The sequence below is a fragment of the Delphinus delphis genome, chromosome X (assembly GCF_949987515.2).
Source record: "Delphinus delphis chromosome X, mDelDel1.2, whole genome shotgun sequence".
Taxonomy (NCBI): domain Eukaryota; kingdom Metazoa; phylum Chordata; class Mammalia; order Artiodactyla; family Delphinidae; genus Delphinus; species Delphinus delphis.
This window is the reverse complement of record NC_082704.1, coordinates 42,342,878-42,414,966: the sequence shown is the minus strand read 5'-3', so window position 1 is coordinate 42,414,966 and position 72,089 is coordinate 42,342,878.

The window sequence follows — 72,089 nt, the reverse complement described above, 5'->3', positions numbered from 1 at the left end:
CGATCCGTGCCTCCATTCTTTTTGTGAGATTGGATCATCTTTACTATCATTACTCTAAATTCTTTTTCAGGTAAATTGTTTATCTTCTCTTCATTTAGTTGCTCTTGTAGATTTTTATCTTGCTCCTTTGTCTGAAACATATTTCTCTGTCATCTCATTTTGTCTAGCTTACTGTGTTTGTGGTCTCCTTTCTGCAGGCTGCGGAATTGTAGTTCCTCTTGCTTCTTGTGTCTGCCTTCTGGTGGGTGAGTTTGGTCCAGAGGCTTGTGCCATTACCTCCTTGATAGTGGGTTTGACTGGGGTTGTGGTTACTAGAGCCTGCCCTGGATATTGAGCAGGGCTTCCCTTTTACTCTGTGGTTGTCACTGCCCTGTCAGGGGTGGGGTCTCCTCCCTAGTTGTTGGAGTAGAGGCCCCCAGATCTGTTTCTTAGTTGTGTTTTTGATCTGTGGTGCAAGGTAGGTGGAGTTGGAGCACTCCCACTGGGAGAGGAGGCACTGAGTATTCCTCCTCTGGAGTTGTTCACCTGTGAATGTGCTCTATTATTTCTATTTTTGCCTATTGTGTGGGCTCACAAAGTACACTGTTGTTGGCACTGCTCTCAGTCCTGCCTTAACAGTGGATATGCCAGCAATTGGCCCTGGTGACTCTCATGCGTTGTTTTCACCAGGCCACCAGTGTAAAGCCACTGAGGTCAGGTTCCAGGACTGCAGTAGTCATGCACCTACACCTGCTGTGGGAGCTATGGAGGCAGTTAAGAGTCTGGCAGGTGGGTTGCCCAGGCCAGGGGCGGTGGGGGAGGGAGTGGGTAGGTGGCAATGACAGGAGCGCACAAGCCAACTATGGTGGGAGCCCTCCTTAGTACCAGTGGAGGCAGGGGCTGACACATGAGGAGAGAGGCTGCAATGAAGCCCCACCCTTTGTGTGTCACTCAGCAATGGCACTTCAATTCTGTGGTGGTCTGGACTTCCTCTGCAAGCATTCCCAGTTATGTAGCTCCTCACTCACATCCCCTCAGGCTGTCTCCTCACAGCCAACAGCAGTCCCCTCCCTGGCTCTGCTCTCCAAACCCCATGTTCCAGCACCCAGTCCCCGTGTGCACCTGCAGACACCTGTCTCAGTCTGGGGTATGCAGGGATGTGGCACCGACCATCTGTGCAAGTCTCACTCTGTCCTGCCTGCCACAGACCAGTTGCTGGGCTCTCCTCTGAGCCCCTGAAGCTCCCCTTCTGTCCCAGCTGATCTCTCCACCAGTGAGAGGGCTTCCCCAGATACAGGAACCTCTCCTCTCCTTCATCTCCCCACAAGGGGTGCAGGTCTCATTCTGCTTCCTCTCCTCTTCCTTTTCCCTTCTTCTTTCTTTCATCCTACCTGGTAATATGGGGATCTTTCTCTTCTTTCCAATGTCCAAGGTCTTCTGATAGTATTCAGCAGATGCTCTGTGAGAAATGTTCCATTTGTACTTGTAGTCTTGATGTGTTTGTGAGGAGACATGAACTCCACGTCCTCCTGCTCCTCCACCATCTTAGAAAGTCCCACCAGCTGATATTTTTATTTTAACTTCTTTGGTTAAACTGTAACACAATGATGGAGACACCAAACACAGTCAGTGACATGTTATGACTCTCCAAGGAAAGATTAGAGTATTTTGCCATCATTTCTTCCTAGACAGGCAGACTTGTAAAAGGTAAAGCTGGGGGTGGCCGTCCTCCAAGCTCTGGCACACCACGCCATTCTCAGTTTTCTTCACTAAGGTTGAGGCTTACTTGTCAAATAGGAATTTATTCTAACAGAACATTAAGCAATCATCCCTCCATAGTACGATAATATTTAAAAGCTAATACAGAAACTTTCAAAAATATTATTTTCATTGAGGATTTTAAGTCGTCCAGTAGCAGATACTCCCTCTGTACCTAGACTTATCAGAAACTGCCAAAAAATAATTTCAAACATTTGTTGTTTGTTTTGTTTTGCATTAAATAGTCACCAGTTCCAAAAGAATAGAAAGAACACCCTCTGCCAGCTTGACTTATTCTCAGTTATTAAATTTATTGTGAATTAAAAAGAAAAAAAAAGGTCAGTGATCTTTTCCACACAATAAATAACCATGAAGAGAAAGAATTCTGGGTTAAATGACAATTTCTTTTATAGATGAAATTGTTTGACTTTGTTTATTAAAGTTCATTTCACAGAATTAAAGCAATTCAAAATTTTAAAGTGTTTGTGCTTATTTTTTTTTAACATCGTCATTGGAGTACAACTGCTCCACAATGGTGTGCTAGCCTCCGCCCCACAACAAAGTGAATCAGTTATACACATACATATGTTCCCATATCTCTTCCCTTTTGCATCTCCCTCCCTCCCACCCTCCCCATCCCACCCCTCCAGGTGGTCACAGACCACTGAGCTGACCTCCCTGTGCTATGTGGCCACCCCCACCATCTATCCATCTTACATTTGGCAGTGCATATATGTCCATGCAACTCTCCCACTCCGTCACAGCCTATCCCTCCCCCTCCCCATATCCTCAAGTCCATTCTCTAGTAGGTCTGTGTCTTTATTCCCGTATTACCCCTGGGTTCTTCATGACCTTTTTTTTTTTCTTAGATTCCATATATATGTGTTAGCACATGGTATTTGTCTTTCTCACCCTGACCTACCTCACTCTGCATGGCAGACTCTAGATCCATCCACCTCACCACAAATATCTCAACCTCATTTGCCTTTATGGCCGAGCAATATTCCATTGTATATATGTGCCACATCCTCTCTATCTACTCATCTGATGATGGACACCTAGGCTGCCCCCACGCCCCGACCACTGCAAACAGAGCTGCAATGAACATTTTGGTACATGACTCTTTTTGAATTATGGTTTTCCCAGGGTACATGCCCAGCAGTCAGACCGCTGGGCCGCATGGTAGTTCTATTTTTAGTTTTTAAAGGAAACTCCATACTGCTCCCCACAGTGGCTGCATCAATCTACATTCCCACCAACAGTGCAAGAGGGCTCCCCACTCTCCACACCCTCTCCAGTATTCACTGTTTCCAGATTTTTTGATGATGGCCACTCCGACCAGTGCGAGATGATATCCCACTGTAGACTTGATTTGCATCTCTCCAATGACTAATGAAGTTGAGCGTTCTTTCATGTGCCTGTTGGTAATCTGTATATCTTCTTTGGAGAAACGTCCACCTAGGCCCTCCACCCACTCTTGGACCGGGTTGCCTGTTCCTTTGTTATTGAGCTGCATGAGCTGCTCGTAAATCCTGGAGATCAATCCTTTGTCAGCTGCCTCATATGCAAATATTCTCTCCCATTCTGAGGGTCATCCTTCGGTCTTGTCTATGGTTTATTTCCTGCACAAAAGCTCCCAAGTTTCACTAGGTCCCACCTGTTCATTCTTGTCCCTACTTCCATTTCTCTAGGAGGTGGGTCAAGAAGGACCTCGCTGTGATCCATGCCACAGAGTGCCCTGCCTATGTTTTCCTCTAAGAGATTGATAGTGTCTGGCCTTACATTTAGGTCTTTAATCTATTTTGAGTTTATTTTTGTGTATGGTGTTAGGGAGTGTTCTAATTTCATACTTTTACATGTACCTGTTCAGTTTTCCCAGCACCACTTATTGAAGAGGCTGTCTTTTCTCCACTGTATATTCTTGCCTCCTTTATCAAAGATAAGGTGACCATACATGTTTCAGTTTATCTCTGGGATTTCTATCCTGTTCCATTGATCTATATTTCTGTTTTTGTGCCAGTACCATATTGTCTTGATTACTGTAGCTTTGTAGTATAGTCTGAAGCCAGGGAGCCTGATTCCTCCAGCTCCGTTTGTTGTTCTCCAGATTGCTTTTGCTATTCGGGGTCTTTTGTGCTTCCATACAAATTGTGAAATTTTTTGTTCTACTTCTATGAAAAATGCCAGTGGTAGTTTGATAGGGATTGCATTGAATCTGTAGATTGCTTTGGGTGGTAGAGTCATTTTCACAATGTTGATTCTTCCAATCCAAGAACATGGTATATCTCTCCATCTATTTGTATCATCTTTAATTTCTTTCATCAGTGTCTTATAATTTTCTGCATACAGGTCTTTTGTCTCCTTAGGTAGGTTTTTTCCTAGATATTTTATTCTTTTTGTTGCAATGGTAAATGGGAGTGTTTTCTTAATTGCACCTTCAGATTTTTCATCATTAGTGTATAGGAATGCGAGAGATTGCTGTGCATTAATTTTGTATCTGGCTACTTTACCAAATTCATTGACTAGCTCTAGTAGTTTTCTGGTAGCATCTTTAGGATTCTCTATGTATAGTATCATGTCATCTGCAAACAGTGACAGCTTTACTTCTTCTTTGTAGATTTGGATTCCTTTTATTTCTTTTTCTTCTCTGATGCCTCTGGCTAAAACTTCCAAAACTATGTTGAATAAGAGCAGTGAGAGTGGGCAACCTTGTCTTGTTCATGATCTTAGTGGAAATGGTTTCAGTTTTTTACCACTGAGGACGATGTTGACTGTGGCTTTGCCATATATGGCCTTTATTATGTTGAGGAAACTTCCCTCTATGCTTACTTTCTACAGAGTTTTTATCATAAATGGGTGTTGAATATTGTTGAAAGATTTCTCTGCATCTATTGAGATGATCATATGGTTTTTCACCTTCAATTTGTTAATATGGTGTATCACGTTGATTGATTTGCATAGATTGAAAAATCCTTGTGTTCCTGGAATAAACCCCACTTGATGATGGTGTATGATCCTTTTAATGTGCTGTTGGTTACTCTTTGCTAGTATTTTGTTGAAGATTTTTCCATCTATGTTCATCAGTGATATTGGCCTGCAGTTTTCTTTCTTTGTGACATCTTTGTCTGGTTTTGGTATCAGAATGATGGTGACCTCGTAGAATGAGCTTGGGAGTGTTCCTCTCTCTGCTATATTTTGGAAGAGTTTGAGAAGGGTAGGTGTTAGTTCTTCTCTAAATGTTTGATAGAATTCGCCTGTGAAGCCACCTGGTCCTGGGCTTTTGTTGTAAGATTTTTAATCACAGTTTTAATTTCAGTGCTTGTGATTGGTCTGTTCATATTTTCTGCTTCTTCCTGGTTCAGTCTCGGCGGGTTGTGCATTTCTAAGAATATGTCCAATTCTTCCAGGTTGTCCATTTTATTGGCATATAATTGCTTGTAGTAATCTCTCATGATCCTTTGTATTTCTGCAGTGTCAGTTGTTACTTCGCCTTTTTCATTTCTAATTCTATTGATTTGAGTCTTCTCCCTATTTTGCTTAATGAGTCTGGCTAATGGTTTATCAATTTTCTTTATCTTCTCAAAGAACCAGCTTTTAGTTTTATTGTTCTTTTCTATCATTTACTTCATTACTTTTTCATTTATTTCTGATCTGATCTTTATGATTTCTTTCTTTCTGTTAACTTTGAGGGTTTTTCTTCTTCTTTATCCAATTGCTTTAGGTGGAAGTTTAGGTTGTTTATCTGAGATGTTTCCTGTTTCTTAAAGTAGGATTGTATTGCTATAAACTTCCCTCTTAGAACTGCTTTTGTTGCATCCCATAGATTTTGGGTCGTCGTGTCTCCATTGTCATTTGTTTCTGGGTATTTTCTGATTTCCCCTTTGATTTGTTCAGTGATCACTTTGTTATTAAGTGGTGTATTGTTTAGCCTACATATGTTTGTATATTTTACAGATCTTTTCCTGTAATGGATATCTAGTCTCATAGCATTGTGGTGAGAAAAGATACTTGATATGATTTCAATTTTGTTAAATTTACAAAGGTTTGATTTGTGACCCAAGATATGATCTATCCTGTAGAATGTTCCATGAGCACTTGATAAAAATGTTTATTCTGTTGTTTTTGGATGGAATGTCCTATAAATATATATTAAGTCCATCTTGTTTAATGTATCATTTAAAGCTTGTGTTTCCTTATTTATTTTCATTTTGGATGATCTGTTCATTGGTGAAAGTGGGGTGTTAAAGTCCCCTACTATAATGTGTTACTGCCAATTTCCCCTTTTATGGCTGTTAGTGTTTGCCTTATATATTGAGGTGCTCCTATGTTGGGTTCATAAATATTTACAATTGTTATAACTTCTTGGATCGATCCCTTGATCATTATGTAGTGTCCTTCTTTGTCTCTTGTAAAAGTCTTTATTTTAAAGTCTATTTTGTCTGATATGAGAATTGCTACTCTATCTTTCTTTTGATTTGCATTTGCATGGAATATCTTTTTCCATCCCCTCACTTTCAGTCTGTATGTGTCTCTAGGTCTGAAGTGGATCTCTTGTAGACAGTATATGTATGGGTCTTGTTTTTGTATCCATTCAGCAAGTCTGTGTCTTTTAGTGGGAGCATTAAATCCATTTAAATTTAAGGTAATTATCGACATGTATGTTCTTATTCCCATTTTCTTAATTGTTTTGCATTTGTTATTGTAGGTCTTTTCCTTCTCTGTGTTTCTTGCCTAGAGAAGTTCCTTTAGCATTTGTTGTAAAGCTGGTTTGGTGGTGCTGAACTCTCTCAGCTTTTGCTTGTCACTAAAGGTTTTCATATCTCCATCAAATCTGAATGAGATCCTTGCTGGATAGAGTAATATCGGTTGTAGGTTTTTCTCCTTCATCACTTTAAATATGTCCTACTACTCCCTTCTGGTTGCAGAGTTCATGCTGAAAGGTCAGCTGTTAACCTTATGGTGATTTCCTTGTGTGTTATTTTTTGTTTTTCCCTTGCTGCTTTTAATATGTTTTCTTTGTATTTAATGTTTGAGAGTTTGATTAATATGTGACTTGGCATGTTTCTCCTTGGATTTATCCTGTATGGGAATCTCTGTGCTTCCTGGACTTGATTAACTATTTCCTTTCCCATATTAGGGAAGTTTTCAACTATAATCTCCTCAAATATTTTCAGTCCCTTTCTTTTTCTCTTCTTCTTCTGGGACCCCTATAATTCGAATGTTGGTGCATTTCATGTTGTCCCAGAGGTCTCTGAGACTGTCCTCAGTTCTTTTCATTTCTTTATTCTGCTCTGCAGTAGATATTTCCACTATTTTATCTTCCAGGTCACTTATCTGTTCTTCTGCCTCAGTTATTCTGCTATTGATCCCTTCTAGAGTATTTTTAATTTCATTTATTGTGTTGTTCATCATTGCTTGTTTCCTCTTTAGTTCTTCTAGGTCCTTGTTAAATGCTTCTTGCATTTTGTCCATTCTATTTATAAGATTTGTGATAATCTTTACTATCATTATTCTGAATTCTTTTTCAGGTAGACTGCCTATTTCCTCTTCATTTGTTAGGTCTGGTGGGGTTTTACTTTTCTCCTTCATCTGCTGTGTGTTTTTCTGTCTTCTCATTTTGCTTATCTTACTGTGTTTGGGGTCTCCTTTTTGCAGGCTGCAGGTTCGTAGTTCCCATTGTTTTTATGTCTGTCCCCAGTGGCTAAGGTTGGTTCAGTGGGTTGTGTAGGCTTCCTGGTGGAGGGGACTTGTGCCTGTGTTCTGGTGGATGAGGCTGGATCTTGTCTTTCTGGTGCACAGGTCCATGTCTGGTGGTGTGTTTTGGGGTGTCTGTGACCTTATTGTGATTTTAGGCAGACTCTCTGCCAGTGGGTGGGTTTGTGTTCCTGTCTTGCTAGTTGTTTGGCATAGGGTGTCCAGCACTGTAGCTTGCTTGTCATTGAGTGAAGATGGGTCTTGGTGTTGAGATGGAGATCTCTGGGAGATTTTTGCCGTTTGATATTTTGTGGAGCTAGGAGGTCTCTTGTGGACCAGTGTCCTGAAGATTGCTCTCCCATCTCAGAGGCACAGCACTGGCCCCTGGCTGGAGCACCAAGAGCCTTTCATCCACACAGAAGAGGAAAAAAGGAAAAAATAATATATCTTGCTACCGAAGTCCGCCTCCTGAATTTGGGATGATTCATTGTCTATTCAGGTATTCCACAGAAGCAGCGTACATCAAGTTGATTGTGGAGATTTAATCAGCTGCTTCTGAGGCTGCTGGGAGAAATTTCCCTTTCTCTTCTTTGTTCGCAGAGCTCCTGGGGTTCAGCTTTGGATTTGGCCCCGCCTCTGCATGTAGGTAACCTGAGGGCGTGTGTTCTCCGCTCAGACAGGACGGAGTTAAAGGAGCAGCTGATTCGGGGGCTCTGGCTCACAGGCAGGCCGTGCGTTCTCCCGGGTAAGTTGTCCCTGGATCCTGGGACCCTGGCAGTGGCAGGCTGCACAGGCTCCCGGGAAGGGAAGTGTGGAGGGTGACCTGTGCTTGCACACAGGCTTCTTCGTGGCGACAATAGCAGCCTTAGCGTCTCATGCCCGTCTCTGGGGTCCGAGCTTTTAGCTGCAGTTCGCGCCCGTCTCTGGAGCTCTTTAACTTGGCGCTGTTAATCCCCTCTCCTCGTGCACCAGGAATCAAAGGGGGAAGAAAAAGTCTCTTGCCTCTTCGGCAGCTCCAGACTTCTTCCCCGCCTCCCTCCCGGCTAGCTGTGGTGCACTAACCCCTTCAGGCTGTGCTCATGCTGCCAGTCCTCTCCCTGCGATCGGAAGCCCGAGCCTCAGCTCTCAGCCCCCGCCGGTCCCAGCGGGTGAGCAGACAAGCCTCTCGGGCTGGTGAGTGCTGGTCGGCACCAATCCTCTGTGCGGGAATCTCTCCGCTCCGCCCTCCGCACCCCTGTTGCTGCGCTCTCCTCCGCGGATCCGAAGCTTCCCCCCTCCGCCACCCACATTCTCCCCCCACGAAGGGGCTTCCTAGTGTGTGGAAACATTTCCTCCTTCACAGCTCCCTCCCACTGGTGCAGGTCCTCTCCCTATTCTTTTGTCTCTGTTTTTTCTTTTTTCTTTTGCCCTACCCAGGTACGTGGGGAGATTCTTGCCTTTTGGGAGGTCTGAGGTCTTCTGCCAGCATTCAGTGGGTATTCTATAGGAGCAGATCCATGTGTAGATGTATTTCTGATATATCTGTGGGGAGGAAGGTGATCTCCGCGTCTTACTCTTCTGCCATCTTCCTCAACTCTCTCTGCTTATTTTTTAGTACTGTTGATATTACACATTTGTTACTAAAGAAAAATATCCAGAACACTACAATTTCTTACTTTAGCTAAATAAAACAATGTAAATGCCTGTGGTATTTGGTGATGGTGCCTATCCTTCTAATAGACTACGAAAAACAAACAATTGTCCAAATGTGTATGATTAACTCACTGAAATGGAGATGTTTCCCTTCCAGATAGCTTCACAAGTAACTGTTTTAATTAATTTGCTAAACACAATAACTAGATAATCTTCAGTTTTCTTATGGAACTGCAAATTGAGACTGAGTAAATCACTGACCAAAAAAATGTATAACATAGGTCTTCTAATAATGAAGTGTTACTAAGTATACTTATTATATGTTTATAAAGTATGCACAATTCTTTCCAGTTCTGTCATCTTTCAGTCATGCCCAACTAAAACCTGAGAGCTTTTTTTTAATAGGGGACCTTAGGTTTGGTGATAATGACACACATTTGCAAATGCTGTCACTCCTCCCATTAAGAGATGGAGTTTAAGGTCCCTACACTTGAACATGGGTGGGCTTTTGTGACTGCCTCAACAAACATAATGCAACAGAGGTGACTTCTGAGGTTAGCTTTCTGTTGCTTCCTCTTGAGACATTCACTATGGGATCTTTTATCCACCATGTAATAAGTTCAGCTACTCTTAGACCACCATGTGGAGACACCAAATGGAGAGACTACACAGAGAAATAGAGATACCCAAAGCACACCAGCTGTTTCAGGCTTCCCACCATAGCACAGGACATAGAGTGCCGAAGTCTTTGAGATAACCCCAACTCCAACTACGACCTGACTGTAACCACAGCTCTGATACAACTAGAGACCTGACAATAAATGCCTAGCTGAGTCCTGTCAACCTTCATATTTATGAGCAAAATTAATTTTTATTATGGTTTTAAGCCACTGCTTTGGTAAATTGTTTGTTACACAGCCAGAACAATATCTTACACCACTTTGATGTCCCCAGTGGTGCCTAGTATAATCTGAGTACTTGTAGGCATTTAATAGGTTGATCATTAATCAAACATTAACAATTCTTTAGTAAATCAAGATTTTTACCTAAATATTTAAAAGAAATCCATCCAAATTCAAAATAATTAACTTTTTAACCACTATTTATCATTATCCACTAGATACATTCAAAATCCTCAGACCTCAGTGGATTCTCAGAAGATATACCAGTCTATATTAATACAGCTACCCAGCAAATCAAGACCAATACTGAGTTGAGTGTCTGGAGTCTCACCCAACTTGGGCCCTGCACTGAGTAGATGGGAATATTCATGTGTCATGGTAAGGAATGATACCTCAAGCTGATCTGCCATCCTGAAATTTTTTCTGTCTCAGCTTCCCAAATAAGTGAGAAAATAATATCCTCCGTTTTCACAAAAATCTCATAACTGCTTCTCTTTTTCCCTTCCTTCCCTCCCTAATACCATTCTAGTTCAAATTCCCATCATCTCTCTCTATTACACAACTCAAATTGTCTCTTAAATGACCTGTCTCTGTTTTCTCTTTCTCCCCCCCACACTACATTTTCTTTTTTTTTTTTTTTTTAACATCTTTATTGGGGTATAATTGCTTTACATTGGTGTGTTAGTTTCTGCTTTATAACAAAGTGAATCAGTCATACATAAACATATGTTCCCATATGTCTTCCCTGTTGTGTCTCTCTCCCTCCCACCCTCCCCATCCCACCCCTCCAGGCTGTCACAAAGCACCGAGCCAATATCCCTGTGCCATGCGGCTGCTTCCCACTAGCTATCTACCTTACTGCGTTTGTTACTGTGTATATGCCCATGACTCTCTCTCGCCCTGTCACAGCTCACCCTTCCCCCTCCCCATAACCTCAAGTCCGTTCTCTAAGAGGTCTGCGTCTTTATTCCTGCTTTACCCCTAGGTTCTTCATGACATTTTTTTCTTAAATTCCATATATATGTGTTAGCATACGGTATTTGTCTTTTTCTTTCTGACTTACTTCACTCTGTATGACAGACTCTAGGTCTATCCACCTCATTACAAATAGCTCAATTTCGTTTCTTTTTATGGCTGAGTAATATTCCATTGTATATATGTGCCACATCTTCTTTATCCATTCATCCGATGACGGGCACTTAGGTTGTTTCCATCTCCGGGCTATTGTAAATAGAGCTGCAATGAACATTTTGGTACATGACTCTTTTTGAATTTTGGTTTTCTCAGGGTATATGCCCAGTAGTGGGATTGCTGGGTCATATGGTAGTTCTATTTGTAGTTTTTTAAGGAACCTCCATACTGTTCTCCATAGTGGCTGAACCAATTCACATTCCCACCAGCAGTGCAAGAGTGTTCCCTTTTCTCCACACCCTCTCCAGCATTTATAGTTTCTAGATTTTTTGATGATGGCCATTCTGACTGGTGTGAGATGATATCTCATTGTAGTTTTGATTTGCATTTCTCTAATGATTAATGATGTTGAGCATTCTTTCATGTGTTTGTTGGCAGTCTGTATATCTTCTTTGGAGAAATGTCTATTTAGGTCTTCTGCCCATTTTTGGATTGGGTTGTTTGTTTTCTTGTTATTGAGCTGCATGAGCTGCTTGTAAATTTTGGAGATTAATCCTTTGTCGGTTGCTTCATTTGCAAATATTTTCTCCCATTCTGAGGGTTGTCTTTTGGTCTTGTTTATGGTTTCCTTTGCTGTGCAAAAGCTTTGAAGTTTCATTAGGTCCCATTTGTTTATTTTTGTTTTTATTTCCATTACTCTAGGAGGTGGGTCAGAAAGGATCTTGCTTTGATTTCACACTACATTTTCTATAGAACAGACTGTCATCCTTAAAATATAAATCATGTTGCCCCTTGTTTGAAGAATTCCAGCGTTTTCTCTGAATTTAGGATAAAATTCATGTTTATATTTACTAGGGCCTACACAGCCTTATGTGATCCAGTCCTTGCCTATTACTGTAGCCCTTTTACAAAACCTCACTGACATGACCCTCTCACAGTGGCCTTCTTTCAGGTCCTAGATAATAACAAGCTTTTCCCATCTCAGATACTTCACACATGTTGCATTCTTTTCCTGGAATACCCTAGGCCAGTTATCCTTCCTTTATAACAGACTCCTTTGTAGCAGATCTCAGCTGAAATATCACTTCCCCAGAACAGCCTTTCCCAGTCAACCTATCTAAAGTGGTACCACAACCCCCATCATTACTCTCTTTCAGAACATGCTCACTTGTCCTTCATTGCACTTTTCACAATTTGCAATTATGCACTTATTTGGGTTTTTTTTCGTTTTTTGGCCATGCCGTGCAGCACGTGGGATCTTAGTTCCTTGACCAGGGATCAAACCCGAGCCTCCTGCTGTGGAAGCATGGAGTCTTAACCACTGGACCACCAGGGAAGTCCCATGCAATTATGCATTTATTTGTGAATCAATTTTTTAAATATACATCTCCCTTTTTAGATTGTAAGCCCCACCAGAGCAAGGATGGTACATGTTCCATTTTTATACTCAGCTCCTAGAGCATTGTCTACTAGACATGGAAAAATAAATGAATATCCACTGATACATTTTGAAATTCTACAGTAGAAATTAGTATCTAGTTGACAATAAAAGAGGATTGTGGGGCTTCCCTGGTGGCGCACTTGTTGAGAGTCCGCCTGCCGATGCGGGGGACGCGGGTTCGTGCCCCAGTCCGGGGGGATCCCACATGCCACAGAGCAGCTGGGCTTGTGGGCCATGGTCGCTGGGCCTGCACGTCCGGAACCTGTGCTCCATGGTGGGATAGGCCACAGCAGTGAAAGGCCCACGTACTGCAAAAAAAGAAGAAAAAAAAAGAGGATCGTGAATTAGACATGATTTCTAACCCAGTACCTTTATTATATCTGGCAACTATAGTAAAAAAATAACTAGAAAAGGCAAGGACACAAAGAAGAATACCACCCAGGATACTCTGAGGTGCTGGGAGCAAGTGGATTGTCCATAGATTCACACTTGACTCTCTTACATAGTGTATTTATCCCTAAAAACCTAAGCACTTCCCTACAAATTGGTTTCCAGGGACACATTTACCTTCTGTGATGGTTAATTTTATGTGTCAACTTGACTGGGCTAAGGGATGCCCAAATAGCTGATAAAACATTATTTCTGGGTATGTCTATGAGGGTGTTTCTGGAAGAGATTAGTATTTATTCAGTAGAGTGAATAAAAAGTTCTACCCTCAACAATGGTGGGCATCATCCAATCCTTTGAAGGCCAAAATGGAACAAAAAGGCAGAGGAAAGGCAAATTTGCTTTTTTTTTTTGAGCTGGGACACCCATCTTCTCCTGGCCTCAGACATCAGCTCTCCTGGTTCTCACAATTTCTGCTTCAGACTGGGAGTTACACTGCTGCTCCCCCATCCTGGGTTCTCAGGCCTTGGGACTCAGACTGAAAAATACCACTGGCTTTCCTGGCTCTCCAGCTTGCAGATGGCAGGTTGTGGGACTTCTAGGTTTCCATAACTGCATAAGCCAAGTCCTACAATAAGTCTCCTCTTACATCTATCTATCTATCTATCTGCCTACCCTATTGGTTCTGTTTCTCTCGAGGACCCTGACTAATACACCTACTTCTTGTTTTCTTCACCTCTATCTTATGAAGTTGACAGAACTCTCATATACTTCACTGCCATCTTCCTTTTAGAATAGCTCTGTTGTGAAATACAATTTAGAAGTTAAAGAGCCCTTCCCCTTTGTCTCACTTGAAGTCCCAAAACAAACCAGAACACAACAGAGGCCAGTTTTAGTAAATAAAGGTTTTATTATGTAGGTCTGGAGACTTCACCTATTTTTAAGGAAACAAGTTTTTATTAAAACATCTGAGTACTCATGATGCTAGCTGAGTTGAGGGTAAGAATTTTTGGAAACATAAAAAATTAATTTGTCTCCAACTACAGAAAGCAAAAGAAGGAAGGATTTCTAAATGACCCTATGGTAAAGAAATACATTAATTAAGATATAAACATTGAAGTGAAATTAACAAAACTTTGTCTTCTCATTTGGACTGTAAGTTCCTTAAGGACAAGTCCTGTGCTTTACATCTCTACTTAATCAATCTATAAAAATGTTCTTAATACTTTTCCTCAAATATGCTAAGCACTTCATATTCATTAGCTTATTTCTACATACGTTCCCCTGGCAACCACTTTTTCCTGGTGTATAACTGGATTTCCAGGGTGTCAGAAGGGCTGACCCATCCATGAGTACTTGTCTGTGTAAACAAACAAGATGAAGCTTATTGTAAAATGCAGAAGTCTTCCATTCAGGAATCAAATCTACGTGAACAACTCATAATCAAGATGAAATTCAACACACATATTTAAGATGCAAAAGACCAGTACATTGCCCAATTCAGGATGCCTATTCTCATCATGTTCTTGGTTAATTTTCCTTCTAACGAAACACTCATTCAGCTAATATTTCCAGACATTTCCTATATGCAAGTCACAGTGCCTGGGTGGCAGGGAGGGGATTATGGGATGCAAAATATATAAAATGTGACTTCTGTTCTCAGAAAATTTACAGTCTAATTGAGAAGATAAAACATATACACAAATAACTATAATACAAAGTAAAAAGCAATCAGAACCAAAAAAAATCTTTTAGATAAAAGGCTAGCTAAGTTGAGAAACTGTAAAAATGTGTGAGATGAGGAAGACTTCCTAAAATAGAAGGTTTTATTTGAATTGTAATTGCAATAATTAGTACGTAAGTCTTGAATATATGGGGATAAGGAAAAAGAGCATTTCTAGCACATACCATGTTCACTGTGCTGGACCCATAATGAGTACTGCACTGGTTACCTATTGCTGCTGTAACAATGTACCACAAATTTAGTGGTTTAAAATAACACAAATTTATTATCTTGCAGTTCTGAGGGTCAGAAGTCTACAGTATGTCTCACTGAGCTAAAATCTAGGTATCAACAGGCCTGTGTTCCTCCTAGAGGATCTAGGAGAGAATCTGTTTCATTGTTTTTTCCAGCTTGGAGGCCACCCACCTTCCAACCTTCTCACATCAGCTAGTACTCATTCTCATCTCCTGCTTCCCTCTTATAATCACCCTTGTGATTACCTCAAGCCTAATCCAGGATAATCTCCTCATCTCAAGGTTCTTAAATTAAACAAAACTGCAATTTTCCTTTTGCCATATAAATTAATGTATTCACAGACCTCAGGGAATAGGTCAGAGACATTTTTAGGAGGCCATTATTCAGCCTACCACAAGTACTTAATTCAACATTTATTGATTTTCCTGCCTTTAAATACTTCACTTTACAGTCACAGATTTATGCATCTTGGAATTTTTTTGCTCTTATTGATGTATAAATTGACAAAGTTGTAAAATATTTAAATTATCAACATGATGATTTGATATACGTATACATTGAGAAAGAATTCTCACCATTGGGTTAATACATCCATTAACTCCTACATCTACCTTTCTTTGGTGAAAAAAGTTAAGTTTTATTCTCTTAGCAAATTTCAATACAATTATATAAACTTATACAGCACAGTGTTATCACCCACAATCACCATGTTATACATTAGCTCCTCAGCTCTTATTCATCCTATATCTAAAAGTCCTTTTACCAACCTCCTCCTATTTTCCCTACCTCTCAGACATCCTGGCAACAATCATTCTACTCTGTTTCTATGTGCTTGCCCTTATTTTTTTTAAGATTGCATATATAAAAGTTACCATGCAGTATTTGTCTCTCTCTGTCTGGCTTATTTCACTTAGCATAATGCCCACCAGGTTCATCCATGTTGTCACAAATGGAAGGATTTTCTTCTTTTTAAAGGCTGAATAATACCACATTTTCTTTATCCATTCATCTGTCAATGGACACTTAAGTTGTTTCTACACCTTGGATATTGTAAATAATGCTGCAATAAAAATGGGAGTACGGATATCTCTTTGAGATGGTCATTTTGTTTCCATTGGATATACACCCAGAAGTGGAATTGATGCTGGATTATATGGTAGTTCTATTTTTAATTTCTTGAGGAACCTCCATACTGTTTTTCATGATGGCTGTAGCAGTTTACAGTCCCACCAACAGTGTATAAGGATCCTTTTCCCTTCACATCCTCATCAGCATTTATCTCTTGTCTTTTTGATAATAGACATCCTAACAGGTGTGAGATGAAATCTCACTTATGTTTTTGTTTTGTTTTCTTTTCTTTTCTTTTTTGCGGTACACGGGCCTCTCACTGTTGTGACCTCTCCCGTTGTGGAGCACAGTCTCCGGACGCGCAGGCTCAGCAGCCATGGCTCACAGGCCCAGCCGCTCCGCGGCATGTGGGATCTTCCCGGACCGGGGCACAAACCCATGTCCCCCACATCGGCAGGCGGACTCTCAACCACTGCACCACCAGGGAAGCCCTCACTTATGGTTTTGATTCGCATTTCCCTGATGATTAGTGATATGATATGGAACACCTTTTCATGTACCTGTTGGCCATTTGTATGTCTTCTTTGGAGAAATGTCTATTCAGATTCTACTTATTTTCAGTTGGGTTATTTGTGTGTGTGTGTGTGTGTGTGTGTGTGTGTGTGTGTGTGTGTGTTTTACTATTGAGTTGTATGAGCTGCTTGTATATTTTGTATATTAATCACTTATTGGATATGTCATTTGCAAATATTTTCTCCCATTCTATTCTGCCCTGCAAGGTTTCTTTTCAAAAATCTGCTGATGGTCTTATGGGGGTTGCCTTGAACATAATAAGTTGCTTTTCCCTCACTGGTTTTCCGATACTCTTTGACTTTTGATGATTTTACTATATTGTGTCTCTGTATGGATCTCTTTAGATTCATCTTGTTTGGTACTCTTTGGGCTTCTTGGATTGGATGTTTGTTTCTTTCCCCAGGTTAGGGAAGTTTTCAGCCAGTATTTCTTTGAATAAGCTTTCTGCCCCTTTCTGTCTCTCTTCTCCTTCTTGGTCCCTTGTAATGTGTATATGGGTTCACTTTATGGTGTCCCATAAGTCCCTTAAACTATCCTCAACACTTTTTTCATTCTTTTTGCTTTTTGTTCCTCTGCTTAGATGAATTCCACTGCCCTGTCTCCCTGTCTTCGAGTTTGCTGATCCTTTCCTCTGTTTCATCTAGTCTGTTGTTGAACTCCTCCATTGGATTTTTCAGTTCTATTATTCTTCAGCTCTATGATTTCTGTTTGGTACTTTTAAAATTGTTTCCCTTTGTTGAACTTTTCACTTTGCTCATGCATTAATCTCCTTACCTCAGTGAGCCATTACCATTATGGTCATTATTTTGAACTCTCTATTGGATAAATCACTTATATCTGTTTCATTAGGATTGGTTTCTGGAGATTTACCTTTTCCTTTGTTTGGAACATATTTCCTTGTTTCTTCATCCTTCTTGACCCTCTGAATTTTGTTTCTTCACATTAGATAAAATAGCCACCTCTGCCAGTCCTGACAGTCTGGTCTCATGTAGGAGACAAATCTCATTAATCAGCCTGACCTGAACTCCTGGTTGCCTCTCAAACCACTGTGATTTGCCATCCCAGTAGTTGAGGGTGTGCCAAGACCTGTTGGTGTCCCAAAGGGTACACCACAGTCAGCACCTGGATGCAGGCTAATTAGAAGCCAGATTCTCAGGCAGCATCTATAAAAATTGCACTCAAGCTCCTCCCAGCAGGAACTGGAAGATAAGAGTTTTTTCCTACTCTCTCTATGCTGAGCCTGGGTGTATAGCCTTGGGGGGGTGGGTGTGTCCATTTAAAAACTGCTTCTTTTTTTATTATAGTCATGGGGGACTTGTGAATGCAAGCCTCACTGGCTATGAGAGCCAGGCATTCTGAGGGCCCTTCCCTTGGGTGGCAGCTGCAAAAGCTAGGGCACCAGATGTGTATATAGGCTCCTTCCAGGGAGATGTTGGTGACCTGGTTTTACCATTGGAGCAAACTTGAAGGAGAAGGTGGGGGAAATTCCCATCAGCTCTTTTGGTCTCCATGGAAGATAGCAGTCTGCACATGGATGCATGCTAATTAGAGGCCAGACTCTCAGACAGCAGATTGTAAAGTATGCAGTCAAACTCCATCCAGGGAAAGACTGGGAGAGGGGTGTTTTTGCCTGCTCCCTCTACACTGAGCTCTGGGAGGATAGCCAAGGTGAGTGCTCACACACACGTTAAGAATTCCTTCTTCATTTTCTATAGTCTTGTGGCATTCATGAACACAAGCTCCATTAGCTTTCAGAGCTAGATGTTTTGGGGGCCCATTGGTCATGTGTGAGCCTTAAAAGTTGGGGCACTAGACATGTGGTCCAAACCTTTCTCTCCTCAGGGAGAAGCTGGAAGTTGGGGGTTCCTTCCTGATTGTATGGTGCTGTGCTGGGAGAGGGGCTTATGGTGAGAGAGTGTCTCAACCTTTCCATTTTGAAGTGGGTATTATTTTTTCTTTGCCTTATGTGTAGGACTCACTCAGCTAGTTTCTAGATTTCTCTCAGAGGAAATTGTTGCATGTGTAATTGTATATTTGGTGTATTTTGTTTTATTTTTTGACTGTCAAAGCAGGAAAGCCCCAGTGATAGGGTTACAATGGTCAAAAAGAGACACACAGAATAAAGAGTGTAGATCCTCTCTATCCTTGTTTTGTTTTTTGTTTGTTTGTTTTAATTAATTTGTTTGTTTGTTTTGGCTGTGTTGGGTCTTCATTGCTGTGTACGGGCTTTCTCTAGCTGCGGCGAACGGGGGCTACTCTTCATGGTGGTGCACTGGCTTCTCATTGTCATGGCTTCTCTTGTTGTGGAGCATGGGCTTTAGGCACACAGGTTTCATTAGTTGTGGCACACGGGCTCAGTAGTTGTGGATCACAAGCTCTAGAGCACAAGCTCAGTAGTTGTGGCACATGGGCTTAGTTGCTCCGTGGTATGTGGGATCTTCCCAGGCCAGGGCTTGAACACATGTTCCTGCATTGGCAGCCAGATTCTTAACCACTGCACCACTAGGGAAGCCCCTATCCTTGCTTTTGAATGACAGTCTTTCTGAATACAAAATTCTACCATAGAAATAATAACACAAATACTTACTTGAATTATTCTTTAAGCCTTCTTTAAAGGAAGCTTGGCCATTTAATGGATAACTGTGTACTAGAAATGTTAAATATTCAAATATTTTAGGGATTATTAGACATTGACTTTCAGTTAACTATAATCTCTGGTGACCCATCAGTTAGCATGGGGTCCTATAAGACTTTCAGTGATAAATCGGGTATTGACCTGGGTCTGCATCATGATTCACTTAGTGAAATCTTAATGCTATCTTGAGTTCATTTCTCTAGCTCCTGAGTTAAATAGATACCCTTAACAACTGGTATGATTTCCATGTATGCTCCATGAGCAATGCAGTAAGAACTAATTTATAAGAAAGTAAAAGTTGGATTTTTTGTTTTATTTTTTTAAGGACAAAGCAGCAAAACCCCAATGGTAGGGTCACAATGGTCACAATGGAATACATAGAGTAAAGAGAGTATAGGTTCTCCCTATCCAGAGAAGATGGCAGTGCATATATGTAGAAACAAATATAATATGTAAAGGCACTTCACCAAATGCTTTAATTTCCCATTTCCATTATTTTCTGAATTTTCTTCTATTTTGTTATTGGGGACTATAGGGTGAAACCAATGTAGGGTATAGTACTCATTCAATACTCAATGCTCTCCGATTGAACAGACATAACACTAGATACTATATCAAGCTCTGGAGTTGCAGAAATGAATAGTGCACAGTTCATATGCCCAAGCAGTTCATCATTTAGCCATGGATATAGACATGAAGACAGAGAATTATACTAATAGGTATGTTAGTACAAGTAGTGTCACAGTGACAAGGAATGCCTAACTAGGGACTGGGGCACCAGAGAAACTTTCAGGATAAGTCTTTCATGTTGAGTTGGAGAATTCTAGGAAGACTAGCAGATGGAAAAACATTCCAGGCAGATGAAGCAGAGTGTGCAAAAGTACAGGGGCATGTAACAGTCTTCTAGGAACTGCAGGTAGTTTGTCATTGCTGGAATATAAGGTGTAAGAGGAGTAGTATAACTAGAGGAGGGAGGGAGGTAAGGAGTGGATTAAAAGGGACATTATATGCCATATCAGTAAGAGTCCAAGCAGTCAACTGATGGCACACTCAAATTGGGTAATTTGAGAAGAGTTTGATAAAGGGATTACTTACAAAGGTGTTGTACAGGGTTTAGGACAAGCAACAACAGCTGCAGAACTCTGGCGCAAATAACAGTAGGTGGTTATTACCATGAAGCTTTGAAGGGGCAAGGAATGGAGAAGGCCTAGCAGTAGTTGCAACATTCAGTAAAAGGATGAAGCCAACCCCAGCAACCTTCCAGGGAAGGAGCCAGGGAAATAAATATCACAACCACATTCTCAGTACCCTCTCCAATCTCCTTCTGAAGCCTCTCATTAACCAAATCCAGCTGGAAGCCAGAGAGCAAGAAATTCTATCAATGCAGTCTATATGGGGTCACGCTTCCCGGGCATAGCTCATGAGAGAAAGGTGGACCATAAATCTGCAAGACCAAATGAAAATTTTCCAGAACATATGACGTGCTAAGAAGTTTAAGCTTTATTTTGTAGATGATGGGGAGCCAAAATGATGTTTTATTGAAAGAAGTGAGAATCTGATTTCTGCTTTAGTCAAATCACTCTGGTAACAGCATGGAAAAAAATTTTTTTAATACTTTAGGAAAATAACACTAATAGATAATTAATTAATTAGTTAATTAATTAATTAAAGTAATGGAACAAATGACAAAGCAATCTCATTGATAGAAAACCTTTGTCCTGTGAGACCAGTCATAAGTATTTACAGCTATGCTTGAATCACATGTGTGATCAAGCTACAGAATATAGCTAGGGTCAAAGACATGATGGGGACCTGAAGAAATGATATTCCCTTTGATTTGTGACTCTCTGAAAGTGATGTTCTAAAGGAGATTCCCAACTCATGATTATTATTTAGGGATACATATTCTGTTCTGTATATTCAATAGACAGGAGTATAATTCAGTATTATGAGAGTCACACCAATCTGATAGGAGCTGAAATAATCAGAGACTAAATTGTAAATCATCTCATACTTTGGACAAATATTGATTTGAGCATAGAATATAATCCAAAGATGTTTGGTGAGATAGCACCTTAGGGAACCTTTGCTATAAAGCAGTTCATTCATTATTCATTCTACAAATGTTTATCAAGTACCTACTATGTGCTAGGCACTGTGCTGGGTGTTAAAAAAGAAAATGGAGAAAAAACATACAGGATCCCTTGCCCTTGTGTGGCATAAAGACTAGTGGGTAAGAAAGATCATGGAACCATAAACAAATATATAATATAGTATCAGATAATTCTAAGTGTTATATGTAAACATATCTTTGATAGACAATAACAGAGGAGACTTACATTAGATTGGATGATCAACATTTTGTCCATGACAATCCACCAACCACATACATTTCAAATACTTTGTTACCACTGTATGAAGCACCAGTGTCATAGCTACACAGAATACTAAGGTAATAAATATTTCTCTGGGACAGAACATATATTCAGGCTAGTTATAAAAAGTATGGTTTGGGGACTAATGCAATTATGAAACCAGGTGGTTCTTAGATCAGCCCGCATTCCAAAAGGACCAGACATCCCCATCAATACACTTAGTGCCTTTGGCCTCTAGTTACACCCACATGGGTGGAGTATTGTTCCCAACTTTTGACTCATGGGCACATAGCAATCTTATCTTCCAAAAACTGGTATAGGAGTGGGGCTTTTATCAACATGAATGTGGGTTTATGTTGTTATTGCCGGTGCTTTCTTAACCACCCACACAAATTGTTTCATAAGTCTTCCAAATATTTTAGAAAAATAAAGTATATTGGGTTTGGAAGACAATTCAATATCATTTTATTGAAGAAACAAAGCACGAATGTATTTTTAAACTTTCATTGAGACCCCATGTTAAACAATCCAAAGACATCAAGGTAAGTATGAGTCCCAGATGTCATGCAGTAGCTGAGGAGGCCTTTTTATAAATCACAATATTGCTACATAAAAGTTTTTTTCCCTTTGTTATCTAAAGCTGCCAGTTTATGGCTGACAGCTATCAGTAGCCAGTCAATAATAACGGGAAGCCATTGTTTAATTCACTTTTAACTGAGCTGGGATGCAAAAAGGAACATTTGAATCTTGGAAACAAGTCTCAATAGAGAAGCCTGACCGTATCTGTAACCTCCCCAACCTTGGGCCACTAGAAGCTCCAAACTAACTTAACATATTATTTTTGGATTCAGGTAAAGCAATGTGCACTCATCAGGCTAAGTCAGCTTTGGACCTATGGGCTTTAGATACCAACATCTCTATCCATAAAATGGAACAATTAACCCTGAGCTTTCAGACTCTCATTCAACTGATTCAAACAACTCTTAGACACTACTCACTATGCATTTTGATCATTACAATTGCTAAATACCAAGTACAGCAAGGTCTCTAGGCTGACTCTAGCACCATATCAAGACAATATTTTATTTCCATTTTCTGGATTGGACCTCCACTCCAGAGAAAATTATTTGCTTTCAGGACCAACATCTGGAATAAACATTAAACTTACCATAAGGTATTTGGTTTGCACAGAGTGTAGAATTAAGCCGTTAAAAGGAATTCAGTTAGTTATATGACAGATTGGGTTTTATTCTTCAACCATGCAAAAAGCCATCAAACAGTGAGAGAAGCTGGAGCTTTCCTCTAGTGCTGAAGTCATCAATGCCACCATGGCTCCCTGCCAGCACTGCAGGCTCAGCTTGGCTTGCCTCTCTTGTCTCCTTCTTGCCTATTTCACAAATCCCTTCTCGATGCCTCTAGATGTATAAGGGAAATACATCCTGGACTGGGATCAAGGTTAGGGGGAGGAAAGGAAGTAGGGATTTTTTTTAAGGTATTGAGAAGAGTAAACAACCACAAAAGAAACCCAAGGTTTTATGACCTGAAAGTCTCCATGTTAATAGTCCAACCCTTTTCCAAACACAGTCAACTCTATCCTCACCCTCTTGGCAAATAAATTCCATTCACCAAAGTTCAAAAGAAAGTTCATGAAAAGGGTATTTTGCAATAATAGGCAACTCATCCAGGTCCAGCCCTCACGGAATTCACCACCAAAATACACTACTTTGGTTAACAATGATACAGACATATGGACTGCATAGTGCTAAAAATGTAAAACAGAAAACAGCTGGCAGTTATTAAGCTCTTTCTGTGGGCTACACACAGTGTTAAGTGATTAATCATTAATGACATTATTTCCCCTAATTCTTATAACAATCCAATGAGATAAACACAATTGATGTTCTCATTTTACAGATTAGAAAAATGAGGCACAGAAATGTAAAGTAATTTTTTCAAGGTCACACAGCTAGTAAATGACAGGACTAGGATATGATCTGAGGGACTCTGCTTCTAGATCCCACATTCTTCCCCCTTCCCCCCCACCATAATCTTATTCACCATGATATAGCACCTCACTACCCACCTACAGAGGTATCAAGACAGTACAGCCCATACACTTGTATGTAAACTTATAGCTTCTTTCCCACTTAAATTGAGGAAAACTAATTTAACGCTTTAGTCCTACCTTGTCTTCTTTTCTCTTTCCAGAGGATACTTCTCCCTTTTCAGTTTCCTCTTGTTATCTCTACTCCTTGTCTTCTGACAGGAACTTCTTTCGGCTTTCTGCCCCTGAACTTGAACACTTGTATTGAACCTTCTTAATGACTCAATGTCTTGATGGTATCAATGTGTTTTATAAAAATTGATTAATGCTTCTTGTGTGTTTTTATGTGTTTTCTAAATTAGTTCCTCTCATTGCCTTTTGTATTTCTTCTTGCTACCTAGCACCGTATAACTTTTCTTACAAATGAACCCATGAGCATATTATCCATAATCTTTTCCAACTTCAGCCATGCAGATCCAGTGACAGTCTCTCACGGGGCAGTGAAATAGGCACTTGTGCACTTAAGCACTTGTATTAGGTATCTAAATGAAAACATTAGCACTCCATATTCTGAAGCATTTCTCAGTTTGTATAGAGTGTTTAATCAATAAGATTCATATTGTGCCTGATTCTTCCCTTAGTGGTTGGTGAATACACTATTATAAAGCTATATAGGGAATCTCTTGGTTGAATTACTTAAGGAGTTTAAAGTCAAAAGTTGAATCCATATGTTTGTACAGCTGAATAACCCTCATCTGGGCAGGCAGCTAGAGATGATGAGCAAAGGTCCTCCAATTTAAAATCTATATTTGTAAGCTCCATTTATGGAGCTGTTTCTAAGACCTGCTTCTAGGCATTGACTTCCCAGGACATATAAAAGCCATGCTTTTATATATACATAGTGGTTAGGGGCATGAGCTTTGGCAACAAATTTGAATTTTAATCCCAGTCCACCACTTTTTGACTCTGACCTTGGACAAGTCACTTTACCTCTCTAGACCTCAGTTTTCTCATCTATACATGGAGATAGTATCTACCCCATAAGTTCACTATGAGCTTTAAATGGGATGTTATATGAAAAGAACGCATGCAATAGTAAGCAGCCAATAAATGGTAGTTTTCAGCCACCATATAGCCCGCCAATTCTTCAGAAGCATTCTATCTTAAAAATTCAGGAAAAGGGGCATAGATAGGGCAGAAAGCAAGTTCTACGCTATCATTAGCTCCAAGGACAATCTTAAGACTCTCCTAAGGTGAAGGGAGAAACTGAGGCCACTATGTTAGCTGTGTGGTCCAGTCCCATTCTGGTTGATGTCAGAACAGATAAGCGCACATTTTTGGCATTTGTAATAAAAAGCAGGAGGAGGAAATTATAAGAGAGAGAGCACGCACAACAAATGCTCTTAATTTTCCTTGTAATGAAACAGAATGAAAATGGATCATTAAAATCTTTCATTGGGAAATCAAGTAGCTCTCATATTAACACGAGAAACAATGATAACTTTGGCATGATTTTAGAATGAGAGTGTGAGTGGCAAAATACAAATGCCAAGGGGAAAATCAGTTGCCTTTTTTTCATTATTAATGTTTTCCTTTTGTCTACTGAATTCTGGAGTTATTTAAATTCAATGTTTGTATATAATCTTGCCTGTGCTTGGCATTCTTCAATAAAAATGGTTCAGCAGAACAGAAACAAAATCTAGTAATTATGGCTGTAGCTACAATGTTTGTTAAGACTTGAAAGCAGACAATAGAAATGGTTGTTTAATCATTGAAATTCAAAGAACAAAAAACATCTCTCCGTTAACCTTTTGTTGAACCTGGCCCAGCGAAAGAGAATTACAGCTGAATGAACCAATGCAGATGTGTGCCTCTTTTTAAAATATTTTTTAAAGGTGCAAAACAGATTGTCCAAAGCAAGTTTGTTGATGATGAGTTTTTTTCATTGGTAAATACTGCCTACCAGCCTCCAGTTGCCAACACACAAGACAGGTGAAAATATGATTGTAAGAGGTGTGATGACAGCTCCCTCACTATACTTTATTAATTCCAAGATACACTTGTGCAGGTGTTAAGTACTTTTTTGTGCCTTTTACTAAAAAATTTCAGAATATTTTGAGCAGGTACACCTAAGAGGTGATAAAGAAACATATCTGTGTTTTACTGCAATATAGTGCAATTGCAGTCTTATGCTGCCATGTATAGTGATCACTCATTATTTATTCAATCTTTCAGTGAATATTTACTGAAGGCCTACTGTGTGCTGGAGTATCAGCAGTGAACCTCAGTGATGTGATCCACAACCTCATAGAGTTTTCAGTCTAGTACACATGAACAATAAGCAAATAAATATAGTAATTCCAAATTGAGAATAATGGTATGAAGAAAATATAGCAGGGTCCTATTTTTACCAAGTTCCTATGGGAAATGAAATGTTCCTAGAAAGGACTGAGTCCACTGGGGAAATTTTCCGGTTTGACCACTTTAAGCATGAATTGACCACCCTGAGGCTTGAAGATTAATGGCCCTGGTAATTTTAGCCCTGCTACGGTACCTGCTCATGGCATTTAATTTACCTAAGGAAAACCTACCAAAAGGAAAAAAAATGTGTTGACATGCTGGGTAACGTAAATGCCCCCATTTATTTCATGTGACACATGGCTTTGAGCTTTTTTTCCAGGATAGTTGCTGTTTAATTTCACAAAACATTCTCCTATTCCCACATCATAGGAAAGCGTAAATAAAGGTACCACTCTGCCATCCCTCTATCGTTAATCATGTTCCCTCCTGTCTCCCCCAATCCCTCCTCTCTTTTCAAAATGGAAACACTCTAGAGTGTTTAAATCTTCTCTCTTCTAGATATTTCTCAGTTTACCAATCATTTCTATTGCTGTACTTTGTTTTTAATATTTTCTCTTTCTTTTGAATGGATGCTGAACATGAAATAAAGCATCCCGAGCTATTACCTCACCTTCTGCAGCACAGGAGTCTTTATTGCACTGCTGATGATATTCCACGAAAATGTTAGAGCGTAATCATTCATGTTATTAAACAGTCCCAGATCTGGCTATAACAGCACAAAGGAACAGATGAAGTCTTGGGTAAGTAATGCATCTGTTTGGCTGCTATAAGGAGTGGAGTCACTGAAAAATCTTGCCCTCGTTGCACCTGTTTATATTGCCAAGAACAGTCTTGCTTTCAAAAGGACTGTTTATTGTTGTAGTGGTTTGTTTGATTCTTGGAACATCAAAATGATCAAATTCTGACAAATCCATGATGTTATATAAAACCATGGTAATTTATCAAATTGGGGCACATTTCAGGGACTCACACAGGGTCACTGCCCCGATCAACCCTTGCTCTGATCTCCTCTGAACTCTGTCAAAACACAGGGACCATATTGTTTATTACCATCATTCCAGGAAGGTGCAGCTTTCCCTCATTCTCTACATTGCAACTGTCTCTCAAACTACCTTCTTATTGGAGGAAGCTGCAATGACTTTTGAGGAGGGCTAGGGGAACTGTGACATAAGAAAGAGCAAAAGCGTGCTCCCCCACTGATTCTTGGGGTACAGAAAAGATTATACAGTCAAGGAGAAACCAAGAAATGTGGTTGTGAGTGCACACTCTTCCTTACCCCTTTTCAAAATGATCTGAAAAGTATAGCCAGAGTAATGCCTAATTTCCACATGGATGAGTTCTAAAATGATAACCTCTGTATTGTTTTTGTGGAGATTTTTTACATTTGATTGTTGTGGGCATTTAAAAAGGAATTTAAAACAAAGAAATACTCTTCAGAATGTGTCTGGCAACATATGTGGATCTTTCAGTAATGGGACAGGTACAAAAGGAAAGGTTTATTCAATGGGATTTCTAAACTGCAGAGCAATTTCCAGCATTTCAGCAAGGAAATGTTAAGCTCCAACTGTGTGCTCAGTAAGTTGGCCTTTTAATAATGTGCTCTTAAGACCCTTCCTTAATCTTTGTTCCTTCACCTACATAAGAAAGTGGGGGAAATCCCCAGCACCATTGCCCAGCAGTGTATCAAACTCGTTTATAGTTGAGTGATATTGAAAAAAATTGAAATCATAATTCTTACATAAACTATCCATTGGGATTTATGTATATCATGAAAATACAAAAGCCAAAGGTTCTACAACACTTCCTTAACAGTATCATTGGTTATAGAGAGAGCACTGTTTGCAATATACTGGTAAATGAGTCTATTTTCCTCTATATTGGTATTCCAAGCATCTGTCCTAGCAAGCAAGACAATTGGGCAGCAACTCTTTTTTTGTAATCAGATTTTGTTGAACGTGTCCTAAGAATCAGTAAAAGAAAGACGTTTCTCATTTCAATTCACATAATATTCATCAAAATCTTTAGTTGGTGATGTAAAGAAGCCCTGCACATGGATGTGGAAGAGGATCCTTTACAGGCTTTCCAGAAATGTGTGTGCTTTGATAAAAGTTTACTAGAAGGCCAACCTAAGAACACAAGAAGGAGGGAGGATCCAAATGGTCTTCTGAGAAGTTGCTCCTTTCAACCAAAAAGCCAAACTTGGTGAAAAAGAGTAATGGAGGGATGTATGCCTGGTTGAGTGTCCATAACCTCTCAATGAACAGCAGCAGCAGGCTTTGCAGGAAACCGAAATCAGGGGATTAACAACCTTGTCCAACCACACATGGATCTAAAATGAAAAACAGTTTCTGGCAAACTAAGTAAGGCTTGAGGTTGCTCATGATGTCTCCAAAGAGGTGGCTTGGGCAAGCGTTTCCCCAAGGCACTCCAAATAAAATTAGAAAAGAATAAGAAGAAAATCTCATATTATTGGAACAAAAATGTCTTTGGAAGATTTTGCAATTTTGAAAATTGATATGTAACATATGATCTAATTAAAAACAGTATACTGCTAAACACAGTTTTAAGACAAGTCTCCTAAACTCTCAACCAGTAGATAGTTTTCCCCTGAGCTCTTCCTGTAGAGAAATTTTGGAGTCACCACAGCAGTTGAGAGCTAAAGGATGGGGTGGGGTTACGGATAGGCTCTCAAAGGTTACTAGGGTTTGGTGAGCCTGGGCATAAAATTAGATGAATGACAGCCAGAAGAGAAGCTTAAACCAAAGTTTAAGCATGACCCTTGAGTTTGTCCCTTGATACCTCACCAACCTAGCTATCTTGAGGCTTCGATTTACTGTGGTAGAATGAGGAAAAAAGGTACTATTTCAATTTGGCCATTCATCCCTTGTTAACGTCAACATTCAATGAATTTTTAATTGTCTAAAATATCAAGGTATTTTACATAAGATAATAAGAGAGAATGTACTTTAAAAGTTGAAGAGTGTTATACAAAGGTAAAGGTTTATCTTTACAACTTTAGCTATAGCTTTGCCATAAAGGTTTTAAGGGGTCCACAAAACTTCACTGCATGTTAGCACTGATGGTCAAAACAGACACTTGAGCACTTACTTCTCTAGGCAACCCCTGGTAAAATAAGGCTGGCTGTGCATCCAAAGCTTGGTAATCTACCACCCCTATCCCTACAGCAGTGTAAAATAACAATGAGCTCCAAATATGGGCAAAGTGGGAGACCACCTCTGCAGAATGTTAATGTTTAATTATCAAACTTCTATTAGACTAAAGAAGCTGTTCTGGGAAGATGCTATACAGTTACACTGTTAGTGACTTTAGTGACAGTTGCATACTAAACTGGGACTCAAATGGGATTTTTAGTACAAAAGCCACCTTTGTGAGTAACAGTCCAGCTGGCCAAGAGTTACCCGTAAAGACTCATTTAGGATTTTATTTTTCCAATGTGTGCAATATATTCAATTCATGAGTATCCTTGTTGACATGAAACACACTGAGTTTAGATAGACTCATGAGTATCCTTGTTGACATGAAACATACTGAGTTTAGATTAATTAAAATTAATAATTCTCTTGCATTTAAATATTTTTTCCAAACAATTCTCCCCAAACTGATGTCATGAAGTTGACTGGAGTTGTACCAACTACTGAAAGCCAGTAGTAGAATGTTCCTATGGAATTGTTAGAGCTAGTGAACTCTAACTCAGAGATTCCTTATGTTCCTTAATATGGAGTCTTATCACCAGTCATTTGAAGGCCAAACCTATGAACCATCAGTTAACATAATTTGACTTATCAAGCCAAATACAGTAGTGTTTAAGGGAAAGATTATATCTCTCAAGTAACCAGGTTAAATATATATATATATATATATTTAGCAAACTTATCCTGAGATAAAATTCAAGTGCAATAAGTTTGGGGGGAGCTGCTTTCAGGAAACACTCATAGTAGAATGGGTAAATGAGACAGGGAAGGAGAAGAAACCAGTAAAAGGTGGCAACAGGTGCTCAGTCTTGGTGTGGAACTCTGGAGAAAATTTTCCCTACTGGGAGACAATGAAGCAGGAATATTTATCCATGAAATTCCCATCAGACATTGGTTAAGGACTGCTTCTATGGCCACTAATCCTCTGGCACTTCACACTTGCCCTGCATACAGAACAAGTGCTCCCACAAGCAAAAAAAAAAAAAAGCCTCAACAGAGAGTCAAAAGTGTTAGCAGTAAGCAACCTCCAGTGTGTAGAAGTGAGTGTCACGAAACATGGGTGAAGTACCACCATCATCTGTTACACCCTTACTTACTAACCAGAGTGTAGTCCATTGAGCAGCAATATCAGAATACCCTGGGATCTTGTTAGAAATGCAGAATCTCCGGCTCCACCTCAGATTAATGTATATTAAAATTTGAGAAGAGGGCTTCCCTGGTGGCGCAGTGGTTGAGAGTCCGCCTGCCGATGCAGGGGACATGGGTTCGTGCCCCGGTCTGGGAAGATCCCACATGCCGCGGAGCGGCTGGGCCCGTGAGCCATGGCCGCTGAGCCTGCGCGTCCGGAGACTGTGCTCTGCAACAGGAGAGGCCACAATAGTGAGAAGCCCACATACCACAAAGAAAAAAAAATTGAGAAGAGCTATGGTACAACATATGAGAGACAGAGAGCGAGCGAGAGAGAGAGAGAGAGAGAGAGAGAGAGAGGGAGAGAAAGCGAGAGAGAGAGAGAGAGAGAGGGGGAGAGAGAGAGGAAAAGAGAGAAGATAGATCAAACCTCTCAAAATAGAATCAAGTATGTCAAGGTGCTATTTTTAGCTGAAACAAACAAATGTCATCAGGAATTCTAACAAAAGTCAGTTATCCACTAACATGCTTTGTCAGAGCCAACAAATCTACAGTTTCATAGACAAACATCAACAAGACAATAAAGTGCTCTCCGAACCCAGACACTTGTAAGACAAGATTCTTGTGGCCTTAATACCTGAAGGGTGTAAGGCCATGACATAAAGGCTGCCTAGAGGTTTAGCACCTTGAGAATCTCCAAGCAGAAAACCAATCAAGACATTATAGTAGGTGCTTCTCAATACACTACTGTTTCCATGGTGATGGTTATTCTGATCCAAATCTGATCCATTTTCTCATTAAAGATACTAGAAAATGCATCATAATGAAAAAATGTTGACTGGACTATAAAATCAGAAGTAACAATGGACATTGTTAAGCTCTTTAAACCCCTAAAACAATCCCTCAAAGGACCATGCTACAGGCCATCCAGAAATAATTGCCAATGCTAGATCTTCCACATACATATAAGAAAGGTGGGGGTGGGAGAGAAAGCCCTTCTCACCCATAGAAAGTTAACATAATCTAAGAGAGATTGAGTGCTGGAAATTCATATCTGGAAAGCATACTGAGTTAACAAGGCCAAGATCACAAAGTAAGAAGCTTCAGATGGAGAAAATCTGTTACACAGGCAACCAGCCACCAATATGAGAATTTTATTATCATGTTCACAAGAAAGACACCCTACTGAAATCTGAATCATAACTTCAATTACAAATTTCAGCATATTTTAGTTGCATTATAATGTACTGTAACCTCTATGAGGAATCTATAAAATTATTATAAACATGACATCTAACATGTATCAACTATATACATGCCACACATATGCACTTATATATTTTCACCCATATAATTCTCAACCCTATGAGGTGAGGAACTATAATTAATTCCCATTTTACAGATGGGGAAACTGTGACTAAGGGATGATAGGTAACTCACTTGCACAAAATCACACAACTAGAGGGTTGCAGAATTGGGGTTTGAACATAGACCTATGGTGACAACAGAACCTACACTCTGATCCCCAAGGCTCTTCTATATCATTATGAGATACTCTATTCTTTATTATCAAGCCAGACATATTCAAAAAAACAGCCCATCAGAAGTCAAAACAGGATTAAAAATCACTGGACTACCATCTAAGTAGAGGATTTTCTTTTCTGCTCATTAAGTTTATTTTTTAACCTTGAAAGCAGATTATGTCTCTTTAGTGCACCCCCAACTTTGGATACACAAAATATTATTTATATCAAAGCTAATCTTATAAAGTGTAAGAGGCTGGTCAGTGCTTCCTATTAGAGGCTGATGATTCCCTTAAGGCTCATGTCATTTGAAATCTGGCCTTGTGTTTTGTTGAAATAAATCTAGATTTTCATAGTAATCCAAGGGAAAATATCGAAGACATGAAGAGAGCATAAATCTTTCTGAGTTATTAGGTTTGGTGTCTTATTCAGGTCTTCGGTTAAACTGCAGGAAGAAAGAAAGAAAGAAATGTAGAGAGGAAACATAAGTGCCCTGAAGGGAGAGCAGTGGTGCAATCAAGATCACATCATGGAGAAGGTGTCAAGATATGACAACACGAAGGAAACTACCAATGTAAAAACAGACATTTGGAAGCGTTTTAAAGACTTCTAGATAGAGGGACATTAGCAGGAGAATGCAGGTTAAAAAAATGCTTTACCTTTTGCTTCACAAATTTGCTGACTCATAACCTAGTAAAGCAAGTACAATCTTTTTGCAACAAAGAGAACCAGAAAAAGTATGGAAAAGAGCCAGCTAAACACTATAAGAAAGAGAGTGGGAGTGGGGAGAGGGGAAAGAAAGAGAGCAAAGGGGGAAAGAGGAATCAAAAATAAGAAAAGATGGATATAAAAGAGAACACTTTCCATTTTTTTGTGTTTTTTGTTTTTATGCCATTGCTTGTACATCTTTTTAAAAATATATTTATTGGAATATAATTTCTTTGCAATGTTGTATCAGTTTCTGCTGTACAATGAAGTGAATCAGCTATATGTATACATATATCCTCATATGCTCTCCCTATTGAGCCTCCCTCCCACCCTCCCTATCCCACCCCTCTAGGTCATCACAAAGCATCGAGCTGATCTCCCTGTGCTATGCAGCAGCTTGCCACTAACCACCCATTTTACATTTGGTAGTGTATATATGTCAGTGCTACTCTCTCACTATTCCCAGCTTCCCCTTACCACCCTGTGTCCTCAAGCCCACTCTCTACATCTGTGTCGTTGTTGCTGCACTGCCACTAGGTACATCAGTATTGTTTTTTTAGATTCCATATTTGTGTGTTAGCACCCGTTATATGTTTTTCTCTTTCTGACTTATTTCACTCGGTATGACAGACTCTACGTCTATCCACCTCATTACAAACAACTCAGTTTCATTCCTTTTTATGGCTGAGTAATATTCCACTGTATATATGTGCCACATCTTCTGTATCCATTCATGTGTCGATGGACATTTGGTTGCTTCAATGTCCTGGCTATTGTAAATAGTGCTGCAATGAGCATTGTGATACATGTACCTTTTTGAATTATGGCTTTCTCACGGTACATGCCCAGTAGTGGGATTGCTGGGTCATATGGTAATTCTATTTTTAGTTTTTTAAGGAACCTCCATACTGTTCTCCATAGTGACCTATCAATTTACATTCCCACCAATAGTGCAGGAGGGTTGCATTTTCTCCACACCAACTCCAGCATTTATTGTTTGTAGATTCTTTGATGAGGGACATTATGACCAGTGTGAGGTGATACCTTGTTGTGGTTTTGATTTGCATTTCTCTAATGATTAGTGATGTTGAGCATCTTTTCATGTGTTTCTTGGCAAACTGTATGTCTACTTTGGAGAAATGTCTATTTAGGTTTTCTGACCATTTTTGGATTACGTTGTTTGCTTTTTGGTATTTAGCTTCATGAGCTGCCTGTATATTTGGAGCTTAAATCTTTGTCAGTTGCTTCATTTGCAAATACTTTCTCCCATTTTGAGGGTTGTCTTTTCATCTTGTTTATGTTTTCCTTTGCTATGCAAAAGCTTTTAAGTTTCATTAGGTCCTATTTGTTTATTTTTTATTTTATTTCCATTACTCTAGGAGGTGGATCAAAAAGGATTGTGCTGTGATTTATGTCATACAGTGATCTGTCTATGTTTTCCTCTAAGAGTTTTATAGTGTCTGGCCTTACATTTAGGTCTTTAAGCCATTTTGAGTTTACTTTTGTGTATGGTGTTAGGAAGTGTTCTAATTTCATTCTTTTACATGTAGCTGTCCAGTTTTCCCAGCACCACTTATTGAAGAGGCTGTCTTTTCTCCATTGTATATTCTTGCTTCCTTTATGAAAATTAAGGTGACCATATGTGTGTGGGTTTATCTCTGGGCTTTCTATCCTGTTCCATTGATCTATATTTCTGTTTTTGTGCCAGTACAATACTGTCTTGATTACTGTAGCTTTGTAGTATAATCTGAAGCCAGGGAGCCTGATTCTTCCAGCTCTGTTTTTTATTCTCAAGATTGCTTTGGCTATTTGGGGTCCTTTGTGTTTCCATACAAACTGTAAAATTTCATGTTCTCATTCTATGAAAAATGCCCTTGGTAGTTTGATAGGGATTGCATTGAACCTGTAGATTGCTTTGGGTAGCATAGTCATTTTCACAATGTTGATTCTTCTAGTCCAAGAACATGGTACATCTCTCCATCTGTTTGTATCATCTTTGATTTCTTTCATCAGTTTCTTATAGTTTTCTGCATATACATCTTTCGCCTCCTTAGGTAGGTTTATTCCTAGGTATTTTATTCTTTTTGTTGCAATGGTAAATGGGAGTGTTTCCTTAATTTCTCTTTCTGACATTTTGTTGTTGGTGAATAGGAATGCAAGAGATTTCTGTGCATTATTTTTGTATCCTGCTACCTTACCAAATTCATTGATTAGCTCTAGTAGTTTACTGGTGGCATCTTTAGCATTTTCTATGTATAGTATCAAACAGTGACAGTTTTACGTTTTCTTTTGCAATTTGGATTCCTTTTATTTCTTTTTCTTCTCTGATTGCCATTGATAAAACTTCCAAAACTATGTTGAATAAGAGTGGTGAGAGTGGGCACCCTTGTCTTGTTCTTGATCTTAGAGGAGATGCATTCAGTTTTTCACAATTGGGAATGATGTTGGCTGTGGGTTTTTCATGTATGGCTTTTATTATCTTGAGATAGGTTCCCTCTAGGCCCACTTTCTGAAGAGTTTTTATCATACATGGGTGTTGAATTTTGTCAAAAGCTTTTTCTGCATCTATTGAGGTTATCATATGGTTTTTATCCTTCAGTTTGTTAATATGGTGTATCACACTGATTGATCTGCATATATTGAAGCATCCTTGCATTCCTGGGATAAACCCCACTTGATCATGGTGTATGATCCTTTTAATGTGTTGTTGGATTCTGTTTCCTAGTATTTTGTTGAGGATTTTTGCATCTATGTTCATCAGTGATATGGGCCTGTAATTTTTTTGTGATATCTTTTCCTGGTTTTGGTATCAGGGTGATGGTGGCCTCTTAGAAGTAGTTTGGGTGTGTTCCACCCTCTGCTATATTTTGGAAGACTTTGAGAAGGATAGGTGTTACCTCTTCTCTGAATGTTTGATAGAATTTGCCTGTGAAGCCATGTGGCCCTGGGCTTTTGTTTGTTGGAATATTTTTTTCTTTTATTTATTTATTATTATTATTTTGGCTGCATTGGGTCTTCATTGTGGTGTGTGGGCTTCTCATTGTGGTGGTTTCGCTTGTTGTGGAGCACAAGCAAGCGGGCTTCAGTAGTTGTGGGTCATGGGCTTAGTTGTTCCACAGCACGTGGGATCTTCCCAGACCAGGACCCGAACCCATATCCCCTACATTGGTGGGCAGATTCTTTACCACTGTGCCACCAGGGAAGTCCTGTTGGAAGAATTTTAATCACACTTTCAATTTCATTGCTTGTGATTGATGTGCTCATATGTTCTATTTCTTCCTGGTTCAGTCTTGGAAGGTTTTACTTTTCTAAGAATTTGTCCATTTCTTCAGGTTGTCCATTTTATTGGCAAATGGTTGCTTGTAGTAGTCTCTCAAGATCCTTTGTGTTTCTGCAGTGTCAGCTCTTACTTTTCCTTTTTCATTTCTAATTCTGTTGATTTGATTCTTCTCCCATTTTTTCCTGATGAGTCTGGCTAATGTTTATCAATTTTGTTTATTTTCTCAAAGAACCAGCTTTTAGTTTTATTGATTTTTGCTATAGTTTCCTTCATTTCTTTTTCATTTATTTCTGATCTGACCTTTATTATTTCTTTCCTTCTGCTAACTTGGAGTTTTTTTTCTTCTTCTTTCTCTAATTGCTTTATATATAAAGTTAGGTTGTTATTTGAGATGTTTCTTGTTTCTTGAGGTAGGATTGTATTGCTATAAACTTCCCTCTTAGAACTGCTTTTGCTGCATCCCATAGGTTTTGGGTCGTCGTGTTTTCATTGTCATTTGTTTTTAGGTATTTTGATTTCCTCTTTTATTTCTTCAGTGACCTCTTGGTTGTTTAGTAGCATATTGTTTAGTCTTCATGTGTTTGTATTTTTTACATGTTGTTTTCTTGTAATTGATATCTAGTCTCATAACATTGTGGTCAGAAAAGATGCTTGATACAATTTCAATTTTCTTAAGTTTACCAAGGCTTGACAGATCATTTCACCCAAGATGTGATCTGTCCTGGAGAATGTTCCATGTGTATTCTGTTGAAAACACAGAAGAATGTGTATTCTGTTATTTTTGGATGGAATGTCCTATAAATATCAATTAAGTCCATCTGGTCTAATGTGTCATTTAAAGCTTGTGTTTCCTTATTCATTTTCATTTTGGATGATCTGTCCATTGGTGAAAGTGTAGTGTTACAGTTGCCCACTATTATTGTGTTACTGTCGATTTCCCCATTCATGGCTGTTAGGATTTGCCTTATGTATTGAGTTGTTCCCATGTTGTGTGCATATATAATTGTTATATCTTCTTCTTGGATTGATCCCTTGATCATTATATAGTGCCCTTCCTTGTCTCTTGTAACAGTGTTTATTTTAAAGTATTTTTTGTCTGATATGAGTATTGCTACTCCAGCTTTCTTTTGAGTTCCATTTTCATGGAATATCTTTTTCCATTCCCTCACTTTCAGTCTGTGTGTGTCCTAGGTCTGAAGTGGTTCACTTGTAGACAGCATATATACAGGTCTCATTTTTGTATACATTCAGCCAGTCTGTGTCTTTTGGCTGCGGCATTTAATCTATTTACATTTAAGGTAATTATCGATATGTATGTTCTTATTGCCATTTTTTTAATTGTTTTGGGTTTGTAAGTTTGTAAGTTTAATTGTTTTGTTTTTGTAAGTCTTTTCCTACTCTTGTGTTTCCTGCCTAGAGAAGTTTTTTTATCATTTGTTGTAAAGCTGGTTGGGTGATGCTGAATTCTCTTAATGTTTCCTTGTTTGTAAAGCTTTTGATTTCTCTGTCAAATCTGAATAAGATCCTTTCTGGGTAGAGTATTCTTAGTTGTAGGTTCTTCCATTTCATCACTTTAAATATATTTTGTTACTCCCTTCTGGCCTGTAGAGTTTCTGCTGAAAGATCAGCTGTTAACCTTATGGGGATTCCCTTGTAAGTTATTTGTTGCTTTTCCCTTGCTGCTTTTAATATGTTTTCCTTGTGTTTCATTTTTGTTAGTTTGATTAATATGTGTCCTGGTGTCTTTCTCCTTGGGTTTATCCTGTATGGGACTGTCTGTGCTTCCTGGACTTCGACTATTTCCTTTCCCATGCTGGGGAAGTTTTTGGCTATAATGTCTTCAAATATTTCCTCAGAACCTGTCCTTTTTTCTTCTTCTGGGATGCCTATAATTAGAATGTTGGTGTATTTAATGTTGTCCCAGAGGTCTCTGAGACTGTCCTCCATTCTTTTCATTCTTTTTTCTTTTCTGCTCTGCAGCAGTTATTTCCATCATTCTATCTTCCAGCTCACTTATCCCTTCTTCTGCCTCAGTTTTTCTGTCATTGGTTCCTTCTAGAGTATTTTTAATTTCAGTTATTGTGTTGTTCATTACTCTTTGTATGCTCGTTGCCTCTTTTAGGTTCCTGTTAAACGTTTCTTGTATTTTCTCAATTCTATTTCCGAGATTTAAGATGATCTTTACTGTCATTTCTCTGAATTATTTTTCAAGTAGTTTGCCTATTTCCTCTTCATTTATTTGGTCTTATAAGTTTTTATCTTGCTCCTTTGCCTGAAAGATATTTCTCTGTCTTCTCATTTTATCTAATTTACAGTATTTGAGTTCTCCTTTCCCTAGGCTGCCGGGTTGTAGCTCCTCTTGCTTCTGTTCTCTGCCCCTGGTGGTGAGGTTGGTCCAGTGGCTTGCATAGGCTTCCTGATGGGAGGGACTGGTGCCTGTGTTCTGGTGGGTAGAGCTGATTATTTTCCCTCTGATGAGCAGGGCCCCGTCAGTTGGTGTGTTTTGGGGTGTCTATGAGCTTAGTATGACTTAGTATGACTGTATGCTGATTGGTGGATTGTGTTCCTGTCTTGTTTGTTGTTTGGTGTGAGGCATCCAACACTGGGAGCTGCTGGCAGTTGGTGGAGCTGGGTTTTGGATTCTGATAGAGACCTCTGTGAGAGTGTTCAGTGATTAATCTTCTCTGAGGCCAGGAATTCTCTAATGGTCCTGTGTCCTGGACTCGGTGCGCCCAGTGCAGAGCCTCAGGCCTGACTTCTGGTCAAGAGACCAAGACCCAGCAAGTCACTCATCCCAGCAGTAAAGGGGATTAAAAAAAAGAATAACATAACCCCAGATAAGTGGTAAAAACTAAAGTCAAACAAACAGAAACAGAAACAAGGAAACATGCACACACACAAAAGAAACAAAAACAGAACAAAATAAATCAAAAAGCAAGAGAACAACTAGACAAACAAAAGAACCCAAGAGCAAAATCAAACAGTTAAAAAGTAAGCTAACAAAAACACAAAACCAAAAAGACAAAACCAAAGCAGAGTGCCAACTGAAGAATGAAGCAAAGAAACAAAACAAACCAACAAAAATGATAAAAAAATTTAAAAAGGAGAAAGAAGACAGAACTACAGAAAAGCAATGTAGAAATAGAAATATTAAAAAAATAAAATAGAAAATATGTTAAAGAGAAAAAAAGGACAAACAAAACCTGAGAAATGGTAAAAACAAAATCAAACAGACAAAAACAGAAACAAGGTAACACACACACATGTAAAAGAAACAAAAACAGAGCCAAATTTTAAAAAAGCAAGAGAACAACCAGACACATAGAAGAACTCAAAAACGAAATCAAACAATTAGGATTAAAACTAACAAAAACACATAACCTAAAAACAGAATGAAAGAAGTGTGCCAACTGAAGAATAAAGCAAGGAAACAGAACAAACTGATAAAAATTATTTTAAAAATAATAATAAAATAAAACAAAATAAAAGGGGAAAAATACAGGACAACATAAAAGCAAAGTAGAAATGGAAATATAAAAATAAATAAAGATATATTAAAGGAAAAGAAGAAGAAAAACATAAGGGAAAAGAACACAGAAAAACAGAAAAGCAAAGTAAAAATAGAAATACATAAAAAGATTTTTTTAAATATATTATAAAACAGAGATCCCAAAAGACTAAATAAACTTTAAAAAATACTAATACTACAACAAAAAAAATGAAAAAAAACGAGAGAAAGAAAAAGAAACAAACAAACAAAAAAAGCCAGAGCCAACAACAGAATGAATCAAAATATCATAAAATTAATGGTAATAATTATGTTTCCCTGGGGTCTCAGCTGTAAGTGTCCTTGCACATGCCATGAGCCACAGCCCACCACCACCTCCCCAAGAGGCTAACTTCTGCCTCTGGCCTGGTTTCTGGACCTGCTGTGGGCCCTGTGGAGACCACTCAGTCTCTGATCTGGCCCAATTCCTGTGTGTGCTTGCCCCCAAAGTCCACAGCTGCCAGAGCTAGACCATTTTCATTCATGGAAACATTCATTGTCTACTCAGATATTACATAGACACAGGGTCTACCTAGCTGAATGTGGGGATTTAATCTGCAGCTTGTACAGCCATTGGAAAGACTTTCAATCTTCTTCCTTAGTCACCCCGCCCCTGGGGTTCAGCTTTGGTTTTATCCCTACCTCTGTGTGTGGTCCACCCACAGGAGTCTGGTCCTGAGGCTGCCTTGGAGCTCTTGGGTCTGCCCCTCTGAGAAACAGGCGCAGAGGTGGTATGACTGCTTGGATCATGGGGGCCCCAGTGGCGCCAAATGTGCAGGGAAGCCAACGGCCATGGGCGCAAGATATATGGCTCTAGTGAGGGACTTTTCTGGCTCCTGGTGTACTGCATACAAGGGCAACATTTTTTATTTCCCTTCAGCTGATGCATGAGGGCCAGCTCTGAGGGGGCTTTTTTTTATTGCTTGGCAGCCAGCATACACACGAGAGCCAGCCCTGAGGGTGCTTCTTTTGTTGTCATAGGCAGGCACCAGCATGTGGGGAGAGAAAGGTTACAGTAGTGGCTCCTCTGCCTGCGTGTGACTCAGCAGTAGTACCCTGCTTCCATGGCAGTCCTGTCTTCATCCATAAGCATTCCCTACTGCGGATTTCCTCCCTCCCATCCCCTCAGTCTGTCTTCCCACAGCCAACAGCAGTTCTCGCTCCAGGCCTGTTCTCCAATCCCCACCCTCCAGCTCCCAGCCCCCTTGCACACCTGTGAACACATGTCCCATTCTGGGGCACATAGGGCCAAGGTATGGACCATCTGTGTATTTCTCACTCTGTGCCGTCTGCCACAGATAGGCTGCTTCACCCTCTTCTGACAGTCTCAAATGCTTCCCTTCTCTCCCAATTGATTTCCCCATCAGAGAGGGGGTTTCCCCATCAGAGAGGGGGTTTCCCCGAATTTGGGAATCTCTCCTTTGCTTCAGCTCCCCCACCCCTGGGTGCAGATCCCATCCCACTTCCTCTCCTCTTCCTTCTCCCTTCTTTTTTCCATCCTACCCAGTTATGAAGGGATCTTTATAGTCCTTTCTGTTGTCCAAGGTCTTCTGCTAGTTTTCAGCTGGTGTTCTGTGAGAACTGTTGCATCTATAGATGTCTTCCTGATGCATCCATGGAGAGAGATGAACTCCACATCCACCTACTCCTCTGCCATCTTGAATCTCCATGTTCAATTTTATAGCTTGTAATACAGTTGTCCAAAAACCTAGCAATGTGTGGTTGAGTAGAACATCAATTTATCAAAGTAAATATTTTCTTTACAATTATCATATTTAAAGTGTTTTGTATTTTTTTAAATCAAGAAGACTAAACTGAGGAGAAGAGTGTTTAAATGTGTTGCAGAAGAGTGAAACTCCCTAGAGACCTGATGAAATGGGGATATGTGTGGGGCTGGGTACGGAGCTTAGCACAGAGTAAAGACAGATAAAACAAAACAGTCAGTAGCTCTCTCTGAAGGGTCAAAAGGCACAGAAAGCAATACTATAGAAACTTGACCTAGAAGTACAGGTTGATTCAAACTGGTATTTAATGGGCAGATTCAGCATACAGCACTAAATATTGCCTGTATTTGTTTTGATGATGATAAAGGGCCCAAGCTACCAATGCAAATCTAAACCCACTAAGCCTTGAGATCAGAGCAGGACCAAATGTAAGAAGTAAACACACTGAATCAGCCCATCAGCCTCTGAGGCTCCCACCACACCTAAACATTTCATGATGACTCTGCCCTCCCTAAAGGGAACTTTGTAACAAGGGATCTGGCTCATCAAATATGAACCAAGGTAACCCAGCAGACACCTCTGAGTAAAAACAGCACAAGATCCTCCAGTGCTGGTCTCCATCTGGCACATTTATCACCTTCTTGAAAGGCAAGTATACTGGGAAGTGTATTATTATACCTGAATGCATCTCTGAGACCAAATTTCAGAGGTACCAACATCTGAAAGATTTTCCCTAGTGCTCCCTCAATCTACCTGAGAAGAAAGAGGCAGCAATGTGCAAGTAACTTTCCAATAAAGAAAATTTAGGGTAAACATGCTATTAATAATGATATGGGGCTGATGTAAGAACAGATGGGGTGCGGGTGTTCAAGGAAGCATCCATGTGAAAGTGTGAAACTGCAGAGAGGTGTGAAGAGGCACCACATCTCCCTCGATCTGAGGACTCCTGTGGGCATCTGTCACAGTCTCACCCGAGAATACACTGAGGAAACTAGGGAGTAAAATCCTCAGAGGGCACCTGAGGGAGTCCTGCTGCTTTACTAGAGAAAAAAATAGAGAACCAACTCAGGAACAATCCCAAAAACACCGAGGGAATTGACTTGGAGAGAGTAGAAAGAGAATCCAATTAAGAGGTGATTTAATGGAATTTGTTGGCTCCCTTCAACTCCAAAGTTTTCCAAAATATTAAGGGCTTCAGATGCATCTGCCAAATAGAACTACATAGTGCCTGAGTGCAGGCAAAGCCTGAATTCTAGCAATTTATATCAATAGAAAACATTACTGAGGAGCAGCCATGTTCTCATCCAGCCAAGCAACGTAAATATCACCACTGCATGACAGCACTTGCTCTATGGATGAACTCTACAGAAAACAAAATCCTCCATCTCAGAGCAAGCTTAGAGTCTTTTTAAAAATATATATCCACCCACAACAACTTTGAGTCAGAGTCATTTGCCTACAAATGAGATGATTATGTATTTTAGATAGTTCGTTTGTCTGATCTAAAGGACAACAGATGAAAGACAAGAAAAAAGAGAAAGAAAGGAATATGAGAAACAGACCAAAACAATGCCCCCTCTTAGAAAAGAAGAAAATAACCTTTAAGTATAGCTGGCTACAGAGAAACCTCTAGAATAGACAGTCCATTCCAGCATTCTCTACACACTTCTCAGCATCACAACTATACAGCTTTGTTAATTGTCCAAGACACAATTTTTCCAATAGCTTGATCCTGCCAGTGCCCAAATCCACAGCTTGATATAAAATCCATAGTGAGCTCTGGAAATGGAAAATTTTTCCTTGACAGCATAGGGAAATGTTAATAAATTCAACAAAGGAAGGAACATGATACTTTTGAAGGTGTTAAATAGACAGATACAAGAGAGATAACACTATTTTATGTACATCAAATATAAATGCTTATCATCCAAGCATCTAAATTCACAGTATCCTTGGCTATAAATAAATAAAAAGTAAATACAAATAGTAAGTCAATTTTGTTCTAATGATCAAAATCACTGATGATGCAAACATCTCAAAGTGCTGAAGTAGAAGTAATGGGAAAAGGCCCAGGTAACAGTCCTATAGAGTCGACCAGTGGCTGCTCTTAGCAAAGAAACAAGGTTATTCAAGTTATCATTTATCACTTCTGTGCAGCCTGGATCCTGGAAATTCTCTTGGGAGTTTTAAGGGGCCTGTACATCATCAGCCAATTAGCAAGTGATAGCCAATTAAAGGGAGTTTAGTCAATAACTTTGCTTTAAATCTGACCACAAAACTCTTGTCTACTCCCTCCTTTGTAAATGGGAATGATTGAACTCCCTTATCCCACAGGACCAGCATGAGGAACCATTAAAAATCATTCTACTCTTACATTCTACATCAATAGTTGCAAGGATAATGATTGCATTGGTTTATAGTGTGAACATTGAACCTAGTGTTTTCCAAGGAGGCTCTCACAAACCACCAAATCTTTTCCCTACCTCACTCTCGCTTAATTTAGAAGTTTCTGTTCTGGGCATTAGAGTAGCCAAAATATTTTAACAATTACCCTAACCTCACAGTGATGCCTTCCACTCTCTTACAGAAGACACTTCTCTCTCAGGGATCAGGATATATGTTTTTCTCTCTTTCTTCATCACTGTCTTCTCTTACCCCCTATACCACCCACCCACATTCTCCATGGTCTTTGGTACCACACTCTCAGTGGGTCTTTCTACCTCAACTCTAGCCATTAACCTATGTGTCTTAATCACACTGCAAGCCCAACACTGCTGCCCACAGTTCTTTGACCTCTTTTACTACAAGGACTTTCTCCTGCATCCCATTTCAGAAACATACTCCCAGGGTGACGTGCTGGACTTCATCTGTCACCAGAACTGCTCCACTTCAGAACACTTAAATGCCAATAGCTCTTTCTTTGAGTACTACCTTTTATTTGATAAACTCACTCCATGACTCCCACTCCTCCTGTTCTTCATTTTCACTGAGTTCCCCAGTCCTGTGAGACTTCTATTTTCATCAGCTTATTGGTCCATTTTGGTTTCACTTTCTTCCCGCCCCAGCCTCAAGTTGTGATTCAATCTTTAAACACTCTTTTGCCAATACCTTTAAATCCATTGCCCCCATAGGGAATTCTACAAAAATTGTCCTGCAAATCTTTACCCTTTAATCAATCCAATCACCTATGTTCTCTATTCCTACATTTGGGCCACTGACCATAACCAGATTTTTAAAAATCAAACAAATGTTCTTGGTGCTCTGAAATATCAGTCTCCAAACTAAGTTAGGCCATAATAAATACCCCCCACAGGTACCCAACAATCCTTCCAAGTGTCTCTGGTCCACAATCCACTCTACTTTTCCCCCTCCTAATTAACCCTTCATCCTGTTACAATCTGACTTTGTCCCCAGAAACAGCTTTTGTCTGTTTCGCTCATCATACTTAAAGAACCAAGGTTTCTTTGTCCCTCAGAGTATAACATAGTAATATCAGTGGGCATCACTGCCATTTTACTGAGTAGTGTATGGAGACCAAGAGAAGAGAGATGACTTTAGCAGAGTATGTGAACCTTCCATGAGCTTCAGCACACATATCAAGGATTCAGAACAACACATTAAAGTAAAGATGGCAAAGTGATGAGAACAAAACACTGAAAAGGGCCTTACACTTCTTAGTTTGTGCTTCAAAATCCTAGTGGGAGTAACCAGACCCTGGATAAAAGAATACAAACATGGCATGGGTACTGAACCCTAATGAATCAGAGATATATAGGTCTTATCTACTTGGAAATCAATTTTTCTTCGCTTACTCATGTTACCAAGATCCCAGTAAGGTAACATGACCTTCAGGCTTCCCTTGATTATTTTGTTACAATAGAAGTATCTCACTCCATCCATTCACTGATCAAGAATCATGGGAAAGTATCCTGGAATAGCTTACATGAAAGTTCACTTGCCTTCTGCCGAGTCAGTGTAGAGCACTCTGAAGTTACAGCAGCACCTATTCCATATGTAATTGATAACAACCCCCATAGTCAGGAAATCATACCTGGGAGTGACATGGCATAAGTTTTCTCTCTAAATCTATGTCAAACCAGCTCCTAACTGCATCTCAGAGGTACAGGGAAGCACTTTGTTTGCAAAGCTAGCTCAGAACTTTCCTCTTTTGCTCTTGGGAAATTTTTCATTCAAAGTCTCATTGCTTCAGCTCAGCACACCATCCATTTAACAGTCAAAGGGCACAGGTACACTTTCTTTACACAGGGTAGATTAAGTCCATTGATAAGCTCTTGAGCCAATGAATTTCCCCGTAGGTTGCCACAGAGACATTGAGCTCAAGTCTGTGTAATTGTGATACGTAGAGAAAATTCTCTACTGAAACACTGGAGTTCAGTGCAAAGTGCACGCTGGCGCAGGTGTTGATGTGAGACTTGAAGGACTGGACGGAGCCTAAGTGAAATTCCTACACAGGAAAATGCTTCTCTAAAACTGTGAGTCATCCAAAGTTGGGAAAGTTTCAGAGGAAGCCCAGAGGGCGAGGAATAAAGAATAACAGAGTTAATTAGGAGGGCTATTACCACTGGAAGCTTCAGGCAGGCAGGAACCCCAGTTAAACAGACTCCCAGACATAAATCACCGGCGCTTACCAGCTACATAGTCAAACTGGCAGGCTTTAAAAAAGACATGGTTGGCTTCCCAAGTCACACCACTCAGGAATGGAGGAAAATGAGGAGGCACAGTAGCAGCTGAGAGAGCCAAACTACTAAAGCAATGCCCCCCAGGAGACTCAGCTATGCAGAGCGGGAAACAAGCGGCAGTTCAATCATTCTCCAGTGGGGGTTTGTGCCTCACGAGGTAATGGACTTATAATTGTACATATTTTTATAAATTTTCAATTAAGCAATTAGATTCTTTTCTCCCTAATTTGGTGCTCTCAGTGCTAGTTTCTCCTCTGGAAATTCCTCTGCCCTATGATCATCTGCAGGGGTCATGCTCATAGGAGCTACCTGGAGGCAGACGGGGCTGCAGTAAACTCAAGTTTAGAATTCCAGGCATACCCTTCTAGGCGATTACTTTCAGAATTAATTTACATCTTTCCTCCATTGATTCCTCTTGGGAAGGTGAGGGTTGCCTCCTGCCCTCAGGGCCTTCCTTGTGACTCCGCTGTAGGAGAGGCTCTTTTGAGAGGGTCTGCATTTGCTTTTATGTCACTAATGGCAGGATTGGATTTCCTCATGCTCTAAGAGTCTTCTGGAAAGAAAGATGTTTTGTCCTCCGTCCTCCTCCCCTCAATACACACTATCCTCCCTTCTTAATCCAAGCTTCCTACACAGATTCTCTTTCTCATTATCCTTTTCTAACTTCAAGTCCCTCATCCTCAATGAAGCCTTCAGCTCACTTACACTTCTCCCTCTCTTGAGCAGTTATGGCACTTAGAGAAGTATTGTGGCACACAGAGAAAAAAATTAAACAAAGTTTTGGGATTACACAAGCTTGGATATGAATTCCAGCTCCAGAATTTACTACAAGGTAACTTTGAAAAAGTTATTTCATCTCTCCAAGGCTCAGCTCCCTCATCTGTATAGTGAATATCACCATAGTCTCTATTTCATATTTATAAGAATTAAATAATAAAAATAATAACCATCACTTATATTTGACTAAAATGTGCCAAACTCTTTTTTAACTATGTTGCATACATTAATTCATTTACTTTTGAGTCACAGAGAGGTTAAGTAATTTGCTCAAAGTCACAGAGCTTGTGGGTGGAGAAAGGAGTTGAATCTAGGCAGTCCATGACCTTATCCTCTATACTACAATGATATGCTATATGTAAAAGATTTAACAGAGATATAGAAAATAATAAGTGATCAAGAGGGATGAAGAGGCCTCTCTCTGTTTGTCCACAAGAAAGAGCATAGTACATACTACAGAACAAATACAGATGGTCCCCAACTTAAGATAGTTCGACTTAACAATTTTTGACTTTAAACAGCATGAAAGCTAGATATGCATTCAGTAGAAACCATATTTCAAATTTTGAATTTTTATCTTTCCCTAAGCTAGCAATGTGTTGTATAATACTCTCTCATGATGAGGGGCAGTGGCTGTGAGCCACAGCCCCCACTCAGCTATGCGATCACAGGCTAAACAACCAATACACTTACAACCATTCTGTATCCATGTATTCTGTTTTTCACTTTCTGTACAATATTCAATAAATTACTTGAGAAATTCAACACTTTACTATGAGATAGGCTTTGTGTTAGACGATTTTGCCCAACTGTAAGCTAATGTAAGTATTCTGACCACTTTTAAGGTAGGTTGGCTAAGCTATCATGTTCAGTAGAATAGGTGTATTAAATGCATTTTTGATTTACAATATTTTCAACTTACAGTAAGTTTATTGGGACATAACCCCATGGTAAGTCGAGGAAGATCTGTATAGAAGTGAGAGCAGGGATCAAAATCTCAGATATATCACTTATTACCTGTGTGACCAAGACAAAATCACTCTACTACTCCAAAATTTAGTTTACTCATCTGTAAAATGGAAATAATCATAGCACCAACCTATTATGATTGTTGTGAGGAATCAATGGCATGTAGTTGATACTCAGCAAATGCTAACTTACTTCCTAATTGTTTGCATCCATCATTTGACACTTACCTACACTACCTCATATTGCTGCTTCTCTCTTCATTTGTGGGTCCTGTCTTGCTCAGTTTATAAGCTTTGAGGACTAAGACAATACCCTAAGCCTCTTGATAACCCTTTAGCATAATGCTGTGCCCACACAAAGTCCTCATTAATTGGATTCTTAACCTTTGTTGAACATGTGCTTGGCCAAGCACTGTGCTAGGTGCTCAAATGCATTACCCCCTTGAAATCTCATAACTATTTTGTTTCTTGATAGATTTTATGCTTCGTGATATAAAATCTCCACTGAAAAATGGAACATGTCCTTTTCTTTGGGACTAATTTCAAAGGATGAGGATAATTTCAGAAGCTTCCAAGCCCCTTTGTTAACTGATAGAAACAAACCTTCTGTCATTCTTCTTTCTAAGTACCCTCGACTTGCTGACATTTTCCAAACAATTGTCAGTGTTTGTGCAGGTGGGAGCCAGGTTCTTCCTCTAGGGTTCAGCTATATGAATCACCTTGAGATTCTTTTTCCTGGGACCTTTACCCTAAACTTCTTTTTCTCACTCTTTGGTTTTATTCATCACATGCAAACCTCAGAGGACACAGAAGGCAGGGCTGTGTAACAATACTGATTCTTAGCATATGTAGGACCAAAGAGTAAAAATAGAAAATTGTGTGTAAAGAAATTAACCCTGGAGCTTTATTTGAATAGGCCAAAGAGTCATAATGCAGACATGTTGGACCATGTATCTGTACTCATTATTTTCATGACTGTGGCTTTATAATTGCTTCTGATGAAAAGCAGGGAGATGAAAATCCAACATCAAAACATAAATAACCAACAAACTCTGACTGTGTGGGAAATGCACTGTACTAAAGGATTTACTTTCCCAGACAAAAGAGTGAAAGTAAGTGGGTTTGCTGCTATTGAATTCAAAGCAATTGAACTCAGCTTCTTTCTGTAGTTCAAGTTTCCAGCAAACAATTTACAGTGTAAACGTAGCAAAGGATTTTGCTGAACAAATGGTTGTGTAGTGTGAATGGGATATAAATTAAGGATGCTCTGTTTTTTCTGAACCTGCAAGTAACTTCTCATTATGTCTCCCTCTGCACTGCAGTTTGCTTTCCATGTGTGGAATGTGTAGCTTTGAAACAAAGCCATGGAAACTGGCATCTAGTCAAGCGGTGTGCAATCACAAATGGGTGGAGGAGTGCAGTAATGCAATGTGGCGCTTTAATTGAGTTTAGGTTAATACCACAACTTAGGAATATCAAGTTCTATTACCTACACTAAGAGTAATCTATTGGATGTAGTAGTTAGAAGTAGGAGAGGTTGGAAGCCACACATTAGTTAGACCTGCTTAAAGAGCTACCTGCTGTTGCTGTTTTTATCCCCTTGTCTATGGATAAAGATGTTAAGTGCCAATCACCAGAACATCTGACAACTCAATAATCTAATTGGACCATTTATAATTACTGAGACAGCCACCATTACTGGGGACCTGTGATCCATCAGGGTCTGTGTTGTTAGACATTTTGCTTATCTTGTTGCATTTAATCCTTACAGCAACCATGCAAAGTAGACATCAGGATCTTTATATTATAGATTTGGCAGCTGACAACTAGAGAGGTTAAATCACTTACCCACATTCACACTTTAAGTTATACAGCAAAGCTTGGACCAGGTCTGTTTGAATTCAAAACCTATGCCCTTTCCAGGGTGAAGTGCTGCCTGTCAGCTATGTGAGAGGCAGAGAAAAGAACTGATGACTTTCAGCGGTACTATTGACCTATTGATGACAAGAATGTTCTACACCATCTCAAGATCACCTTTCTCTGGTATTTGGTGATGAGAGGACAACATAACGATTACCAACGTGAGTTTTAGCATAGGAAAGACCTGGAAAGACCCGCAATTCAACCACTTACTAGTAGTGGGATCTTGGATAATGTACTTATCTCTAGGCCCTTGTTTTCTCACCTGTAAAATGAGGGTAATAATGCTATGGTAAATACCTCATAGAACTGTAGAATGGATTAAATGAGATCATATATGTAAAGTATCTGGCATAGTGCCTGGTATATATTAAGCATTCGATAAACCTTCACTATCATTGTTAGTATATTATTTAATACTTTCATGTATAAAGTAAAGGAATTCTCTCTCTTCTTCTTGGAGATATGCCTGACTTAGCATTCTAGCACAAACACAACTGTGGCATCTACCCCCTAGTGTCCCACAAGCTATGTTCCAGCTATAAGACTTACCAGCTAATATGGCCTCAGATTCTAAAAGACCTTCAAAAGTGTCATGCCAGGGGCAAAGAATCCTCAGAGAAATGAGTCTCAGATTTTTTTAACTGAACATAAGATTTTTCTCCCCAAATCCCAAATGCACTTAATCAGCCTTTCAATTTAACTGCCTTAAGCAACTACCCAAATTTCAGAATCATTTCTTGTAGCCACGCTCGCTGAGAACCTCTTCACTGAGTCACATCTCAGACTTTTAAGTCTCCTTCACAGTAGCCTTTAAAAAAGAAAGATCTGTTCCCTTTCAAACACTTTGCAAAGAATCAAATTGTTAGGTTAACTTACCTCATGCTGTATGAAAACCTGAGTTCCTAGCCCTCTCACTGAAATATTTAGTTTGCATGTACTACAAGTCATACCTATCATTTATTTTTAATTGCAATAAACTTATGTTTGCCATAAAGCAATTGCAAAGTTTTTATTTCAACAAGGTAAGCAGAAGCAGTGTTTATAAAGAATGAGCTTCATCCCCAGGGTCAAACAGCTTAGCAAGATTGAGTCAAATGGCCAATTTATAAAACTATGTTTAAAAATTATCCCATGTGTTAAAGGAAACATTTGAAGAAAAGTATAAAGTACTTGGTACTTGGAAATGTGAGGGAGTTCCTTAATTTTATTACAGCTGCAACCATAGACAGTAAGCCTTTAGGAAAACGGAAGTCATTTTGATGACACCCCTCAAAGCTGTAGCACCATGCACAAGTAGCAATCTGTCTTCTATAGCAGCTCCTGGAAATATAAAGGGTCTGTCAAATGACAAGTTAGTACCCCAAACTCAGTAGGAAGACCAAATCGACATAAGATGCAATCCCCAGCCCCTCACTCTCTGCTCCAGCCTGAGGAATATCTTCCAGTTGTCCCAATGTCCTGTACTCTTTCATTCCTCCAAGCCTTAACCTCAGCTATTCTATCTGCCTAGTTTATTCTTACCTGCTACTTCACTTGTTTTACTCATCTTTCTGGTCTAATCTAAAAATGTCATTTTGTCAAAAAGTTTTCCTTGACCGCTCCCTCTCCACAAGTCTGGGTGAGTTGATACTGCTACATGTGATCACAACACCATACACTATTTCTGTCAGAGAACATATCACATCAGAGTGTATTATAATTGCTTATTTGCTTACCTAATCATCTGTACTAAATGTAAGCTCAGTAAAGCAGAGACAATGTGTTTCTTTTTCACCATTATATCTTAGTACCTAGCACACTGCCTAGTAAATAAATATTTGTTGAGTTGAATTAAATTGAATATTACTATAATAGAACTTCCATAGATATGAAAGATACCAAAAGAGTAAATTTATGATTTGGAAGTTTAACCTTCTCTGGCAATATAGTGTAGTAGTTATGAGCTGAATTTTACAGTCATCCAACCAAACCATAAGCTTTTAAGTGCAATTAACGTGTCGGTCATGCTCACTACTTTATCCTCAGCACATTGAACAGTATTGAGGGTATGATGGGAGCTCAACAAATATTCAATTAATGAATGAGTAACTGAATGAGTGAATGAACAAACAGCTCTCATATCAGACTTTCTCTCAATCAGGAAAAGTTCATGTCCTTGGAGAGTAAGGGAATCCCCACCAGGACCCTAACCCAAAATCTACCTCCTCCATGAAGCACTCTCTAATCCCCACTACCCCTCCCTAAACAGAAACCTTTATACCACCTGAATGAATACAGAAGGCAAACCTAAATAAATGTGAGCATTACATAAAGCTTAGAAGGAATAGTCAATAGGATGGATAATCAAATCAGGATTCAAAATGATCTCAATAAACCAGAATAAAATGCCTACACCTAAAAGATTCAATTTAACTGAAATATGCTCTAAGTCCAGCATTCAGGTTCAAAATACAATTTCATAAGTACAGGATAGGATGAGACCAGTCTAGACAGCTGTGAAATAGACCTGGAGATTTTAGTTGGCCTCAAGATCAATATGAGCCAGCAGTGAGATGTGACTGCTAAAGATACAAGTGCAGTCTAAAAACTACACTAGCAGAAGTATTTTGCCCAGTTCACTAAATGCAGTGGTCCCACAGTACCCTGTTCCAGCCCAACCACATCTGTGGTATTGTTTTCAACATTTTAAGATAATCATTTACAAACTAGATTAAGTTCAGAATAGATAAACCAGAATGATGAAAGTGTACAATATATGATAGATAGCTGAAGGACCAGGGGACATGTGTACTGAGAACAGAAAATCTGAGGTCAGGGAATGTAGCAGCCTCTCTGGGCAGGGGGAAAGAAACAAAAGGTAAGGAGTGATAGGGGGCATATATAATTTGAAGAAGTCCCACCAATGAGTCTAATACACACATAATCCACCATGTCCACCCCCCATAATTGTTGAGAACCACTGTTCTTGAAAAAATAAATTAAACCAGCCAGCAGAATATTACATGAGGACAATTCTAGAAATGATATTATAATGTTATTATAGTTGAGGCAGTGGAACAATGCAACAGACTGCCTTATGAGTCAAAGAGCACCACCATCCCTCATTACTGGAAAAGTTTATACAGAAACTGAACATCCACTGTCAGGGATGTAACAGGGAAAATTAATTTTGGAGTCAGTTGTTGGAAGAGATGGTCTGAATAGTGCCTCCATGTTGTAAAGATGCTATGGGGGGGTGCAGGGAAGATGGCGGAAGAGTAAGATGCAGAGATCACCTTCCTCCCCACAGATACACCAGAAATACATCTACACGTGGAACAGCTCCTACAGAACACCTACTGAATGCTGGCAGAAGACCTCAGACCTCCCAAAAGGCAAGAAACTCCCCACGCACCTGGGTAGGGCAAAAGAAAAAACAGAGACAAAAGAATAGGGACAGCACCTGCACCAGTGGGAGGGAGCTGTGAAGGAGGAAAAGTTTCCACACACTAGGAAGCCCCTTCGCGGGCGGAGACTGCGGGAGGCGGAGGGGGGAGCTTCGGAGCCGCGGAGGAGATCAGAGCAACAGGGGTGCGGAGGGCAAAGCGGGGAAATTCCCACACAGAGGATCGGTGCCGACCGGCACTCACCAGCCTGAGAGGCTTGTCTGCTCACCCGCCCCGGCGGGCTGCGAGCTGAGGCTCGGGTTTCGGTCGGAGCGCAGGGAGAGGACTGGGGTTGGCGGCTTGAACAGAGCCTGAAGGGGTTAGTGCACCACGGCTAGCCGGGAGGGAGTCCGGGGAAAAGTCTGCACCTGCCGAAGAGGCAAGAGACTTTTTCTTCCCTCTTTGTTTCCTGGTGCTCGAGGAGAGGGGTTTAAGAGCACTGCTTAAAGGAACTCCAGAGACGGGCGCGAGCCGCGGCTAAAAGCGCGAACCCCAGAGATGGGCAGGAGACGCTAAGGCTGCTGCTGCCGCCACCAAGGGGCCTGTGTGCGAGCACAGGTCACTATCCACACCCCTCTTCCGGGGAGCCTGTGCAGCCCGCCACTGCCAGGTTCCCAGGATCCAGGGACAACTTCCCCGGGAGAACGCACGGCGGGCCTCAGGCTGGTGCAACGTCATGCCGGCCTCTGCCGCCGCAGGCCCGCCCCCCACGCCGTGCCCCTCCCTCCCCCCCCCCCCCCCCGGCCTGAGCGCGCCAGAGCCCCGAATCAGCGGCTCCTTTAACACCGTCCTGTCTGAGCAAAAAACAGACGCCCTCCAGGGACCTACACTCAGAGGCGGCCAAATCCAAAGCTGAGCCCCTGTGAGCTGTGAGAACAAAGAAGAGAAAGGGAAATCTCTCCCAGCAGCCTCAGAAACAGCGGATTAAAGCTCCACAATCAACTTGATGTACCCTGCATCTGTGGAATACATGAATAGACAACGAATCATCCCAAATTGAGGAGGTGGACTTCGAGAGCAAGATCTATGATTTTTTCCCCTTTTCCTCTTTCTGTGAATGTGTATGTGTATGCTTCTGTGTGAGATCTTGTCTGTATAGCTTTGCTTCCACCATTTGTCCTAGGGTTCTATCCGTCCATTGTTTTTTTTAAATTTTTTTCTTAATAATTCATTTTAATAACTTTATTACACTTTACCTTCTTTCTTTCTTTCTTTCTTTCTTTCTTTCTTTCTTTCTTTCTTTCTTGCCTTCCTTCCTTCCTTCCCTCCTTTAGACAACGAATCATCCCAAATTGAGGAGGTGGATTTTGAGAGCAAGATTTATGATTTTTTCCCCTTTACCTCTTTTTGTGAGGATGTATGTATATGCTTCTGTGTAAGATTTTTGTCTGTATAGCTTTGCTTCCAACATTTGTCTAAGGTTCTATCTGTCCTTTTTCTTTCTAAATAATTATTGTTAAATTTAATAACTTTATTATACTTTATTTTATTTTACTGTATCTTCTTTCTTTCTGTCTTTTTTCCTTCCTTCCTTCCTGCCTTCCTTCCTCCCTCCCTCCCTCCTTTCTTTCCTTCTCGCCTTCTTTCCTTCTTTTCGTCTTTCTTTCTTTCTTTCTTTCTTTCTTCCTTCCTTCCTTTCTTTCTTTCTTTCTTTCTTTCTTCATACTTCTACTAATTCTCTCTACTTTTTCTCCCTTTTATTCTGAGCCGTGTGGATGAAAGGCTCTTGGTGCTCCAGCCAGGAGTCAGGGCTCTGCCTCTGAGGTGGGACAGCCAACTTCAGGACACTGGTCAACAAGAGACCTCCCAGCTCCACATAATAACAAACAGCGAAAATCTTCCAGAGACCTCCATCTTAACACCAGCACCCAGCTTCACTCAACGACAAGCAAGCTACAGTGCTGGACAACCTATGCCAAACAACTAGCAAAACAGGAACACAACCCCACCCATTAGCAGAGAGGCTGCCTAAAATCATAATAAGTCCACAGACACCACAAAACATACCACCAGACGTGGACCTGCCACTAGAGAGACAAGATACAGCCTCATCCACCACAACACAGGTACTAGTCCCCTCCACCAGGAAGCCTACACAACCCACTGACCCAACCTTAGCCACTGGGGACAGACATCAAAAACAACGGGAACTACGAACCTGCAACCTGCAAAAAGGAGACCCCAAACACAGTAAGATAAGCAAAATGAGAAGACAGAAAAACACAGAGCAGATGAAGGAGCAATATAAAATTGCACCACACCTAACAAATGAAGAGGAAATAGGCAGTCTACCTGAAAAAGAATTCAGAATAATGATAGTAAGGATGATCCAAAATATTGAAAATAGAATGGACAAAATGCAAGAAACATTTAACAAGGACCTAGAAGAAATAAAGATGAAAAAAGCAACAATGAACAACACAATAAATGAAATTAAAAGAACTCTAGATGGGATCAATAGCAGAATAACTGAGGCAGAAGAACGGGTAAGTGACCTGGAAGATAAAATATTGGAAATAACTACTGCAGAGCAGAATAAAGAAAAAAGAATAAAAAGAACTGAGGACAGTCTCAGAGACCTCTGGGACAACATTAAACGCACCAACATTCGAATTATAGGGGTTCCAGAAGAAGAAGAGAAAAAGAAAGGGACTGAGAAAATATTTGAAGAGATTATAGTTGAAAACTTCCCTAATATGGGAAAGGAAATACTTAATCAAGTCCAAGAAGCACAGAGAGTCCCATATAGGATAAGTCCAAGGAGAAATATGCCAAGACACATATTAATCAAACTGTCAAAAATTAAATACAAAGAAAACATATTAAAAGCAGCAAGGGAAAAACAACAAATAACACACAAGGGAATCCCCATAAGGTTAACAGCTGATCTCTCAGCAGAAACCCTGCAAGCCAGAAGGGAGTGGCAGGACATACTGAAAGTGATGAAGGAGAAAAACCTGCAACCAAGATTACTCTACCCAGCAAGGATCTCATTCAGATTTGATGGAGAAATTAAAACCTTTACAGACAAGCAAAAGCTGAGAGAATTCAGCACCACCAAACCAGCTTTACAACAAATGCTAAAGGAACTTCTCTAGACAAGAAACACAAGAGAAGGAAAATACCTATAATAACGAACCCAAAACAATTTAGAAAATGGGAATAGGAACATACATATCGATAATTACCTTAAATGTAAATGGACTAAATTCTCCCACCAAAAGACACAGATTGGCTGAATGGATACAAAAACAAGACCCTTATATATGCTGTCTACAAGAGACCCACTTCAGACCTAGAGACACATAGAGACTGAAAGTAAGGGGAAGGAAAAAGATATTCCATGCAAATGGAAACAAAAAGAAAGCTGGAGTAGCAATTCTCATATCAGACAAAATAGACTTTAAAATAAAGAATCTTAGAAAAGACAAAGAAGGACACTACCTAATGATCAAGGGATCAATTCAAGAAGAAGATATAACAATTGTAAATATTTATGCACCCAACATAGGAGCACCTCAATACATAAGGCAAATACTAACAGCCATAAAAGGGGAAATCGACAGTAACACATTCATAGTAGGGGACTTTAACACCCCACTTCCACCAATGGACAGATCCTAGAAAATGAAAATAAATAAGGAAACACAAGCTTTAAATGATACATTAAACAAGATGGACTTCAGTGATATTTATAGGACACTCCATCCAAAAACAACAGAATACACATTTTTCTCAAGTGCTCATGGAACATTCTCCAGGATAGATCATATCTTGGGTCACAAATCAAGCCTTGGTAAATTTAAGAAAATTGAAATTGTATCAAGTATCTTTTCCGACCACAACACCATGAGACTAGATATCAGTTACAGGAAAAGATCTGTAAAAAATACTAACACATGGAGGCTAAACAGTACACTACTTAATAACGAAGTGATCACTGAAGAAATCAAAGAGGAAATAAAAAAACACCTAGAAACAAATGACAGTGGAGACACAACAACCCAAAACCTATGGGATGCAGCAAAAGCAGTTCTAAGGGGGAAGTTTATAGCAATACAAGCCCACCTTAAGAAGCAGGAAACATCTCGAATAAACAACCTAACCTTGCACCTCAAGCAGTTAGAGAAAGAAGAACAAAAAAACCCCAAAGCTAGCAGAAGGAAAGAAATCTTAAAAATCAGATCATAAATAAATGAAAAAGAAATGAAGGAAACAATAGCAAAGATCAATAAAACTAAAAGCTGGTACTTTGAGAAGATAAACAAAATAGATAAACCATTAGCCAGCCTCATCAAGAAAAAAAGGGAGAAGACTCAAATCAATAGAATTAGAAATGAAAAAGGAGAAGTAACAACTGACACTGCAGAAATAAGAAAGATCATGAGAGATTACTACAAGCAACTCTATGCCAATAAAATGGACAACCTGGAAGAAATGGACAAATTCTTAGAAATGCACAACCTGCCAAGACTGAACCAGGAATAAATAGAAAATATGAACAGACCAATCACAAGCACTGAAATTGAAACTGTGATTAAAGATCTTCCAACAAACAAAAGCCCAGGACCAGCTGGCTTCACAGGCGAATTCTATCAAACATTTAGAGAAGAACTAACACCTATCCTTCTCAAACTCTTCCAAAATATAGCAGAGGGAGGAACATTCCCAAATTCCTTCTACGAGGCCACCATCACCTTGATACCAAAACCAGACAAGGATGTCACAAAGAAAGAAAACTACAGGCCAATATCACTGATGAACGTAGATGCAAAAATCCTCAATAAAATACTAGCAAACAGAATCCAGCAGCACATTAAAAGGATCATACACCATGATCAAGTGGGGTTTATTCCAGGAATGCAAGGATTCTACACTCTACGCAAATCTATCAATGTGATAAACCATATTAAAAAATTGAAGGAGAAAAAACATATGATCATTTCAATAGATGCAGAGAAAGCTTTTGACAAAATTCAACACCCATTTATGATAAAAACCCTGCAGAAGGTAGGCATAGAGGCAACTTTCCTCAACATAATAAAGGTCATATATGACAAGCCCACAGCCAACATCATCCTCAATGGCGAAAAACTGAAAGCATTTCCACTAAGATCAGGAAAAAGACAAGGTTGCCCACTCTCACCACTCTTATTCAACATAGCTTTGGAAATTTTAGCCACAGCAATCAGAGAAGAAAAGGAAATAAAAGGAATCCAAACCAGAAAAGAAGAAGTAAAGCTGTCACTGTTTGCAGATGGCATGATACTATAAATAGAGAATCCTAAAGATGCTACCAGAAAACTACTAGAGCTAATCAATGAATTTAGTAAAGTAGCAGGATATAAAATTAATGCCCAGTAATCTCTGGCATTCCTATATATTAATGATGAAAAATCTGAAATTGAAATCAAGAAAACACTCCCATTTACTTTGCAACAAAAAGAATAAAATATCTAGGAATAAACCTACCTAAAGAGACAAAAGACCTGTATGCAGAAAATTATAAGACACTGATGAAAGAAATTAAAGATGACACAAATAGATGGAGAGATATACCATGTTCTTGGATTGGAAGAATCAACATTCTGAAAATGACTCTACTACCCAAAGCAATCTTCAGATTCAATGCAATCCCTATCAAACTACCACTGGCATTTTTCACAGAACTAGAACAAAAAATTTCGCAATTTGTATGGAAACACAAAAGACCCTGAATAGCCAAAGCAATCTTGAGAATGAAAAAAGGAGCTGGAGGAATCAGGCTCCCTGACTTCAGACTATACTACAAAGCTACAGTAATCAAGACGGTATGGTACTGGCACAAAATCAGAAATATAGATCAATGGAACATGATAGAAACTCCAGAGAAAAACCCACACACATATGGACACCATATCTTTGATAAAGGTGGCAGGAATGTACAGTGGAGAAAGGACAGCCTCTTCAATAAGGGGTGCTGGGAAAACTGGACAGATACATGTAAAAGTATGAGATTAGATCAGTCACTAACCCCATACACAAAAATAAGCTCAAAATGGATTAAAGACCTAAATGTAAGGCCAGAAACTATCAAACTCTTAGAGGAAAACATAGGCAGAACACTCAATGACATAAATCACAGCAAGATCCTTTCTGACCCACCTCCTAGAGTAATGGAAATAAAAACAAAAATAAGCAAATGGGACCTAATGAAACTTCAAAGCTTTTTCACAGCAAAGGAAACCATAAACAAGACCAAAAGACAACCCTCAGAATGGGAGAAAATATTTTCAAATGAAGCAACTGACAAAGGATTAATCTCCAAAATTTACAAGCAGCTCATGCAGCTCAATAACAAAAAAAAACAAACAACTCAATCCAAAAATGGGCAGAAGACCTAAATAGACATTTCTCCAAAGAAGATATACAGACTGCCAACAAACACATGAAAGGATGCTCAACGTCATTAATCATTAGAGAAATGCAAATCAAAACTACAATGAGATATCATCTCACACCAGTCAGAATGGCCATCATCAAAAAATCTAGAAACAATAAATGCTGGAGAGGGTGTGGAGAAAAGGGAACACTCTTGCACTGCTGGTGGGAATGTGAATTGGTTCAGCCACTATGGAGAACAGTCTGGAGGTTCCTTTAAAAAACTACAAATAGAACTACCATATGACCCAGCAATCCCACTACTGGGCATATACCCTGAGAAAACCAAAATTCAAAAAGAGTCATGTACCAAAATGTTCATTGCAGCTCTATTTACAATAGCCAGGACATGGAAACAACCTAAGTGCCCATCATCAGATGAATGGATAAAGAAGATGTGGCACATATATACAATGGAATATTACTCAGCCATAAAAAGAAACGAAATTGAGCTATTTGTAATGAGGTGGATAGACCTGGAGTCTGTCATACAGAGTGAAGTAAATCAGAAAGAAAAAGACAAATACCGTATGTTAAGACATATATATGGAATTTAAGAAGAAAATAAAGTGTCATGAAGAACCCAGGGGTAAGACAGGAGTAAAGACACAGACCTACTGGAGAACAGACTTGAGGATATGGGGAGGGGGAAGGGAGAGCTGTGACAGGGCGAGAGAGAGTCATGGACAGATACACACTAAAAAACGTAAGGTAGATAGCTAGTGGGAAGCAGTCGCATGGCACAGGGATATCGGCTCGGTGCTTTGTGACTGCCTGGAGGGGTGGGATAGGGAGGGTGGGAGGGAGGGAGGGAGACGCAAGAGGGAAGAGATATAGGAACATATGTATATGCATAACTGATTCACTTTGTTATAAAGCATAAACTAACACACCATTGTAAAGCAATTATACCCCAAACTGATTCACTTTGTTATAAAGCAGAAACTAACACACCATTGTAAAGCAATTATACACCAGAAAAGATGTTAAAAAAAAAAAAAAAAACACTCCCATTTACCAACGCAACAAAAAGAATAAAATATCTAGGAATAAACCTACCTAAGGAGACAAAAGACCTATATGCAGAAAACTATAAGACACTGATGAAAGAAATTAAAGATGATACAAATAGATGGAGAGATATACCATGTTCTTGGATTGGAAGAATCAACATTGTGAAAATGACTCTACTACCCAAAGCAATCTATAGATTCAATGCAATCCCAATCAAACTACCACTGGCATTTTTCACAGAACTAGAACAAAAAATTTCACAATTTGTACTGAAACACAAAAGACCCCGAATAGCCAAAGCAATCTTGAGAATGAAAAACGGAGCTGGAGGAATCAGGCTCCCTGACTTGTGACTATACTACAAAGCTACAGTAATAAAAACAGTATGGTACTGGCAAAAAAACAGAAAGATAGATCAATGAAACAGGATAGACAGCCCAGAGATAAACCCACGCACATATGAACACCGTGTCTTTGATAAAGGTGGCAGGAATGTACAGCGGAGAAAGGACAGCCTCTTCAATAAGTGGTGCTGGGAAAACTGGATAGGTACATGTAAAAGTGTGAGATTAGATCACTCCCTAACACCATACACAAAAATAAGCTCAAAATGGATTAAAGACCTAAATGTAAGGCCAGAAACTATCAAACTCTTAGAGAAAAACATAGGCAGAACACTCTATGACATAAATCACAGCAAGATCCTTTCTGACCCACCTCCTAGAGAAATGGAAATAAAAAGAAATAAACAAATGGGACCTAATGAAACTTCAAAGCTTTTGCACAGCAAAGGAAACCACAAACAAGACCAAAAGACAACTCTCAGAATGGGAGAAAATATTTTCAAATGAAGCAACTGACAAAGGATTAATCTCCAAAATTTACAAGCAGCTCATGCAGCTCAATAACAAAAAAACAAACAACCCAATCCAAAAATGGGCAGAAGACCTAAATAGACATTTCTCCAAAGAAGATATGCAGACTGCCAACAAACACATGAAAGAATTCTCAACATCATTAATCATTAGAGAAATGTAAATCAAGACTACAATGAGATATCATCTCACACCAGTCAGAATGGCCATCATCAAAAAATCTAGAAACAATAAATTCTAGAGAGGGTGTGGAGAAAAGGGAACACTCTTGCACTGCTGGTGGGAATGTGAATTGGTTCAGCCACTATGGAGAACAGTCTGGAGGTTCCTTAAAAAAACTACAAATAGAACTACCATATGACCCAGCAATCCCACTTCTGGGCATATACCCTGAGAAAACCAAAATTCAAAAAGTCATGTACCAAAATGTTCATTGCAGCTCTATTTACAATAGCCCGGAGATGGAAACAACCTAAGTGCCCATCATCGGATGAATGGATAAAGAAGATGTGGCACATATATACAATGGAATATTACTCAGCCATAAAAAGAAATGAAATTGAGCTATTTGTAATGAGGTGGATAGACCTGGAGTCTGTCATACAGAGTGAAGTAAATCAGAAAGAAAAAGACAAATACCGTATGCTAAGACATATATATGGAATTTAAGAAGAAAAAAAAATGTCATGAAGAACCCAGGGGTAAGACAGGAATAAAGACACAGACCTACTGGAGAACGGACTTGAGGATATGGGGAGGGGGAAGGGAGAGCTGTGACAGGGCGAGAGAGAGTCATGGACATATACACACTAACAAACGTAAGGTAGATAGCTAGTGGGAAGCAGCTGCATGGCACAGTGATATCGGCTCGGTGCTATGTGACCGCCTGGAGGGGTGGGATAGGGAGGGTGGGAGGCAGGGAGACGCAAGAGGGAAGTGATATGGGAACATATGTATATATATAACTGATTCACTTTTTTATAAAGCAGAAACTAACACACCATTGTAAAGCAATTATACCCCAATAAAGATGTTAAAAAAAAAAAGATGCTATGATTCTATCCTTCCATTTCCCTGAATTCCTAAATCATCTAGCTTAACCCATTCCTCTCGCAACTACTACTCATTTTTTCAGACAGTATTTATATAAGACTTTTGTGAGGGTGGATTCTATGCACAGAATTTTATGCAGAGTAGGTTGTCAGATGTTTAGTGAATAAATGAATCCTTGAATTGTAAAAGGTATTAAGAAGTTTCAGAAAACTGAATGTCAGCAATATTTACTAGAAAAAGACTGGGTTTGGATTTAGAATACCTGGATTCTAGACCCAGTTTGTCTTTTGACCTTAGTCATCTGAAATTAATTAACCTCGGCTTTCTCATCTATAAGATAAGAATAATAATGCCTGCCTTAGCTATCACATAAAGTAATAATTAAATGAGATAGTGTATCATAAACTCTAAGGTGTAAAAGTTTTTCTCAAACTATTGATATAAAACACCAGCCGTCATCCAACCACTGGCCTATGAATAAGTGGCTGACTACTTCTTTGGCAGATTTCTATTGCTGTCAATATCAACACTACTCCCCACACCACCCACCTTCACTCTCACTCCAAGATCACGTAACCCTTCCTATGGCTCAAGACATTTGGTCCTTCTGATTAAGCCCTATTCTTCTCCCTGCTTGTAAATATGAGTGAGTACAAGGAACTTCCAGTGTGTTGAGATAATGGAAACCATTTGGTTAAGATAGATCGTCCCCATAAAGCCTTTTTAGCCTCTTTAAAGAACTCTCTCATTTACCGTCATAACCCCAGCCAGGGTCCCAATTTCTTCTTCCTATACCTATGCTGATGAAGACAGCTATCACAGCATCCTACAGTTTTCCCCTTTCAGGCAACCTCCCCTTGGGCCTCCCTCCCCTTTCTCTTTACTTTGGTAACTTACTTCTTTGCTACTCTTCCTTGGAAAAGCTATGAAAAAAATCTTCCAGACTGAAGAGCAAAGAGCTGATACTGTGCCTTTTTCCCTCCATTCTGGGAGAGAGATCCACTGATAGGGAACAAATACCTTCTTATCCCAAAGGAATGAGCCACTCAGGGACAGAATTACCATAATTTGAGAACATAGAACTCTTTCTGGAATCCTTCATATACTATCATATAGGCAACAGACTACTCTGAAAAGAAATGCCTCCCCGAGTCCATCTCTACTCTCTGATACCAGCCACCTTTTAATCTGTATCTAGGTGTACGTGGTTGGTCACATAATCTAGTCTTGGGTTTGAAAAATTTGGATAGCTGAGACTCCAGTGATCTATAGGTTGTGGTGTGAATACTGATAATAAAGTGAGAGCATGTGCCCCTTCAGTTTCTCCTCTTCATGATTTTCTGAGATAAAGGTGGCACACATAGAGTCACTTGTTATACAATGTAAATATGTGTGTTTGAGGCTCCACATAGCAATTGGATTCACTGACTGACTCTAAAGCAACACAGATATTTGAAGCAATGTGAAGAGGCAGCCTGGCCAACAATTGTAGATTTTAAAAAATTGTGCTAAAGTGCCTGGCAAGGTTTCATATTTAGGCACTAATACAATTTAAACAATTTTCACAACCTTTTGATTTCAGAAATCATTCTTTGTATTTAACTTCTGCCTCTGCTTACTCTTGTAAAGTCAACTGGATAATGGAAAAATAAATTAAATCAGTGCAACCCACTGTGTATCTCAAATCACCTTCATCTCTTTTAACAGACAGACACAGCCCTAAACGTATGTAAATTGCTCCAGACAAATTTCTTAAGGTAGAGTTTGCAGTAGCATATGCTTTAAGAAAAAGAAAATGTGTTTTCTTTAATTTTGTCATAATATATGGAGTCTCATATGGAAAAAGTTCTCCTCACTTCATGTTCTATGCCAGGACTGCAGAGAATAATTGACCAAACTCATAAGATCCATATTCTAACCTCACTCTGTCACTAACCATCTGTGGGTCCCTAAGCAAATCACTTTCCCTCTCTGGGTCTCACTTTATTCAACTGTGAAATGAATGTAGTTGGACTAAATCACTTGTTCCCAAATGGTAGTCCATAGACAGGTACCAGCCGGTGACAAAATATTTATCAGTCCTGAGCAAAAATGTTTATCTCATTCCTGAGCAAAAATGAGATAAATACAATGTAGCAAGTTTTGCATTAAGCTAATATTTTTAATCTTAAAAAATTTTGAACCTATGGACTTATTGGTATTGGACAAAAAGGCCATTGTTTTCTGATATGGTGATAATAGAAATGGTAATATTTTTCTTTAACAATATCTCTACTTGACAAAATCCGGTTAGCAAGCCTATATCAGTTCTCATGTTTTGATTTTTTAAATATTAATGGTAGATTACAATCAAAAATCAATTACATGGTTTCTAAGATCCCTTCTAGCTCTAAAATTCCTACGATTATGCATCCCATAACCCTGTTTTTGTCCAGGCTTTGCCATATATCATTAGAACTACATTCAAAAGTTTTGTCTTAAGAAACAAGGTATTGAGCAGTCACTTCAGAAGCATCTCCAAGAGATGTTGAAGGAATCTGTTAAAACGTGGAGGGTCTCTTTACCCCCTCAATCCAAACTCCAATAAGCTTCAACCTACAATGTCCAAATGTTGGCCACCTCCAAAACTGGAGGATTCAACTATGGCTGATATTTTAAACACACACACACACACACACACACACACACACACACCAAGAGGGAGAGAGAGAGAGAGAGCTCAGAGGGAGCAGAACTTCACATTCCCTCTACCCAAAGGATTTTGGGATCCTAGGATTGTCTGCCTTAAACATCACTACCCTCTACAGGAAATCTTGCCTTTCTCAGTACCACACTAAAGAGTTTACCAGCTTGCCCTTACTGTGGTAGCCACAGATCCCTGTTAACCCACAGTTATAACACTACCTCACGTAGGTGCAAAGGTTTATGCTTTTCAGAAATCTTTTCTATACTTTGGAGCTACCCTGTATAAGCTGAGTTTACCACCTGAGGAAGACAGGTCATTGGCATGAAATTTATTGCATAAAACCAAAAAAAATAGTGACCACTAACACAAGAAGGGTCTATATTTGCGTGATTTAAAGGAGTCTTCAAAAAAATTGCCCCAGTTTACTCTTGGAGGCCCAAAAGAGAAATAAGCTTTTATTGCTTGTTTGTTTGGGTTTTGTGTGTCTGTGTGCATGTGGGTGTGGGTGTGTGTGTGACATAGCATATTTTTAACATGTTTATTGGAATATAATTGCTTTACAATGGTGTGTTACTTTCTGCTTTATAACAAAGTGAATCAGCTATACATATATCCCCATATCTCCACCCTCTTTGCGTCTCCCTCCCACCCTCCCTATCCCAGCCCTCTAGGTGGTCACAAAGCACTGAGCTGATCTCCCTGTGGTATGTGGCTGCTTCCCACTAGCTATCTATTTTACATTTGGTAGTGTATATATGTCCATGCCACTCTCTCACTTCATCCCAGCTTACCCTTCCCCCTCCCTGTGTCATCAAGTCCATTCTCTACATTTGCATCTTATTCCTGTCCTGCCCCTAGGTTCTTCAGAACCCTTTTTTTTCCCTTTAGATTCCATATATATGTGTTAGCATATGGTATTTGTTTTTCTCTTTCTGACTTACTGCACTCTGTATGACAGACTCTAGGTCCATCCACCTCACTACAAATTACTGATTTCGTTTCTTTTTATGGTTTAGTAATATTCCATTGCATATATATGCCACATTTTCTTTATCCATTCATCTGCCAATGGACACTTAGGTTGCTTCCATGTCCTGGCTATTTTAAATAGAGCTGCAATGAACATTGTGGTACATGACTCTTTTTGAATTATGGTTTTCTCAGGGTATATGCCCAGTAGTGGGATTGCTGGGTCATATGGTAGTTCCATTTTTAGTTTTTGAAGGAACCACCATATTGTTCTCCATAGTGGCTGTATCAATTTACATTCCCACCAACAGTGCAAGAGGGTTCCCTTTTCTCCACACTCTCTCCAGCATTTATTGTTTGTACATTTTTTGATGATGGCCATTCTGACTGGTGTGAGGTGATACCTCATTGTAGTTTTGGTTTGCATTTCTCTCATGATTAGTGAAGTTGAGGATCCATCCATGTGTTCGTTGGCAATTTGTCTATCTTCTTTGGAGAAATGTCAATTTAGGTCTTCTGCCCATTTTTGGATTGGGTTGTTTGTTTTTTTGATATTGAGCTGCATGAGCTGCTTGTAAATTTTGGAGATTAATCCTTTGTCAGTTGCTTCATTTGCAAATACATTTTCCCATTCTGAGGGTTGTCTTTTTGTCCTTTTTATGGTTTCTTTTGCTGTACAAAACCTTTTAAGTTTCATTAGGTTCCATGTGTTTATTTTTGTTTTCATTTCCATTTCTCTAGGAGGTGGGTCAAAAAGGGTCTTGCTGTGATGTATGTCACAGAGTGTTCTACCTATGTTTTCCTCTCAGAGTTTTATAATGTCTGGCCTTACATTTAGGTCTTTAATCCATTCTGAGTTTATTTTTGTGTATTTTGTTAGGGAGTGTTCTAACTTCATTCTTTTGCATGTAGCTGTCCAGTTTTCCCAGCACCACTTATTGAAGAGGCTGTCTTTGCTCCATTGTATATTCTTGTCTCCTTTATCAAAAATAAGGTGACCATATATGTGTGGGTTTATCTCTGGCCTTTCTATCCTTTTCCATTGATCTATACTTCTGCTTTTTGCCAGTGCCATACTGTTTTGATTACTGTAGCTTTGTAGTATAGTCTGAAGCCCAGGAGCCTGATTCCTCCAGCTCTGTTTTTCTTTCTTAAGATTGCTTTAGCTATTCAGGGTCTTTTGTGTTTCCATACAAATTGTGAAATTTTTTGTTGTAGTTCTGTGAAAAACATAGCATATTTTTTAAAACAGAGCTGCAAGTCAAGTTTTCCCTCACTGTATTGGTGACAAATCAAGCCTAGTTTTGCTGTTTTTGAGAACGCTTCTCCTAAAGAGAATCTCTAAAAAGTTGTAGGACATTAGCCTCATGGCTTGTCCAAGGAGTTTTCAAAATGAAAAAAGAACATCAGAAACCTGGAGTGAGGAAGTACTGGAAATGAAATAGGCAGGAAAGTGTTTCTCTGATGTCATGTTTGAAAGATATATGAGATGATCAGGAGACTCCTCAATGCAGAGCCTCGGAAACCAAAGTTGCACTTCAGGATGTAAGCAATATTAGAAAAAAAAAAAAAAGAGATTCCATGAATTACCCTGTTCCAAGGCAGTGAAAGTTATCTAAAAAGCTAATGAATAGTAAAGTTTCTTGCCAGTGACTCTGCAACTTGTCAACTTGTCATTCTTTGCTCCCCTCTGCCATGCATTGAAGGAAAGGATGACCAGAATCAACAGAGTGTTTTGTTATAAAGTGGCCTCATAGAACTTCAGCCAGCTCAGTACTTGACATATGGGGGATATTCAAAATTTGGTTACTTGGTCATGGTCAGAGGATAACCACATACTTTTTATCATTCAAACAGACATTTTTAGGGTAAGTGTGGCAGCTATTAATAATTACACTAGAACAGCAGGTATAAACTAAAACAGTGCTCAGGGAAACCAGCATGTCTGATCACCCTAATCATGAAGAATAGAATTCAGATGGTGAATTTAGTTCCAGACATAGCTGAATAAATAAAGGCTGTGACAGTCTAATTGCAGACAGAGGAGAATCAAATTGGGCTACTGCTTAACTCAGGAGAAGTCAGGTGATGGTTCAAAGATAGCCAGATGTTCTCCAAAGAGAACACAAGTCTGTCTTAACTTATCTCTAATTTTAGGTTTATGATGTTTTTAATTATGTAAAACTACTGATTAAGAAAGGCAACTGTCACAGCACAGAATAAAAAGTATGTAAACAGTTGGACTGTATTATCATATTACCAAGAGTATATAACAGGCAAAAACTTTCTATTGAAGATCCAGTGATCTCAAGAGAAAAAGGAAATTGTCTCTCCCCCAGGAAGTTTCCCAAACAGCTCACTCCACTGCCAATAAGCTAACTTACACCAAGATGGACATCGTTCCTACTGAATGTCCATGAACCAAGTTTTCAGTCCCAACATGATTGCTAGAGTTGGAGGACATGCCATCCAACCCTTCTTACAAGAAACTGAAAAGTTCTGTGGATTCATAATGCAGCCTCCATTACATCTGACCCTCTCTCAGCATATATCCAATAGAAATCTTTCTGAATCAAGAGACAACATACCACCCAGTCATGCAGTAGGCATTTTCCTGGTAATCTTTTCAGCATCTTCAGAAAAGAAACTTGCTAGGTTGATCAAAGTACCTACTACTCCAGTAAAGGCCACATGACCAACCAGCAGCCACTTGGCAACAATTCAAGGCCAGCTCCAGAATAGGTGGAAGCAATGCAATTCCTGAGTTCTAAAATCAGGGAGTCCCAACAGTTCTGACAAAATTAGAGTGGTTATTCTGATCATTTAGGAAGAAGAAATTAACCCTGTTTGTTAACATTAAGAAATCATGTTGCTCAAAGTCAACATAACTCTCAGGATATAGAAAAATGTACCTAGATCTGTACGACCAGTAAACATCCTCAGTGCTGTGCTGCAAAGAGGATTATTGGCAAAGACAATCTTTAAATTACCTATAGCATATGTCTCCTTGGAAAAGCACCAAATAGCCCTTTCTTCAATGGCCATGCTAATGGAAAAAATATACTTCCGCAGATGACAACAAGATATGCACTGAGCCAATTATTATAATCTCTCCCACCAATGCTTTTACCATACATCAAGCAGCTATCAAAGTATCAGAAAGATACCCAGAAGTTAAGCAGCAGAAGGAAGTTGTGGTGTGGCTTGTCAGAAGTCTGGAGAGTTATTCCTGAGTAATTAAGATCTGGCTTAAACATTCTTAGTTCATAACCTTACATGTAATGCAATCTTCTGTCTAAGCAGCTTTCTAATTCTCGCCTTCTAGCCAACCCCTTACCAAGTCACCTGATGCTATACCAAAGGTGATAAAAACTTGGTGATTTCTATTAAATTAAATTCTAATACATTACTTCTCTGCTTATTCATATTTTGAAAGAGAATTTAAGCTGACAACTTGCCTTCAAAGATAAACATACCTAGAGTGAGGTAGAAGACAGTCTGATTTAAAGCAAATGCCACTGAAATGGAAGCCAAAATTCTAGCCTTTTCAGCAACTCTCTGGTTTATCTTGACAAGATTACTTTATCCTTATATTTTCTCTTCTATGCAATGGAAACTTTGAACTAGATGACCTGTAACTTCACTTCCAGTATTGACAGTCTACATTAACTTTGGTCAGAAGAAACTTCATCTACAGAGAAGGCTGACCCTGTTCACAAATTTTATTTGTATGGATATCAGGACCACTCTGCCCCATACACGCTCAAATCCATATACTTGGGTGACAGTCTCAGCCATACCACTGGATCATCTTGGGTAAATCACTTAATGTCTCTGGGTCTTTCTCTTGCTCTGTAAAAATAAAGGGATGAAAAGGACCAGTAATTTTCAAATGATGTTCCATGGAGACCTTTGATTTCACATACCTATAAAGCAATGAACTCAAGAACTGCCATGAGACAAGGTAAGAGGGAAGACCAAGGAGAAAGCCAGTCATGTGAGACTCTTGGACACCTCTCCCTATTACAGGCCAATCAGAGCAGCTCCATTTTTATCTATATTAACTTGAGGGATAGGTAATATTTCACTTGAAGAGGGTGTTCAACAAATGAAAGGAAACTTGAAAACCATAGGACTAAGGTGCTTCCTGAGTTCTGCTTCATAAAAAGCATTTATTATTTGTTAAATGACTGATTCTGTGGTATTAAACCAGGTGTCAGCAAACTTTTTTCTTAGAAAGGCCACATAGTAAATATTTTAGGCTTTGTGTGCCATTCAATCTGCCACTACCATTCAAATCTGCCATTGTAGTGTGAAGGCAGCCTCATTAGACAATACATAAATGAATGGTCATGGGTGGCTATGTTCCAATAAAAATTTATTTATGGACCCTACAATTTGAATTTTATGAAGTGTTCATGTGCCACAATATATTCTTCTGGGTTTTTTTTTCCAACCATTTTTAAATGTAAAAACCATTTTTAATTTACAGGTCAAATAAAAACAGGTAGTAGACCAAATTTGGACCATAGACTATAGTTTGCTGATTTCTTTTCTGAACCACATGGTACTAAAGAGAAAATCAGATGGAAACAACTATGTTATTAAAGGTACCTACTCCCTCTCTCCCAGGCTGTGATTTGGAAGTTCCTATCAGGTGACCCTCTCATTATGAATTTCCTTTCCAGTTTTCAGTAGCACGATTTTCTCCCCTTGTCCCATCAAGTCTAAAGTGGTAATCACTTCCTACAGTTGTTAGTCTCAGGGCAATTCACTGTCCCTTGTTAGTTCCCTTAACTCTGTTCACACCTTTGTAAATACTCCCTTCGTCAATCTCTCTACAGTTGCCCTTTGAGTGTGCCGTTTCTTATTAGAACGCTGACTCACACAAAGATGTTAAGTAAATATTCATTACCCCATCCTTCTGAATACACATTTCTCAATACGCTGCTTTTCTTTTTTTTTTTTTTAATCCAGGAATAACCATCCCAAAATGTAATACAGGTCCAACTCAATTTTCTAAACAGAAAGTTCTTTCTCTGCCCAAACCTGAATTATCCTTCATTAAACAATTGCTAAATACAACAAACCTCATAAAGTCCTACCTTCATATTTACAAATGTCTTACAACTCGCTGAAATAAGGACAGAAGAGGTGGGAAACGTGTCTAGTAGACTTAACAGGAAGATCTTTGGTGTGAATTGGTTGACTCCTCTAAGGCTAAAAATCAGCTCCCCTTCATCTCTGGGAGTTGCAGCTTTGCTTTCATGAATCTATGGATCAGGCCAATAGCAACCTGTAGTTACATAACGTCTGAGCAAACTTCTAAAAGCAGCTGTTGATAACAGAAAGACTGGAAGTATCACACACAAAACGGACAGAGATTTCTGTTTGTTTATAAATTGTGTAATGTGTTGGTAAAAGTATGAGGAAATGGATATATTCATTCTAATTGGTGAGAGCCCATATTGATAAATCCTTTCAGGAAAGTGATTTGAAAATTAGCTTTAGTGACAAAATGAGTAAAACATTTGACACATTTGATCAAGTAATTCCTGAAGAAATAATGAGAGACTCAAAGATATATATAAAAGGATATCCTTGCAGAATTTTTTATTAAAATAATATTAATGTTAAAATAAGGGAATTAATAGAATAGTATATTATAATCCATATCATTGGGCACAATGTAGTCATTAAAAAGTATATTTTCAAATAATATTCAATGTTATAAAAAGTGTTCATTATCAGTTGTTAAATGTAAAGAAATGTATATATACATATAAAGCTGTATGTATATCTATATGCATGTGTGTGTATAGATCTAGATAGATAAATATGATATAGATACAGATATAGATATAAATATATAGTGGTAGGCAGAATAATGGCCTCCCAAAGATGTCCATTTCCTAATTCCTAGAACCTGTAAATATGTTACCTTACATGGCAAAAACAAACTTTGTAGATGTGATTAAAACACATGTGATTAAGCAATTTTACATGGAGAGATTATCCTGGTTTAACTGGGTGAGTCCAATCAAATCACATGAGTCCTCATATAGATGTGACTACAGAAGAATTGTCAGAGAGATGCAACCTTGCTGTCTTAGAAGATGGAGAAAAGGGGTCATGAGCCAAGGAATGCAGGCACCCTCTAAAAGCTGGAAAAAAAAAGGAAATGGATTCTTCCCTAGAG